Source organism: Musa acuminata, chromosome BXJ1-5, assembly GCF_036884655.1.
Source record: "Musa acuminata AAA Group cultivar baxijiao chromosome BXJ1-5, Cavendish_Baxijiao_AAA, whole genome shotgun sequence".
In the NCBI taxonomy this organism is placed as follows: domain Eukaryota; kingdom Viridiplantae; phylum Streptophyta; class Magnoliopsida; order Zingiberales; family Musaceae; genus Musa; species Musa acuminata.
This window is the reverse complement of record NC_088331.1, coordinates 40074688-40137500: the sequence shown is the minus strand read 5'-3', so window position 1 is coordinate 40137500 and position 62813 is coordinate 40074688. Positions and strand designations below refer to the sequence as shown.

The following is a 62813-nucleotide window of genomic DNA, read 5'->3' as shown; positions in this document are numbered from 1 at the left end:
TATAATATTTCTCTTATGACGCCAAGAGCGGATGATCCTCTATCGATACTTAATTACTCTCGTAAGGTTGGCTATCACTTCCAATGATCAGATGTGCTAGATTTGAAACCTCCAAACCTATAAATCCAATATAAAAGAGTGAAGTACGAATACAGGATATCCTTGGTGTCTCAAGTCTAAGGACCACACACACAACTGGGATCACAGAATCATTATCTGATAGAGGTATCATTAACCATCCAGTATTCTGTAAGCGAATCAATTAGTAAACTAATTCTCCAATTAGTAATTGCACTGTATCTCTAGTGTCCTCATAAGAGCAGCTATAAGACCAATCGCCTCTATCATACGAACGGATATATAGCACACTAGTCTGTTTAGTTATCTTGATGTCATTTTCGAGTAACCTACTATCGAAATTATTTATGGTATATGTTTAAAGATGAATCGGTCTCATTATTATGATCTAATTATAATATGATTCCCCTTGCACAAATCCGTGAACATCATGATATATGCAACATACAATATAAAGTGAGAAAATACTAATAATAATAATAAGTAAAAAAGATTATGTAGTATGTCACACATGTTATCACTCACGTGATTGGCTTGTAGGGAACATATGACTAACAACTTACCCCTTAGCGAATAAAAGGATTTAAAGGGGAGGAGCCGATCTCTCTCCTCCCACGATCAAGACAGGTGTCCTCTTTGGAATGGACTTTGAAACATCCTAATGGCGGGAAAACTCGTAGCCCACCATGGTGGGAAATGCCTCAAAAGAAGACCTTGATGGTGGGAAAACCCAAAGCTCGCTATAACTGCGGAGCACTTCAAAGACCGCAACAACGGTGTGAACCTCAAAGCCCACTAACAAAGTGGGGAAGGAAGCCTACCATGGCGAAGCGACTCAATCTGCCATGGTAAAATGACTCGACTTGCCATGATGAAATAAGAGCCTATCGTGGCAGAGCAACTCAAACCCGCCATAAAGGACGAAGGCCTACTACGGGGAAAGCCTGAGATCCACTATGGCGAAGAAGGCACGAAGGCCCACTGATGACAGAAGCTCAAGATCTACTATGGTGGAGAAGAGATGAAGGCCCACAATGGCGAAAGCTAGAGATCTGCTATGGCGAAGAAGGGACGAAGGCCCCCTATGATGTAAGCTTGAGATCCGCTACAATGAAGAAGGGACGAAGGCCCACAATGGCAGAAGCCTGAGATCCTCTATGGTAGAGAAATGATGAAGGCCCACCACGATGGAAGTCCAAGATCTGCTATGGCATAGAAGAGAGAGAAGTCCCACCACGACAGAAGCCTAAGATCCACTACGACAGAGAAGGGACTAAGGCTCACTACAATGGATTATTTGGGCCGAATGAGCCCGAGATGTGTAAGTTGGGAAAACCAACCCATGACAAGATATTCTCTACAATGAAGGCTTCAAGTCGAATGAGCCTGAGTTATGCGAGTCAAGAAATCTAACCTATATAAAATACCTACTATAGTAGAGACATTGGGTCGAATGTGCATGAGGTGTGTAAGTTAAGAAAACTGGCATATGCTAATATATTCGCTATGATGGAGGCTTCGGGCTAAACAAGCTCGAGGCATATGAGTCGGGAAATCCAACCCATGCTAAGAAACCCGCTACGATAGAGGAATCGGGCCATAGGCCCGAGGTGTGTGTGCCGGGTAATCCGATCTACACCAACACATTTGCCATGACGAAGCCATTGGGTCAAATAAGCCTAAGGTGTGTGGGTCCGGTAGTTTGACCCATGCTAAGATGTTCCCTATGATGGAAGCGCAAACCTGCTATACTCAAGATATCCAAATCGGGAAAAACTCAACCAGTGAAAGGAGACCCCAACTGACATGCAAGTTGAATGACATGCCTCGAACCCTTTTGCAAGAGCCCCGAAGCAGGTTTTTTTTAAGGGGGGGGGAGGGGGAGCGGCGGACAAATGATAAAAAAATATTTTGGCGCTAATCATAATTTGTTAGTTGGTCACCATCGAGGAACTAACGTAGAGAACGAAGTCTAGGTCATCCCCGCCTCTCAGTAGCAATATGGGAGGAGCAATGGTCTATCAGCTCTTGCGAACAACAATCCATGAGAGGTCGTTTGGGCCGATCTAGTTGGTCACCACAAGCAGTGGTCCTCGGGTTACCGCTCAGATATTCTCCCCTTCGGTCAACCTTCATGGACAGCAACTCGTAGGGAGCCATTCGGGCCTGTCGGCCATATGGGCAAAATGCCAAAGAAGGGCATTGCAATGATTATGGCCGATCCCCTTGACTGCCCAAGTATAAAAGCTGACCTTGGTGCTTACATAGGGGTCGGACCTCTCTCATCGAAAAGACTACGCCCATAACTCCTAAATACTAATTTAAACATTGGAGGGGTTAAGTTGAGAAATTTTCTTTGACATCGACCTTTGTGCAAAACCCTTGAGGAGACTAGAAACCACCTCGGCCTAGTCTCGAGACCACTTCGGCGCTATGTCAATCGCACTGTCATGAGGGTTGTTTGGATGACTTCGTGCCTTTGGGTCAAGCCTGACTCTCGGTCAATGGCTTTAAGACCACAATAGGTGAGGTGTGCAAGGATGAGTTTGCTAAGGATCGGTAGAATCTATAGGGATGGCTGTGGCGACTCCTACGCTCCCTCTTTCTCATGTGAGGTTCATAAATGATGATGTTGGCTGCTAGTGAATGTGAATGGACGAGGACAACGAGGGTGAGGTGATGGGTCCAATGAGGGCCAGGCGTAGAGGCGGAGGCAACAATAAGTCCGACGAGATAAAAGGGAGGGGAGACGCAGATGTGGTTCAGGGCGGAGGCGGAGGCGGGCCGACGAGTACTAAGGGCAAAATTATTATTAAAAAAAAAACTTGTTCCATGAAAATTTCTTAAACATTAATATTATTTTTAAAATTCATATATATGTATATTATTAATTTTGAATAAATACATGTATAAGTATATGTAAGTATATAATTTTAACAAAAAGGACGAACGATGATAAGTAAATATTTCAGGTTTTTAGATGCAAAAAATCAATTATTTATCGACTTCACATGTTCAAGGTTATTATAAAATGGTTTCTATGTATTCGGGCCTACACACACAAAAAAAAAATCCACTTTTTGTGTTTTTCTTGTTCTTTTATCATTTCTTTCGATGAATCGCTGGTGGCGGGCGCAGCGGAGGAAACGAGAGAAAGGGGCGATTCGCGAGCATTGATTTCTAGGGTTTTTATCAGCCTCTCTCCCCCGCTTCAAATGGTACCAGACATTGTGCCATAGACGCTTGACCGATGGTTTGGTGTCTGTATCCCGTCGATCCCGTTCGAGGTACCTCTTCTTCACTCAACAATTGCCCGCTGTTTCGATTTTCTCATATCTACGACCTATTGATTTCGTGTTTCTTTTTCCTTCTTGTGCTTCGCTCAGTTTTTTTTTTCCCATTTTTGTTCGAAACTCAGCATTTTTTGTGTTTATTAGCTCACGTCTTTGTCTTCGGTTCTTGGTCTGGCAGGTGCCCAGAAGTACTACATCTTCTCAATAGGAACATACAAAATTGGTCGAAAAGGTCAGAACTTCTTATTTCCCTTTTCTTGTGACGATCATTTAGGGTTTAGGGTTTAAGGTTTGAGGGGCATCACCTCCTGTTATGTATTTACTCGTTCAGTGAGGTCCAGAAGTTATGTAGGATTCAACAGTTCTACTGCTAATTTTGCTTTCAAGAAGGCTCAAAACAGATCACTCTTGTATATACAACCGTTTCCCAACCCTAACTGTGGTAGCACCAGTGTCGTACGAACATAGATGCTGATATCAGCAGTAGTACAATCTTTCTTGTTTGTGTAATTTACAATTTATTTGCTTGCTTGATGCTGATCTTCTCAAGAAGTGAATTTTTGCAGTGCCATTGATGCACCATTGCATTTGTGTAAGTCACGCATTGGCTGCAAAATCATCTTGTACTGCATATTTTATTGCATTTTTATATTGGCAATTCTTCTTTGTAGATTGTGATGTGGTTGTTCAAACGGACACGTCGATTTCTCGAGTTCATGCCGAGATTGTTCTTGATAAAATGATTTCTCAAGATCCCTCCGGAAGCATGATCTCCAGTGGTTTCTCGGGTGTTCGTATAATAGATCGATCGAAATTTGGCACAGTTGTTAACAAAGAACTGGGGGCTGATGCAACTCGTTTGAAGAAAAACCAGGAAGCGATGCTGATGGATGGGAACTTTGTTACTTTTGGAACTGGCAGTGCAACTTTCAGGTGAATGATCCTTCTAATTGTGATTAACACCATCCTACTGGATTGATTCTGTCTTGATCTGTTTGACACCAATAACGTCTGTGTTGTGTGTCCATTTAAATATAGTGTGTCTACTAATAGTCTAATACTAACGTTTTCTGATGTGGCTGGTGTTTTGGCAGGTTATCTTATGTTCCTTTTGTCATTTTTTCCCGTTCTGTGAATACGAGCCCACTGAATCCAATGATTCAGGCTACAATTTTAGCTATTGGTTTGTATACAATTCTTAAAGCATGTTTTCTTACTGAATTTAGCTGCAAGAGTACACTATTATCTTGTCTTAGTGTTAAGGCTTGTTAGGTTCTTTTAAACAAGAAGTGTACAACACTGTACTCTTAGCACTATTCTTTAAGTTCAATTAAAATTTTTGGAAACAGTTTGCAGTAAGCATGCTTGCTACCTTGTGAAGGGTGATTTATTCTTGATGAGATTTGTCTTCTCGTTCATTACTACAAAATTCGTTGCATACTCTCTATTAGTAAACAAATTTTAGAATTGTCAATAATATAATTTGCATTCCCCATAGTTACCTTCATTTCATATTTTGTTGTTGTTTACATTGCTCAAAAAATTCAAATGTACCTGGCCAAGCTAGTAAATGTACCACTTCCATTAGTTTGTTTTGTTAATTACTTGTTCGCTATCAGTTATACCTCTATGCAGTTCATCATGAGCTATTTGTATTTAGTTGGTAATGTGAATGTCTTAGTATTAATATTATTCAGCACATATGAAGGACAAATCTCATCAGTTGTTTCTTGTCTACAGTGTTTGTATAGAAAATTTTCCTAATTTCTCCCAACCTTTCATAGTTGATTACTTAGTTGCAAAAACATAACTCAAAATAGATTACTCTGTTATGACATTGGAGTACATATTCTTTCTACCTTTTCCTTTCTTTATCACCCTCTTGTGTGCACACATAGTTGGGTGCAGGCACATATTTATGCTTTTGTTTGGATTGCAGATTGATGTACTTGGGCGTGTTGGATTCTCCAAATAACAAAATATCTATGAAAATGTGAAGTGACTGCCTTAGTTACAATGTCTTTTGAAGTTGGAACTTTTGTTGTAAAGACTGCTTTAATGATTCATATAGAGTTTTGCTGGTCATGAATCTTATGCCATGCTGAGCTGTCAAGACACAACCTTGTTGAGTTGATTATCTTTTACTACTTAGCATGAGGCTTGTGCCACTCCAAGCCTACCAAAAGTTCCTGTCTATCAGAGTCTAGAATGATACATTATGCAATATGGGATTCTTGTTCTGATGTGGAAATCCTTTGTTTTTTTTTAAAGCAGAATTTCTATCCACTTTTATGAATTGCTATCTGTAGGTTAATGTAACCTCTTTTGTTAAGATTCTTCTCTAGATTGTTTTTGTGCATGTGGGGCACTTGAGGGTTCTTATTGAACTACTTTGTTTGTTGATCACATTAATTGTTCAATTCCTCCTTTAAAAGGTGCATATCTGACCAGTAGCTGGAGCCCAGAGTGTACACATGTTCTTGTTGAAAAATCTTCTCCAGTAACAATTGAGCTCATTCAAGCAGTCTTGGCTAGGAAACCCATTATCCTTGGTGATTGGTTTAAGGTATTTCATGCTATTATTGTGATTACGGTGCTATAAGAATATGTCTGGCATAGCACTGGTTTTCATAGTATCTGATTTTTGTTATTTTTTTGGAGTTGGCAAATTCTTTAAAGTGGGGTAACTAGATTTGAGCAGTGGTTCTCAGACCCACTTTATTAAATGCCCAGTCGAACACCTGCATGTTTAATAAAAAATTAGATAAATATATCATATGTTCTTTATATGGGCCACATCAAAGGGGTCGGGTGGTATTGGAAGGAACATTTAACCATATCGGGGAAGTGTCTTTTTGATCGGGTGTTTGACAAAGTTGTTGTAAAAAGCATATCTTGATGGAAAGTAGGGATTGATTTGATGTCTAACATATCAGTTTAGTGGCAAATTTCATATCCTTACATATGCTTTGTCGTCGATGGAGCCCACTAGTCTATAAACTTGGGATTGTAGTAGTAACAAATATGTTGCATAATAGTGCAGTTATGGTTGTTATTCTTGAGTGGGTTTTCTTGCTTAATATACATGTTGAACAATGCTTATACTTTTGTTAGTTAGAGATGTCTAATTCATTACATGTGATGCAATTAAAATAACTTATTTTTTGCATGTAAATGAGTAAATTGGGTTGCCATGCCCTCGCTATGACATGTGACACAGTCCTGTATTGTCCCATGTCCATTACACATTCTTAGTTAAATGCATAGGAATGTGCCCATTATTGCGTGTTAGGAGGATGCAGCATAGCTGGCACAAAAATCACTGGTAAATCATACTTAGTTTGGCATGCTTCTAAATTTTCCTTCTCTGGAAGCATATTTTGGTTTAGCGTTCTACCTTGTACAATTCTTTGCATCTTCTTGCTACAGTTGTGTGATGGGGAATCTGTAACAGCTTGTGTACGTGAGTGTTGTAGTCTTGTAGATTAAACTACAAAATGTGCAGCCAAGTGCACAAGGTTCCTACACTTGGTGTTTGAGGACACCCATCTGGGCACTGCCTTAACTCTGTGTTGAGAGGGATTGTTTTACGAACTGGGTTAATTTCGATGTATGGAATCCATGTGACAATAGAAGAATCCTTGTAGTTTTGCCAAGACCCACTTTCAGTGTTATATTATCCAACTGTTTAAGGATACTAGGTGGTTAACAATGTGCAAGCACTTCTGCTTCTCTTATTATTATTATTATGAATCATCAGTTTTGAACTTTAGGATATTCACCCAAATCAAACAGTATTAATCAAGTTAAACATGTTGAACATGTGATTTTCAGCCTACCATGTTAACTTTGTTGTGTTCAAATCATATTGATGGGTTTATTAATATGTTTTTGAAGTATTACAGGTTGTGTAGGTAGTCAAATAGCTTAGAAGTTGTGTTCACTATGTCATCCTTTACCCAAATCAGACTGACTTATCTATTAAGTGGGTTGTGTATTCTTCAGGTTCAACATGTTTGTTCTAGCACATGCAACTCCACCTTAACTAGCCTATTGCTGCTTACTGGAATATATGTTGACGGTGGGTTGAGTTTAGGAGGGGTTTTAACTAGCGAAATCAATTTTTTATTTGGGAAATTGGGCGAGGCCAGGTTGTTAATTCAAGATATACTTTTCATATTCGTTCAAGCAGATCTTCTTTTGGCTAACTCGGACCAAGTTCCATCCAGAAAGCTGACCTAATTGAAAGCAATGGTACTTATGATACATGTCTCACACATGTTTAAATGTACATGTAGATTTTTTTTTAAAAATTATATGTTTATCTATTTAAAAATGAAATGATAAAACTTTTAGTTACTGTTTCTGCTTTAAATTATGTATGGGGATCATACTAATTGGAACTGCAGGAATGGTCTGGCTCAGACAGAAATCTGGTCCTTGTGTTCCCTTTATGTTTAGTCTTTATGGATAGTCTTCATCTGAAATTTGAGGAATAAACACAATTAGTTTCTGATAGCATATTGTCTTGGATGACCTATGGTGCAAATCCTGTTCATGAGATGCCAGCCTATTATGACCTTAATTCTATGCCATGTTGGGGGCATGAAGGCATTTGCTGGCTTGACAAAGCTAGTGCTGGCCTGACTCAGTTTGTGCTGGCCAGTTGTCTCATCTGAATGTCTGTTGATCACATCGCATTACGCCAGCACATCAGCTATTAGCTAAGTTAACTGATGCCATGATCTTTTTTCTATTTAATTAATCTACCATGCTTCTGTTTTTTTTTTCTTTCCTTTTTTAACATTGATGGTGACTAGCTTTGTTTGTTTCACCCATTTGTAATTTCATTTCACTGTTATATTGGTATCTTGAATTTTAGATGCTTGCTGAGAAGAGCATATGCACAGAAATTCCAAGCTGTACATTGTAAGTTCGCACACTCCTGTTGTTAATATCTTACTGGTGGTTTTTGGGTTCTTGCAACTGCTTATTAAATGTTCAATGTAGAAAGGAAATGCCGAATCTTGAATCACTTACTGATCATGCATGTACTTGTATTTTGTTTTCCAGTTATGTCCCAGATTTGGTTCTAGATGGGACATTGGTAAAGGTTGTTGAACCCATGTTTCGGGAGAAAATTTTTGAAGGCTATACTTTTGTTCTGGGATCATTAAATCTGGTGGATTTCTTGTTTCATTTTCCTTCTGTAATTTCTTCTCAAGAGATCTGGTGCTAACCCATACCTTTTTGGTTGCAGTACAAATTTAAGGGTATGTTCCAATCACTACTAGAACTAGTTGGAGCAAAATGTCTCAGTGCTGGTGAATTTTCTTCAAACAGCCAGGTACTTTATCTTGCGTATGCTTTTAATTCTATCTTATAATTTATTTGATGATAGTCTATTTAGCTGATAAGTGGAATCTATGCCGCTCATTAATTTGTATATATGGATACCTCAAGCTACTTCAAACTTCCTCGTGTTTGGTATTTGTCTTATTTATTGCCATATCTTCCCCTATCATGCATGTATCACAATGGAGTTATTAAATGTGAATTGATATTGCTGGCTCATCAATTTGGGTTATTCTGGTAGGAGAGCAAAATTCATGTAGTATTTCTTTTCTAAAAAATGAATTCTTTTGTCTGTTTAGTTGGTGTAAAGGTTCAGATGCCTGATACCTGCTTTATCTTTTTTCCTTCTTTCTTTGGAAAACCTGTCCCAGTTAGATCTCAGGAGTGTAAAGAACCTTTGGTTAGTTGAAATTCATTATGGTTTCGTAGTTTGGAATATCCTTTTTTTTGTCTCTTGTTTGCAATTAAAACAGTTTTAGAACTGGTAAAGCATACTACTGAGAAATAAGGAGTATATAATGTAATGGTATTTTTCTTTTTGTAATGCATGAATCATTATATTGATTTCTCTCTGAACTCCATTAGCATAGTTGGTGGACAGAATTATTTCCTGGTTCTCAATCCTGGCATTGAATTTGTCTTGGATGTTATAATGCTCATTAAGGGATTTTCTTAAAGTACATTGATTTAACGGTTGATATCCGACTTATTGGGAAGTTCTTAGACTTCCACAGATGGGGAGAATAATCAGCTTTTCTTGGTTGTACCTGCTGAGTCAACAGGCGAATTCAATCACTTGCGCGAGCTGTCTTCCTTGGTCAGGGTTATTGATGTAAAATTAGTTGTTGCCGTTCTATCTGGAAACCTGGATCTGACCATCTTTGAGCAACCTCCTTGTAAGTATTCATGTGCAATGACATTTAATCATTAAAAGGTTGGTATGTTTTTAAAAAGTTATATGAATGTTGATACACAGGCCATGCCATGCCATCCTCATCACATGTTCCATGCTGACCATCTTGCAGCATCGGGCTTGACCCAAATTGGAAATCCTTTTGTTGGGATGGTTGGGGCAGGATAAAAACAAAAATCTGACTGCTTGCTGCTTCTTTTCAACTAATGAAATTCAAGTAATATGAACACCATGCAGAAGTTTTCTTGGTTTTGCTTTGTAGCATATTGATTACGGTAACATGATGTGGAGTTGCGGTACAATGGAAATTGAAAGCTTCCACAAACTAGGAGTTTTTCTGGTGAAATATCTCCTGATTGGTCATAACATCTAGTTGTGGACTGTAGGAAGCATCAAGGGTGAATAGGAGGGTGGGTAGTCATGTGAATAGGAATGCCTAGTGACTAAGAGATCAGATTATAGTAACCGAGTCAATAGGGAGCCATGGAGGCAAGAAGGGAGGCAGAAGGGAGGAAATTAAGAGGTCTGCCTAGATACTTTGGAATTTGCTATCTGGACTCAAAAGTTGGAAAACCTGCTTCTGCTGAGTTGCAATCTTGCAGATTTTGTTTTCAACGACATGATTGTAGTGAAATGAAGCCCCCTTCACTGGCTGACTGTATGAAATGATTGGATTATTGAAACCAAGTGAATGGGGGTGAGTGGTCGAAGTCTAACTAAATCAGGCAAGGAGCATTTCTACTAGTGAATTTTCTCCTAATGGTTGATTTGTTTGGTATTGGAATTTCACCTGTACGATTATAATCAAATGCTCTTATTTAAGCTCTCCTGAATCTGAGTTGGTTTTTAAGCTCACTTTGAAGCATTTAATGCAGATGTTGTTTCATCATCACATTCCACTGATGAAACTATAGTAGCAGCTTCTGATGTTGAGATGGATACTGCAACATCGGATCATGCTGATGCCACATCGAAACCTCAACTTGCCATCAACAGTGAATATGAAGATGTGGTCAAACGAAGGTTGGAAGATGGAAAAGGTGCCGGAAGGTGTGAAAACAGGGAGAACAATATTGGTTCTTCTGCTATTGCTTCCTATGGTAAAGTTTCAGACGCCAGGAATGAGGATGTTGGACTTATTACAAGGACAGAGAAAGGTGATGAATCTGTTGTCGACAGACATGAAAATTCAGACATCATATATAGTCAAGATCTGATTGTACGGAATATCAGCACAACATATTCTCAAAGATCCACCACCGATGAAGTGTTCAACTTCAAATGTTTTAGAAAGGCAGGTTTCTTTATACGTTTGATAATACATGAACCAACAAGATATTTTCTTCTCGTTGGTAATTTGAGCAGAAGCATTTTTGTTATTTTACTCATTGATTTTAGCTAATGTTGCATCCATTGAATGACCATGTAGAAAGAGACCGTTTCGGGCAACAGTTTCAAGGACCTTATTCCATTTTCAAAAGATCCATACAAGTACGTACAAGCTATCTTCTCAGCATTCAGGTGATTCTAGTTCTTCTTGAGTCAACATGATGTGTTTTTCAGTGAGTCCGACTTTGGGAGCAAAGGAACATCGGAGTACATCAAGGAAGAGAAGAAGCGAAAGCAAATTGAAGCAATTGCGGAGGACTTGTTTAACAATGACAAGGTAAATTAGTGCAATTACTTGCAGCTATGGTGTTGACAAGCTTGTAAGGTTGCTTATTGTTTGTCTGTAGTATTTTATTATCTTGATAGTTATTTTCCAACAGGTGAGGAAACGTGCGGCTGCTGGTGCTTCTCTTTATTCTCTCTTTAATCACAAATGATGTGGTAATATTTCTGATACATCACCTAGCGATAGAAGCTCTTTGGGCTGAATGCTATTAGCTTAAAGTCTAATACCTGGGGTTCAAACTAATGAAATCCTTTTTTTCCCTTTTCCACAAGGATGTTGTTTATAATGTCCTGGATCCGGTTTATAATTGACCGTTTATAATGTCTTTCTCATTTTGTTTTTGTGATAAAAAATGTAGTCTTTTTTGGATAACAGCCACCATTTCTGAGTTTTCTAGGAAAAATAATTCTTGCTGCATATGAAGCAAAGAGCAATTTTTCTTCCACAATCGATGTGATATTAATTCTGAAGTGTCTATGGCTATTTAATTACCCAAACTCAACCTCACATTGTTGGTGGGTGCAGAATTGAGGTGGTAGATGAGTCTATTACTATTAATTTTGACACATATTTTTGACCATGTTGTTGTTCTAAGCTTATCAAGTTAAATGAGTCATGTTCCCATTGACACCCACCCCCATTCGGTGATTATAAGAGCATCGAAATTAATTCAAGGATCTCGCCCCAGAAAAAGAGGCATTCGTGGTCGTACACTGCTTTATACCGTTCCGGTCGGCTCACTACTGGTAATTGTAAGAACGTCGAAAATTCATGATTTTAACGGCAAAAACTTATTTTTGGTTCCTTCGTCGTCGAAGTGGTAATACCGCAGTAATCTGATCACCGCATGTAAAAATACTAACTCGACTGATTTGACGCCAAGATAATATGAATTTTTAACACTTTATCCTTCAATAGGAATAGGGTGACCACGCAGCACATGCTCTAAATGATGTTATACTAGTAGTAAATCATGTCTTACAAGGGTCCTGCATAATCTAACCGTCCACTCAAATTCCCTACAAGTCATCTCATTAATCACCAATCATGAAATATTTTCATGCTCCATTCATACTGCTCCTCCTAACATCAAATATCTCGTTGGCTATTTTTTTTCTCCATTTAATTAACAATGCTATATCCACAGAGACACATTCTTTAACTAATTTTGCCGAATAAAGACTCGTTTGACAAACCCTAAGGATCTGATCTTCCAGATGATTTTTGTGTCAACTCTAATTCTCTCGTTCTTGCTACAACAGTAGAATAAAATAATTTCATTTTTTTCTATAAAAAACGATGATAACCAGTGACTTCCTGATAAAAAAGTCTTAAGGAAAAAAAAAAGCCTAAATTAAATTGACATCACAAAAGATCGATTTCTCAAGCAGGGAAGCAAGCGACAATCATGGAATATTAATGCACAAATCACACTAATAAGTTATTCGAAAACTACATGTGAGAAGAAGTTGAACAGTGACAGACAACAGTTGAGGATAAAAGAAAAGGAATTGTTTCAAAGCAAGGACAGTATCTAACCAAGTGAAATGAGCTTGAAGCTATCTTTAAACCCTTGAGGATTCAAAAGCAACTAATGTATCAATGCTGATATCACAAGATCTGTTCCCCTGGATAGAAATAAATGAGGCCTTTTTTGCAAGTAGCTACATCTAAGAAAGTTATAATTGGTATCTAAATACAGGAATGCCCAGGACAAGAACCTCAACGTGCATTAGGCCGAAAGCAACAGCATGACTCACTAACTGAACTGCTACTCCACCTCCGCCAAATAATCATCGATTTCAGCAGGTGTTAGTACTCTGCAAAGAACAAGTGCATGATAAATGTGATCATGTAACTACATACGAACAAGGCTACAACATCTTTTAACAGAGGTGAAGATGCAATGGTTGATGATAATGTCATACACCGAAACCATATAACCATGAACTGCTGAAGCAAATACTACTGTTTCATGATAATGTTGAGTAGCTCTTTGTCAAATGAACTATGCAAACCAAAATCATTTGAGTTCTTCAATGTGGCAGTTGCAAGCATGAAAATGATACTTAAAAACTATTTATTTTAAAAAAAAAATAAAAAGCAATCATTTGATTTTGTAGCTGGGCAGTCAATTTAACCATGATGGATCAAAAGTAACTATGCTAGAGCTTAACAAGCACCTGAATTTTCGGTCAGCACCTATTATTCCAATCTCGATGTTCTTGCCAGAAATCTGCCCTTGAAACCTAAAGGTTTATGAAACAATTTACATTACATCATGATATATACACGACTCAAAGTGGCAATGCAACAGTAAAATACCCTTCTTTTAGAGTCAATATGGCAGTGTGAACAGCATCATCAAGCTCCATATCCTCAGTGTACCTGAAAGGATCAAAACAAGATCATCCAGTAAGCAAATAAAGAAAAACATGCTAAAAGAGTAGATCCTACTCTCTAGAAAAAGACAAAGTTGAAGAATGAATTGTACACAATCATCATGCATCTTACAACAGAAAACCTATAATACTCATTCTAACAATCTCAACGATTTCCCTGTCAGTCGGAAAATGCCAACACAAACAGAACTCTATTCATGCCAAAAAAGGTATCAACATGAACCATGTAAACCTTGTTAGAGGTGCAACACATAACTAGGTGAAGTTTTGGCACAAGCTTCCAACTGGTACACCATGCTCGAGGGATTCAATTATTGTCCATCTGATATTTTTGTGTTCTGAAGTTGAGCATTGCCTCCCATATGAAAATTTGCCATACATATATCATACATAACCTTCCCAAGTCATGGAAAATATTACACGTTTTCCATTGTCACATTAGCTTAAACCCCAAAATGTGGGTAAAATCAAGGTATTCAATTTTGAATAATACCGCTCGTACCGGTCCATCAACAGACCGGTACACAGATTGCTCGTTACCGGGCGGTATATATATATATATATATATATACACACACACACACACACACACACACACAACGTCGCCTCTCTTCTCCCCACGCGGGGCGACGTCGCCTCGTGTGGGGGAGAAGAGAGGCAACGTCGCTGAAAACCTTTTTTTTTACTATATATATATATATATATATATATATACACCGAACGATATACCGCTCGGTATACAATACCATACCGAGTGAATCTCGAAACTCCGGTACGACACGATATTTCAATACTTGGGTAAAATTTTCATTTCTAACAAGTTCACATTTTTGGTCTTATAGGAAATACATTTCTACCTGAATTTGCGTTGATTAGGAAGCTTGACCAATTATTAAATATCAAGTAGACAGGCTAGCATAAAGTACTTCTAAAAGTTTTTCAAGATTATTCAACCTAAGATTGGACTATAAATGGGTAGAAAAGATCTTGACAGTGCTAAATTGCGAAAAATGCAATGTACATTTTTTGATGGGTAAAAACTGAGGAAAAAAGATAACATAGCAAGAACATGAAAATAAATTATTCAGAAGTCGAGTTCAGTATATTGATCAGTGGATTTCAGTACAATAAGAGAACATATAAGCAGTAAAAGAATATTCAACAGAGAAATGCAGTACTTATCACATGTTGTATCCCGATGCATGCAAGAAACCTTCGAAAATTTGGAGCCAAGGACAAAACAGACTAGGTGGACAGTCATGACACTAGGGCCATAACTGTCACCTGGATGATGATTTATGCTGACATGTACCACATGATGCACAAAGCTGGTGGACGAGGGATATGGCCATGGTGCAATACATGCTCAGTTAAAGGCAACCAGTTTGTGATAACTCCATCAGTATCATCGAAGCAAGAAACTTGTAAAACACATGATCGTGCATAACCTTTCCAAGTCCTGGGAAATAATAATTATTCCTAACCAGGTCACATGAACTTAAAACTCAACATTGAGGTAGATTTTTCTTTCTTGGAAAATTTACTTTTTGTATTTAACGAAAATCCACCTTTATCAAATGAAAACCTAATACATCTAAGCATTCTTGGTGCACAAGAATACACTTGAAAAGCTTCGAGCTGCCTAAGGACAACATAGGAGTACTAAACCTCTTAAAAAATGAGAACCATGACAGGTGGTCATGACACAAGGGTCGATGACTATGCATCCTAGATAATGACTTATGGTGGCAAGTAACATGGTGTAACAAGCTCGTGCATGAGGGCTTTTTGACATGGTGCAATACATGCCCGGTTAGAGCCAATAATTTGTGATGATCCGATTGTCTTCTCGTAGCAAGATATGACCACATGCGGAGTGTCTACATGTGATGGCTGAGTACAACACATGTCAAGCAAGACAGGTAATCCCTTAAAAACTCAGAAAGGACTACTACTTAGCTGATTGTGCTACCTACTTGACCAGAATCGTTAAAATTCAAGAAGATGCAATTAAGAAAACTGAGCACCTCTTCTCAAGAAATGTCTTAGCATTAGAAACATTTTTCCCCATTGCTGAAGCCTTCCAAGAAAAATATGAACCTGATGGGTCAACCTGTCAGAACAAAGTTAGAAAAATCAAAGTCCTCTTATACCTCAAAAACCTCGCATGTTATATCAATTTAAACACAAGCAGGGGCCAAGTCACAAAACACACAATCTTAAACCAAAATATACAAGACATAGAACAAAATTGTTCAAATTTACCAATCTTTATAATTCAATGTGTTTTGTTCATAACTAAAAAAAAAAGTGTATGATCGTAAAGGAGTGATAGTAAGTTTAGAGCATCTATTCAACCTCTATCAAAATGACTTGTCCAAGAATATAGCCACAACTAAAGGCATCAAATATGAATGCGTACCTGATATAACTGTGGACCATTGTCATCATATCCAGCAATCAGAAGGGAAACTCCAAATGGCCTTACACCACTAAATTCAACAAGAAACCAAAAAAGCAAGACAAAAGGGAATTAATACCTTACATAAATAAAAAACAACTCACTACTTTAATCATATAAATTTTCAACTGATTGATTATTTCATGCACAAAGTTTGGCATATATTATGCTTAATGCCATTTATGATAGGTAGCTAAGAAGTAAAAAAGGTTAGACGAACAAGATGACCCACAGTTTCATCATCTCTTATAAGATCTGTGAGGATAGTAAAACACCTCATATTAGCCAGTGAACTAAAAAAGGTACCTAGTAGGTACTTAGTAAGAGGCAGTCTTAGGCTGTACAAAAGTAGTTGTTTATTTGCATATTCCTACAATTGTCTAATCTGTTTCTCACATGTACATGGACTTAGCATCATAAGTCAACTTGCATTGTACATATCATGACAAAGAGCAAAAACAGCTAAAAGAAAGTGGGTCTGGAAGGATACCCAGATTGTGTAAATTCCTGCATAACTGCTGCAGTTTCTCTGACAAGTTGTGTTACAGGAATAGCCTCCTGCAATCATTTAAATGTGTAATCAGAATCTGTGGAGAAGGAACCTCCAAAACAAATATAAACTTTAAAGTACACATGAAGATACAAGGCCATAGTTTTGAATTAAAAACTAATCCTGTAAGAACACATTACTAGTCACTTCATGTGTCAGGTATAATTATGATAATAATACCAAAGAAAATCTTATATGTTGCATGATAATGGAAAGCCATCTTCGGGGCTATAATAATTCTTGGATATTATGATGACATAATTTTCCAAAATGTATGACATTACAGAAACAGACTCTGTTTGCAACAGTACAGCTGCATAGATTGACACTCCTCAGACACCGAATTAGCAGGAGTCTCATACATTGGCCATCTTTTCTATAATATAAAATGCAGTATGATTTCATTGATAAAATAACTACAGTTGACAATCACAAAATACAGATTCTTATTAAAGGAAATGTATCATGCATACTCAATTTTACTTGGCACATTAATGTTAGTTGCAATTTAGATCTTTAATCTGATTTTGTAAATACTAAATTTTACTTAATAGGAGTTTGTTTCGATTTGGCATTTTAGTATTATAGGTTCACTTGCACAACCCTAGATAGGGAATTTGGGTTTGGGTTGATATCTAAGTATCATCTGGGTACCAAATACATTCAGAAACAAGAAATAAATCAAAATAAAAGCTACCATGATTTGTAAAATCTAAATATTAAAAACTCAAATGTAGCTTAAATTCATACCGCGTTAAACTATCTTACTTAGATTTAGTGAAAAAAAATACTCGTGTCTAAGTTGGATATGTGCACAAACAAATGGCCTTAACAAAATTTAAGAGTGCAAGTGCGTTACTAAACACCAAACAACAAATATCTCAAATTGTTTTTATTAAGGTTCGCTGTATTGTACCGTACCAGCATTTCGACCCGGGCTCGGTACGGTACGGTACCGATGTACCGGGCGGTACATCAGGGCATACCGAGTGGTACACCCTGGTGTATCGAATAATTTTATACTTTTATACTGTAGCAGTGCTACAGTATAATATTGTAGCACTGTAGCGGTACCAGACGGTCCACGTACCGGTAACCTGTCGGACCGGTATATACTGCCAAGTACGAGCGGTACGCTTCGGTATGACAGACCTTGGTTTTTACTGCATTTCAGGAAACAACCTTAAGAACAAAAATGTTCTCATTCTATCTGTGAAGGATGAAATAATATAACCAGCGGAATTTTGTAACAATTGAAAACAGTAAAAGAATAACTCTGGACCAAAAAGGATTAAGGCTTAAACGATACCTTATATAGCCGAAAATATTGTTGTGCTTGTTTTCTACTTTTTCTTACTAGAACACGAGAATCTGGGCCCATCCCACTGCAACAGAAAAGGAAAGACATTAAAGGCATTGTTGTAAAACAACTGAATGAAGACAATGTAATGTATGGACAAATGTTGGACCAATTCTTTTTATCAAAACCCGATGAAACGAGATAAATATAAGCACTAAAGTGTAGAATAAAGTAAAACCAACTCCTTTACATGCTAAATCCTAATGTCACATAACAGAGTAATAACATTCTTTTTACTGCTTTGAGCATTTGATGCAACTCAATTTTTTAAATGGTACAGCTGGCACCAACATTTTTCAAGTGCTAACTTGTCTTATATTAGTGTATTACATGTTCAGCTGAATATAGCAAGGTCAAATCTGTACTATCAGTTAACAGCATCTCTAGTTTTATAACTTGATAATGATACTGATGATGACTTGTGTTTGTTTTTTTAGCCCAAAATATACTAAAAATGGTGGATTGAGCTAGGGATACATACATATGATATGATCATATCGAATGACTTCAGATGCACATAATACTTGCATGCTTAGCTTGTTATCGTCCTTTGACATGAGCAAAACTATTTGTTAATATATTAGCAAACATTAACTTGTGGACATCATTATAGCACATCAATAGCATCATTCACAAGTTCACAATTCACAAATAAATTGAAGTATTGAGAGAGGCATATCTATCAGATGCTCATAGAGAATTAACAGAACTTCACACACAGAAATAAACATGTATCTAGATGCATCAAGCTTGTTACGTTGTGCTTACTTGTTTATGTGAGCAATAGTCACGAACTTGGATGAAAAATATAAAATACAGTCATAGAATAGCAAGGTCCAAAAGAAATTTTTCAAGAAACAAATCTCCTTTCAGAGAGTTAGTTGGAAACCAGTGGGCCAAGAAGCATGTGAATAATTTGTGAATTTTCAATAAATTTGAAATTTCAATTACTTTGCAAAAGGTACTTCATGCATGTATACAAAACCATAATCAAACTAGCAGAAAAATACATGAATCTATTCTAGAAATACATTACAGAATAACCTTGACTAAATAGGAATGCCAATTGAAATTTGAAACTGCCAGTTAAAATCTAGATGTAGCATCAAAATACACACATAAACATGTATTTATATGCTAAGAACTTTTTATGCAGAGGAAATATAAACATCGAACTTTATCTACAAGAAACTACAAATGTTCACCTATAAACAACTCCAATATTTGTTGTCATAAGCTGGATCTTTTGCACCTACAAAAAAAAAAAAGTTAAATAAGCAACCTTCAAATTTGAGTTGTTCAGTAGAATGAGAAGAAAATTATTCTGTATGCACTATTCCAGCAGAAGTAAGATACTAAAAATCGGATGAGAAAGTGATAAGAGGGAAAAGAGAGAACGGGGGAAGAGAGAGGATTAGGATGATATGGACCATGCTAAAAAAACTCAGTAGCTATTGGTTTCTCAATTCAGTCTTCCATCAATTATCAAATGACAGACATTTCTTTCTATAACATACAACTGAACCTCAATTTTACTTAACTAAGACTGCCTAATTTCCGAATGAAGTGACACATCACTAGAAAAAATATGTGCCCAGTGTCATCTGAATGAATCAGTTGACCACCCCTAATAAAAGAAGTATGATATAACATATCATTAAACACTAACCTATTAGACTCCTTCCTGAAAACTCAAAATTGATCTACTTGGTTAAGAAGTTATTAGAATAAAACACGCTTTACAACCATAGTGGTACTCTTTGAAATGTTTCTATGTAATTAAACATATTTAATTTTCACAAAGAGAAAAATACCATCCACAAGATCGTACCAAAATATTGAGAAAACAGACCAACAGAAAACACAGCATATATAGTCTTCAAAGTGAATTGATACCACCCAAAACACAAAATCTAAGGAAAAAACTAATGATCTAAAGATAGATGCTTACTGATGTCTCATCCACCAAAATGGAAGGAAGCTTCTTTTCGGTTGCAATAACAACACCATTGGATGCTGTAGTCATAAAAAAATGAATATCAAGAATTTTTCTATACAAGTGTAAACCAAGAAGCATACAGGATGGTTTCCAATCAAATTTCAGTAAGTAGTCATATTAAACTCAATCATCCTCCTCAACCATATTTAACCCTTTAAAAATTGCATGCTGCTGGCATTAGAACTATGGTTACCACTTTCTTATAAGGACTACTAATCTGAACATGTAGAATTGCTTCCACGTAAACTCTAGTGTGTACTCATATCAAACTGGGTCATTCTACCTAACAATAATTAAGAACATCAAGCATCTATAATTGTTGCAGAGGCTCCTTATCAGCCAAAAGCTTCTTCTCAGTTGCAATAACAACACCATTGGATGCTGTAGTTATAAAAAAACGAATATCAAGAATTTTTCTATACAAGTGTATACCAAGAAGCATACAGGATGGTTTCCAATCAAATTTCAGTTAGTAGTCATATTAATCTCAATCATCCTCCTCAACCATATTTAACCCTTTAAATTGCACGCTGCTGGCATTAGAACTATGGTTAACAAGTTCTTGTAAGGGCTGCTAATCTGAACATGTAGAATTGCTTCCACGTAAACTCTAGTGTGTACTCATATCAAACTGGGTCATTCTACCTAACCATAATTAAGAACATCAAGCATCTATAACTGCTGCAGAGGCTCGTTATCAGCCAAAATCTCTAGATAACACATTGGTCACTTTTCAAATCCTTTGTGCAACTAAAATGTTGATATGTTCTAATCAAGTGTAAACAATCTCAAAAGGATATACTCAATCAGAAACTTTCTGTGTTCACAGTTAATCTTGTCATTAAGCACAAATCTTTTTGTGTTCCCTGGATTTCTTATTTCGACCATCACATTCTTAAGTACGCTCAAAACACGCACGACGAATTATTCTATGAAACAGCTTCACATCAGCCTGATCTGATAGGTGGAACTTTTGAGGGAACCCTGAATTAACGACCTTTTCGTTTGAAACAAGAAACGTGCATAAAGTAGAAATAAAAACAAAGAGGACATATTAGATCGCACATAACCTTTGATCCCGAGAGAGGTTTGTCCCGATCCGACGGCCGTTAGGGCGTGCTCGATCTGAACGAGCTTCCCCGAAGGGCTGCAAGGCGACGGATCAAACAAGAGAGTAAAAGGAAGGTCCATGGAGGCGCAAGGGTTTGCAACGTATTGAGGATATGAGATGGAAGGACTGGCAAGAGTACCTGAAGGTGGTGAGGGAGAAGGAGTACTGGCTGTCACCCATATTCGCGAGCGAGGAATGAAGAAGGCGAACGGAGCGATCGGGCGAGGAGAAGAGGGAGCGGCTTCAAGAAGAGGGGAGACTGAACCCTTCTCCAAGCAAGAAAAAACAGGAGGGTGTTTTGGGTATCGTGGTACATTTATAGTTAGAACAAAAGGGTAGTATGGGAATCTCGATCAAATATTAATAACATATTACCAATTAAATTCTAAAAATTCCTCTAAGTAATTGAATAAAAATAAAAAAACCTTAAGAAGGCAGTTTTGCATTTGTAAAATATTTAAATATTTTCTTATTATAAAAATATATTTATATATCAAATTTTGTTTTTTTTAAGTCTTTGACATTTTGTCCTTTATTTTTTTGTTTTTATTTATACAGATTAATTGGTGGAAAATGGACACCCAGATTCCTCCACCCTGTTGGTGGTATCACCACCTACATTGCAGCAGGTGGAGGTTTAAAATGAGAGAGAAATAGAAGAAAGAGGTATTCTAAAATATCTCATTTTATTTTATCTAACAATCAATATTGAAATTTTATTTGTCTAGTTATTCTCTACTTAATCTGTATTCATCTCTTTACTTTGAGATTTTGATTGTTTAGGTTTTATAAAATACCTTATTTTATTTATCTATCTATCTACACTGAAATTTTATTTGTGTAGTTACTCTCTATTTAATTTTTATTTATATATGTACTTGATATTTTGATTCTTTAGGTATTCTAAGTACCTCATGTTTTATTTATCTAAATATCTACATAATTTTTTTTTAGGTATTTGATACGAGACAAATGACATGATCAATACTTCACGCCACATGGCTTCACTTGATCGACACATTGATCACTTAAGCCCACATCAATCACATGCAAATAATATATGATGGATGATCCAACTCACACACCAACATCATATGATTGCACGTGGCTGACATGTCGACCCCATAGGGTTGACATCACATGTCTCCAGCTTGGACCAAGCCAATCAAAGGATGCCTTAGATTTGGTGCATATGAAGCCACTATCCCAATTCGACTCAAGAACAAAGCACAACCACCCTCACATTCATTGATGATCCAGTAACGGTCCTCAAAATCATCTATAAAATGACTCTCAAGTTGTGTTCTAAAGACATTGAAAATTCTTCTCATGATAATTGTCTTGACTTAAAACGATTGAATAGTTCAAACTAAAAACTGACTTGACTTTCGAAGAAGCATTTATCGAGAACATCATTGAATTATTCTCTCTCAAACGATGACTTGGACTAAGACTAACTTGGGAAAGACCTTGGTTGAATCAAAAATCACCTCCATCTCGAATAACAGAAATCTACGCTAATAGATGATGCTAGAATGAGAGCCGATGTTTGAGAAAAATTTTGTAGGACCTTTCAAAACTTAAATTATCGATTTCAAAATTGTGATTCCAGTTTCATTTCAAACCATCGATTTCATAATTTTAAATTATTATTTATTATTTAAAAATAAATTTATGAAATTTTTATATTTAAAAAATTTTAAAATAAAAATAAAAATAAAAATTAATAATTCAAATTGAAACCAACAGTTCTAGTTCTCGATTTTGGAAAACCAAAACAATGGTCAAACCTAGACCGAACCATGAGAACCCAAATAGATCGAACAAACTAAGTTTAATTATACCAAATTCATATGTTCCATTCCACTTAGGGCAGCTCAACCTAGGTCCACTGTCAAACCTGCTCCCCTTACTAAGTACTTGATCCCTCGCTCTTCCACTAATTGTTTCTAAATTTGGCAACTAACCTTTCGTTGCCTATCCAACACCTAATTCCAACAACTCATACTATAATCATCTATAATCATCGCTGTTGAAACCTTTTACTATCTAACCAATCAAGTCTAGTTCTTAATCTAGATATTTCAAATTGTAACCTCATATCTTCTAGAACTTATCTAATTGGCACAATAAGGAGTTGCTTAATTCTAGTTATTCCACCTTTCCTTTATCTAATTCCACATCCAGCTCTAGCTCATAATGGTTGAATCATGACCTCTTATAGTCGATCTACCTTAAGAAAATAATTTTTCTCAAGATCTTCCCCATGGGCAACACTACAATCCTCTAAGATCTTAAGGCACAGGGAGTTAGTTGCTTAGTCGATCGAGCTCCCCCCTCCCCCCTCCCCCCTCCCCCCGACATTCATGACCATCTTGACAAGATATATCAATGTCAAGGAGATATTAAGAAAGAGATCAAATAAGAGAAGCAACTAAAGATTGACCCCTACTTAAGTTACCCATTCATGAGAAGTATTTAAGAGGACCTGATTTTATAAGGGTTTCAAATGTCAATATTGAAATTATATGAAGGGAATTCTGACCCTACTAAGCATTTGACTGCATTCACTTCATAGATGATGCTATGAGGAATGGCATACTCTCTCATGTGTTGCACCTTTTTGACAACTCTACGAGGAGCAATAAAAGAATGGCTCTCCAAACTATTCTCAGAATCAATCTCCTCATTCGATCAACTTGCTAAGGAATTCGAACCCAATTTCATCAATTATAAGCTACCAAAGAAGCCCACAACCTCTCTTCTAGCCATACGCTAGCAAGATAAGAAATCATTGGCAAGTTATATAAAACAGTTTAATGATGATGTGCGATTGATGGTTGACCCAAGCTCGTTTATCCTTATCAATACATATAACAATGGTATTCAGCTCTTGAAGTTCTTCTGCTCGGTCATCACTCGTCCTTTAGTCACATTTCCAGAGTTGTTTCAAGAAGTAAACAAATATTTTTATGGCTAAGTTGATCATTACCGGAAAGATGAGTATGGAACTTAGGAAGGCAATAAATGAGGAAAGAATCCTATGGCCACACTTGATAGAAGAATAGTGAAATAAAGGATTGAGGGGAGATCGAGCCCCTCCTCGATGAGAATTCACTCCATTAAACACCTTGCACACTAAGGTGTTCATGCAAATTAGGGAGAAGGGACTTCTTTGTATACCTTATCCTTTATGGGCTCCATCTACTGAAAGGAATCCAAGGCCTCAATGGACCCATCGAGCGATAGGTTGACATAATAATTGGGGGGTCTACATTAGGAGGGACTAGAACATCATCCCATTAGACTTATACAAGGAAATCCTAGCCAAAAAGGTTTTGTCCCTTTGGTGACCCACTCATTATGTTCAGAGAGGAGGAAGAAGAACCCTTAGATCTTGACTATGATGACATACTTGTTGTTTAACTTGGAAACATCAATATGTTGGTAAAGATTATCCTAATAGATATAAAAAATTATGCTAACATTCTATATTATGATGTATTTTAGAAGATTGACATAACCACAAAAGATCTATAGCCGATCTCATCTATGCTCATCGACTTCACTAGAGATTTGATCACCCCCTTGGAGACTATTGATTTGTATATTATATTTACGTCAGGCAACTTCTTATAGATGATGAAAACTAAGTTTCTACTGTTTAGCATCTTGTCTGCCTATAACACCATTATTTTATATCTGATCTTCATTTAGTCTCAAGCTATCATCTCATCACCCTACATAACTATGAAATTCTTATCTAGTTCAATCAAAGAGCTTAGGAATGATTCACAAGAGTTCCACTAGTGTTATCTAACCTCGATCTCGCTCTAAAAAAAAAACCACTCGTTGTTTAGCAACTACATACCAAGGAACTAACTCTCCAAATTGCCCATCCAGAAGCTAGAGAGCCCTTAGTCAAGATCTCTAATCAAGATTGGCTTAGCCTTGACTGAAGATAAGATTGAACTCATCAATTTCCTATGTCATAACTCAGAAGTCATTGCATGTATGCGCAATGATATGCTTGGGATCAACCAGAACATGGCACAACATAAGTATAACATTAGCTCTGACTACTAACCTATTCGATAGAAACCCAGAAGATTAAGGAAGAAGTCATATTGTACATTGATTTTATTAGCGAGATCCATTATCCAAAATAGCTCACCAATGTAGTTTTTGTGATAAAGAGTAATAAAAAATAGTGTATGTGCATTGATCACATTAATTTTAACAAGGCATGATCGAAAGATAACTTTTTTTTGTCTCGGATTCACCAATTATTGACTCAACCTTTGGCTATGAGCAACTCACCATCATAAATACCTTCTTGGGTTATAATCAAATAATGATGACATCAAAGGATGAAGAATATACTTCATTCATTGATGACTAATGGTTGTACTGATCAAGGAAAATTTTAACACAATTCAATCTTATTTGGCCAAGTGAAGCCTAAATTATAGCAGTCCGCTCATCTCAATGTAAGCCACTAAGCAAGAGGGGTATGTTAACCCTTTAAAGAAAGTACTAGCTATACACGCCCTATAAAGAAAGTCCTTAAACCCTAAGGACTTTGGGTACACCTCTCTCTATAATATAAGGGGTGTGCCCCAATCAAAATGAAACTAAAGAAGTCCTTAGCAAGAGCCCATATAACCCTAGTTATTCCAACTTTAGAATAGAGAAGAGAAGAGAGGAGAAGAGAGAATAGAAGAATTCCACATGGTGCAGCCCATCCTTCCCACCGCAACATTCTTCCCATCCTTCCCACCGCAACATTCTTCCTCGAGTTCCAACAATCAAAACTTTGTATTAAAGCTTTGTTCAACTACTATAAGTCTCCAAAGTTTTACATCAAATTTTAAGAGAAGGTTCCAATAGCAAGAGAGAAGGAAGAGACTGAAACCGATAATTATACATAAATGCTATCCAAAGATAACTTGTGTTCTTACACGTCTATAAAATTTTTATCATACTTTTATTCCATTATTTTAAGTCATGTCATTAGTACTTTGACTTTACAAATAATAAAGGTTATTTTCTTTCAGTTTTATATTTAGTCTTTCTTGAATAGTTCTCTCCTCCACCAAAACTTCCATCTTAAAGGTGGTCTTGAGTTTATAGATCGTTGAACCCGAACCCCATATGGATCAAGTGGTATTAGAGCAATGATTTTATGGATTGTGACTATGAGATAGAAATATAAAAAATCAATTAAAGAACTATAAGAGTTGAAGTTCGCACTATGATCACCCAAAGGAAGAAACATCAACGAGATGCCAACCAACAACCCAACAATGTTAGTTAACCTTACTACCCATATGATAATAATAGCCCGACAGATAAAGTTCATGATGGGCTGGATGCAAGTCCAAACTTATCCTACAGTGAAAAATGATTAAGCAAAGAATATCATAGCAAAAGAGAAGGAGTCCTCTTTGTCCAAAATGCATAGCCTCAAAGATGATGGTGCTGAATAAAATATCATAACAAGGACTTGACCTTTTCACATTGAGGCTCACATCAACGTACCCTCCTATGACAACTCAATCAATATTGAGGCATTAGACTTATGGATAGATCAACTTGATACTTATTTTGATCTATATGACTACAACAATAAGGATAGGGTGATGTTTGTGTGACTCAAGTTGATCAAACATATGTTTGTATGGTAGAAAGCCTATCTTCGAACCAACAATGATGAGAACATGTCATGGGCACGATTTAAAATGATTATATGAGAAGAATTCTATTTATGGGATATTCGAAAGACAAATGAAGTTATATTACCTACACCAAGGTAGGGCCCAATCCATACAAGAATATAGTATTAAGTTTTGAGAAGTGGTGGAACTCAAAATTTTCCTCGATAGTCCCTCGAGAATGATAAGATATATCACCGACCTTCATGCTTAGATAAACATAAAAGTGAGCCTCTTCAAAACTTATAATATCAAAATAATGAGCATGATGACAATAACAATATAGAAAAAGAATCAAACTTACATTGAGAAGAATGTAGAAAAGGCAAAAGGGAAGCTCTCAAAAGCCAAGAAGATCACTCAAGAGTGGTAAAACCTCATCTTCTTTAAAAGAAATGATTTATTTTGCTATCATTATAAAATTATAAGATATACATGAGAGAAGTGCTTGAAGATTAAGCCCAAACTCTTTATAAAGAAGTGGAAGAAGAGTAATTAGAATCGATATGTGATGATCATCACCGTAAGAGATGATCAAACCAAACTAGCATCAATTTTATACCTAGATTTGAGTTTATCATTAATGGCTAGATCGAAGGTTATAGACTCAAATCTACCCCCCGGACTAGAAGTTCATGAAGAATTATTCACTCTTAAAATCCAAGTGAAATAAGAGGTCATCGATGTAATCATCAATACCCAAAAGAAGTTCATTGTTACTAAAGATCAAAGTGGAGGGCGAATTGAGCTAGTGATGGATGCCCAAGTAAAGAGGATGGTGAAAGCATGCTGAAAATTTGAACTCTTACTAATACAATCTATTACAATAGCCTTAGCATCGGCCCACAAAACCACAAGATGAAGGCCCACAACAACTCATAAGTATCCAAAGCTTTTTTAAGAACATAGCGCACTTCCCCCATGATGTGTAGTGGAGCATGATATCCAGCTTATCTTTGATACTTTTTTGCCAAATCTTAGCATGTACCATAGTTCAATCATAAAAAGCAAAGAAATTCAGAGATAAGTTACAGAGCTTATTAAGAGTGACATCATTCGATCGATTAGTTCTCTTTACAACTCACTAGTGGTGAAAGTACTAAAGAAAGATGAAGGTTGGCATATGTGTATTAACTATCGCATCTTAAACAAGATTACTGTGAATAACTGATACCGACAGTCATGGATTGATGATTTGCTAGATTAAGTACAACTTACTATGGTCTTCTCAAAGTTGGATCTCAAATTAGAACATTATCAAGTTCGAATATGAGAAAAAGATACTTAAAAAGTAACAATCAGGGTAAGGACTATTTGAGTGGTTTATGATTCCTTTTAGATTATTCAATACATCAACCACTTTCATGCGACTCATGGATGATGTGTTATGCCCTTATATTGGAGAATGTATCATCATCTATCTTGACGACATCTTCATCTATAACAAGTTGTAAGAAGAACATGTTGAGTATGTGCAAATAGTGTTTTAGCCCTTGATGAAGTACCAACTTTGGCTCAACCCAAAAAAGTATGAATTCAGTAAAAGAAATCTCATATACTTTGGCTTCATTATTGATAGAGGAAGAATCCTGATTGACCTAGACAAGATTAAGGTGATCTAAGAGTGGTTGAAATCAAGGACGAACACAACAATTTGAAGCTTTCTAGGTACATGTCAATACTGATGTAAGTTCATCAAAAACTTCTCTATTCTTGTAGTTCCTTTACATTTCCACTCCAGAGTAAGATAAAGATTCAAGTAGATGAAAAAGCATGATGATGTATTTCACTTAATAAAAAGAATGATTAACGAGGCACCCATCCTAGTCTTGCCGCAATGGTTGTTTGAGTTGGAGATGGATGTCTCGAGCTACACAATGGGAGCTATTTTGATGAAAGATGATTGACCCGTAGTATACCACTCAAAATTGAGGACGGACACAACAATTTGAAGCTTTCTTGGTGTATGTCAATACCTATGTAAGTTCATCAAAAACTTCTCTATTCTTGCAGCTCCTTTGCATTTCCACTCCAAAGCAAGATAAAGATTCAAGTGGATGGAAAAGCATAATGATGTATTTTACTTGATTAAAAAAAAGATCAATGAGGCACCCATCCTAGCCTTGTTGCAATAGTTGTTTGAGTTGGAGGTGAATGTCTCGAGATACACAATGGGAGCTATTTTGATGCAAGATAATTGACCCGTAGCATACCACTCGAAGATATTCCAAGGACCTCAAAAGAATTATCTCACTTGTGATAAAGAATTGTTCATGATATACCAAGCAATGAAATATTGGCACATATATCTCCTAGGGAAGGAGACAATCATCTACATCGACCATTAGCTACTTAAATACCTTCAAATGCAATCCAAATTGTAACATGCATGACATATGAAGTGGATGTCATATCTGTAGCAATTCAACCTATGATCAAGTATAAAAAGGAAGTATAAAATAAGCTTGATAATATGTTATCATGATCCCCAATTGTGAATCTTTGCTTGTCTATGCATATGCAGGTCATATATGTTATCATGATCCTTAACGGAGATCGCATATCCGAACTTCTACACGTCGTAATACCTATCATATATGTGTGACCCTCTAGGCCTAAATTTAAGGGCTTACTAGATATTCAAATGATTAGATTCCCTTGTATCGTTTGGGGGCTCTAACATAGTGGCCTAGTATATTTGTAGTCAATGAGTCAAGTGAATTATTATGAAGATAATAATTTACTAAGCTAGAAGAAATTCTACCAAGTATGACTTATGACCAGCTCGATATTGGACCTAAAGGGTCATATACATATGATAGGCATTGTGACGAGTAGATGTTCAAATATGAAATATCCGCTAGAGCCCATATCTTATTGGATATCCAATAAACCCATAAATTATTTGATCATGTGGATGAGATCTAATAAGAGCCAATGTGAGATTATTAGATAGAGATCCACTAATCTAAGAGGCTTGGATAGTTAGCTGAAGATCTAATACTCAATAGGGATTGATCCATTATAGTTAAATTGATAAAGGGTCTATATAAATTGAAGGGAACCTAAAACCCATAGGCTAAATTTTTTTGGTTGCTACCTTCTATTCTCCTCTCCCCTTCTTCTCCTCAGATAGTAAGTATGGATATTTGGGCAATGATTTGAGGAGCATTATCGCAACCCTACTATATGGATCACCACTTGAGAGAAGGGCGCTTGACCTCATTCATCCACTCCTACAGATCTGCAGGAATTCAAGGATATATGATCTCCCTAAGTAAAACACAACTATCTTTCTAATATGCAGTTTTCGATTTTACGAATTTCGTGTACCAATCTTCATATGACGACGAACACATTTTTGAAAAATTTGATAATTTTATTTTTTGTTCTTCTATTGCACATGCAATGTCACCCCAGAATTCTCTATAATTCCAATATCTCACTTGCTTCAATCCAAGTCTTAATATGACTCATATAAAGGTAATCCTTATGTAAATAGGGGCAACTATCAAACAAGAGTGGTGTAGCAACTCTATAAGAAAAGTACTAGTTGCATAAGCCCTATAAAAAAAGTCCTAAGGAATTAGGGCCCCTCTCTCCCTATAAAACAAAGGGTGTGCCCCTATCTAAAGAGAACTAAAGAAGTCCCAAGCAAGAGCTCAATTGGCCTTAGCTATTATAACCTTAGAATAGAGAGAAAAGAGAAAAGGGAAGAATTCTGCATAGTGTAGCCCATCCTTCCCACTGTAATCTTCTTTATCAAGTTCCAATAACCAAAACTTTACATCAAAGCTTCATCCAACTACCATGAGAACTCCCTAAAGCCTGCTACCTACTATCCAAAACTCAAGAGAAAGTTCTAGTAGTGAGAGAGGAGGAAATTGAAATTAACAGTTGTATGCAAACTACCGAGAGCACCTAAATGCTATCCAAAGATAACCTAAGTTCTTGTATATCTATAAGTTTTCTATCATGATCTTATTCTATTATTTTAAGTCTTCTAGTTAAGTACTTTGATGTTACAAATAGTATAGATTTATAATAGTTCTTTTCTTCACGAAAACTTTCATCCAAAATGTGATTTCAAATCGACAAATCATCGAACCCGAACCCCATATGGATCATGTACTACTATAAATTATGCCCTTCAAACTTAAGAATGCTAGGGTGACATATCAAAGTATAGCTAATAAAATATTTAAGTTTCGATGATATGCTAATAGAAAATAAAATATACTCACTTAGCTAACTTGGGAGAGCCCTTTACCACTCTAAAAAAATTCCAAACGTAGTTAAATCCCTAAAAATGTGCCTTTGGCAATGGCTCAAGCAAGTTCCTTGGATTTATGGTCTATCGGAATAGGATGGATGTCAACCTAAAGAACGTGCAAGCTATCCTCAATACGAAGCCACCAACCTATATAAAAGAGGTACAATAGTTGACAAGATGAATTGCTGCAAGTCATTCCTTGTGAGAGTAGGGGAATGGTGTGCTCCATTTTTCAAGATCTTTAAACAACCAAAAGACTTTTAGTAGATTGAACAATATCAAGCAATATTTGAGCAACTCATGAAGTACTTATGGCACTATCATAAATTTTGAGTCCTAGCCCAGTAGAAGAATTGTACTTGCATAGAGAAATCTAAAGGCGATATCACATATATATATATAGCGAAAGTACATAAAACAAAAATCCTAAATTTCCTAAAAGGTATTTGTCGTCATGCAAATTGGTATGCAAGTAAATGCAAAACTGAAAACTACATATGAGATAGTTGTGTTATCTAGAAAGATCGTATATCCTTGAATTCCTACATATCTGTAGGAGAGGATGAATGAGATCAAGCATCCTCCTCTCTAATGGTGATCCACACGGTAGAGTCTACGAAGATGCTCCTCAAATCGTTGCTAAATCTCCACACCTGTTGGCTGAGGAGGAGAAGGGGAGAGAAGAATATGAGGCAGCAACCAAGAAGCCTAGCCTATGACCCTTTAGTTCTCTTCTACTTATAGAGGGCCATTGTCAACTTAACCATAATGGATCCTCCTATATTGAATACTGGATATTTATCCAACTACCCAAGCCTCTTAGATTAGTGGATCTTTATCTAATAATCTCTCATTGGTTCTTATTAGATCTTATCTATAGGATCCAATAATTCAAGAGCATATTGGATATCTAATAAGATAGGGGCTCTAGCAGATATCTCATATATAAATCTTGTTGTAATACCTATCATATGTATGAGACCCTCTATGCCCAATATCGAACTAGTCGTGAGTCATACATATCAGAACTCCTTCTGGATTAGTAAATTATTATCTTCATAATAATTCACTCGACTCATCGACTTCGGATGTATTAGGCCACTACGTCGTAATCCCTAGATGATACAGGGAAATCTAATCCTTTGGACCTATTTATCCTCAATTATTATGTACCTATAGTCCCTTATCCATATAATATCTCAAAGACTATATATCATATATAGTGTTGTTAGACTTATACGGTTTCTCCTCGAGTCTCGCTCTAATCGGATTCTCCCGAAGACCATGCCCAATAGATGGTCTTTATGATATTAGATGGATGAGAAACTATAGATACATGGTAACTAAGAATAAATATGTCCAATGGATTGGATTCTCTTGTATCATCTAGGGACTATGGTACAGTGGCATAGTACATCTATAGTCGATGAGTCGAGTGAATTATTATTGAGATAATAATTTATTGAGCCAAAAGGAGTTCTGATAGGTATGACTCATGGCTAGCTCGATATTAGGCCTAGAGGATTATATACATATGGTAGATGTTACAACAAGTAGAGGATTTGATATGAAATATCCGCTGAAGCCCCCATCTTATTGGATATTCAATAAGTAGCTGAATTATTAGATCATCTGGATAAAATTCAATAAGAGCCAATAAGAGATTATTGGATAGAAATCCACTAATCCAAGAGGCTTGGGTAGTTGGATGGAGATCCAATACCCAATAGAGCAGGATCCATTATGGTTAAGTTAATAGGGACATTAATAAATAGGAGAGAACCAAATGGGGTATAAGCTAGACCCTTTTTGAATTCTACCTCCTATACTCCTCTCACTCTCTCTACTTCTCAGCTAATAGCCCCGGTTTAGGGCGTGTGGGTAGCAAGAAGAGTTAGCCCCTTCTTAATCACGTGGTGCACATGGAGAAGAGGATTATGCAGTAATTTTATGAGCATCTTCACCGCATCTACCATATGAATCACTACTAAGAAAGAGGATAGTTGACCTCCTTCATCCTCTCTAGTAGATCTGTAGGTTTTCAGGGATATACGATCTCCATAGATAACACATTTTTCACATATGCACAGTTTTCGATTTTATGGGTTTTTGCACACCAATCTTCGCATGATGATAAGAAACTATTTTCTATAGGAAATATGAGATTTTTATTTTTTTGTTCTTTTATTGCACAGGTGATGCTACCTTAAGTTTTCCAACAATGGTATTATAGCTATGTTGATTCGTGCGATAATTGGTTTTTAAATTACGTGTATTGTTGAATTGCTTAGAATTATTTTTTTACGATTGTTGTGATTTTATGTCATAGTTTTTAAATCTGGACTGCACCTATTTTCTTTTAGAGAGGCCTTTCGATGTCAAAATTATTGACGCAAAAGAGGGAGAAAGGGTAACAATTGTTGATGCCCTATAGGTTGGCCAAAGGTTGCTTGCAGCCTTAGTTGAGAGCTCTAGAAGATGCTCCCAGCTTGGCCACTTGCAGTACACCGAAAGCAGCCATGTCGCTCTCAGCCTAGTAGGGCAAAACCCTTGCAGCTAGGGATTCTTAGCTACAATGGGAACCCCTAGCGACTAGGGTTTCCAAGCTACCAATGAGACCCTATAATCAGGGATTCCTAGCCACATGGGGCAAGCTGACGGCCAGGATATTTTAGCCACCCATGGTTGCCCTATAGTTAGGGATTCCTAGTTATAAAGGGGTCCTTAGTGACTAGGGTTTCCTAGCCACACAAGGCATCCGTATGGCTAAGGATTCATGACCACAAGGGAGTCCCTAGCGGCTAGGGTTTCTTAGCTGCATAGGCGACTTCCTGCCATGTGGGGGCACCCTATGGTAGGGTTTCCAAAATTACTATATATAATTAATTAAGTAATTCAATTAATTATTATCATTTAGTAGTCTTACATGATGATGTATACATGTGATGTATGATGTGAAAGATGATCATGGATTATGTGATGCGTATAAGTGATATGATAATGATTATTATTATTATTAGGGTTTGCAAGCCTCTATTTTTCTTATTTATTATTAGGCCCGCGTACTTGTAATTATATTGTACTCATACGAGGAAGCACAACAAGAGTATAAAGGTGACAACGAGACCCACGAGGTCAAGATGGACGATCACGATATATGGAGATACAACGAGATACCAATGGAATTAATGAAAACGAGATAGATGATCATAGGGCATGGAGATACGTCGATGTACACATAGATTGTGATGTGAGTGATTGGGTTTACTAGCTCGAGCTAGATCATATCAGGCTGTAGTCCATAATCATCTAGTGTGATTACTCATGTGATATGTAATTGATTATACATACATACATACATACATACATATATATATATATATATATATATATATATATATATATATATATATATATATATATATGTATATATATATATATATATGTATGTATATATACATATATATGTATATATACATATATATGTATATATATACATATATATATGTATATATATATATATATATATGTATATATATATATATATGTATATATATATATGTATATATATACATATATATATATATATATATACATATATATATATATATACACATATATATGTATATACACATATATATATATATACATATATATATATATATATACATATATACATATATATATATATATACATATATACATATATATATATACATATATATATATATATACATATATATATATATATACATATATATATATATATACATATATATATATATATATATATATATATATATAAATGCGATGTAAATATATATTAAATATGTATATGTGTGACACGTCATATTAGGAGATGAAATCAAAACCCTCTCTCACAATAATACTAAGTCGGTAAGCGTGAGATAATTAGATTGACCCACGTGGCCTTCAATCGTTATAGGAAGTAATCGATTCCTAATATAGGTTAAGTTAGTTAAGTCCATAGAGGCTCACCTATATTATAATTCAAGATTTTACCTATGATATATAGATGTCATCGATGACCTAATGACATGGTATGCTTAATCAAGTCCCTCGAGGGTATATCATCGAATTAGACTCATCTTGTATTGATGGTGATAACTTAATCGAATATCATGGTTAGTCGAGTCCCTCAATGTCATGATGGTTCGGAGCCAAATAGGATGAAAATAATAAGGAGTTGTGATCGACAAAAGTTACTTATCTTTTTGGGCTTAGTATAATTGGTCGAGTCTTTCGAGGTTATATTGAGATGTCGATTGAATCTCGATCCCTACTAGAGATCTATCGAGGGTCTTCAATTCACATATTAAGGGTGTTGTGTGTTTCGTGAGAAAATAGCAGGAATAAATTAAGATAAAAGTCTGTATCTTTATTGTTTACATTTATGCAAAAACTACATATTATTTATCCTATTATATCTTTATTTTTAAATCTCTTACATGACATACTTAATGTGAATTGTCTTACTAGTATAAACTACACAGATTGACTTTACAACTTGAGAATCATTCTCACAGTGGAGAAAATCATGTATATCCTTGAGATAGTAATGTTTATGCCCAAGGAAGGATTCAAGCGGATCTATGTTTGAATTACTAGAATGCAGTAAAGTGTATCCTTAAGTACTTGAGAATGAGTAAGGATTTTTTTATTGGTATATGGATAAAGTAGCCTCAAGGTTGAGGGCTACACAAACTTGAGTTTTTAGTCCGATGTCGATTATAGTAAGTCTAACTCAGGGTATGTGTTTACCTTGAATAGAGGAATAGTATACTTGAAGAGTTTAAAGCAAGATACTACTGCTCACTCAACTATAAAGGTAAAGTATATTGTTGTGGTAGAAGCAACAAAAGAGAGAGTTTGGATAAAGAAGTTTATTATAGATTTAAGAGTTGTGCCAAGCAATGAGGAACCAATTTCCATATATTATGATAATAATAAAGTGATTGCTCAAGCAAAGGAACCAAGGTTTTATCAGAAGTCCAAACATGTTATAAGGAGGTTCCACCTAATTAGAGAGATCGTGACTCGTGGAGATGTAATAGTGGAAATAGTTTTATCCGAAGATAACATCGTAAGTCCATTGATGAAGCCATTATCTCATATTATCTTTGAGCATCACAAGGGTCTAATGGGGATCAGAAGCAGGTGATTGATTTTAGATTAAGTGGGAGATTGCTAGTCATAGGTGCCTTGCAAGCCAATCACGTGAGTGATGACACATGTAACATGATATGCACTCTTTTTGCTTATTGATATTTTTCTCACTTTATGTTGCCTGTTGTATATATTATAATATCCATGAATCTGTGTAATGAGAATTAGATCATGATAAGTTCATGATAATGAGACTAATTCACCTTTAAATAAAAATCATAAATAATCTCGATTGAAGGTTACTCGAGAAGGACATCAAGATAACTAAATAAATTAGTATACTATATACTCATCCATATGATGGAAGTGGCTGGTCTCATAGCTATTCATGTGAGAACATTAGGGATATAGAGCATGTGGTAATTGGAGAGTGAGTTCATTGATTGATCCACTCATAGAATGTTGGATGGTTAATGATACCTCATTGTCAAATAGTGATTTTGTGGTCTTAGTTATATGTTTGGTCCTTAGACTTAAGACACCAAGGTTGTTCAGTATGAGTACTCTACTCTTTGATACCAGACTTATAGGTCTAGAGATTTCAGATCTAGCACAACCGATCATCAAGAGTGGTAGCCAACCTTATAAAGGAAATTGAGTATCAATAGAGGATCATCCACTCAGTGTCATGAGAAGAATATTAGATATGTTCTTGTTCAGGCAAATCCCTAGCTAGGGTCATTCTATTGAGAGAGAAAGAGTTCTCTAAAAGAATCTGATTAAAGTGAGACTTGAGTAGGAACTATGTGGGCTTGATAGCACCATGCCCGATATACAATCTCTGGGATATTAGATGGATGAAGGACTATAGATACATAGTAACTGAGGACATACAAATCCAATGGATTGGATTCTCTTATATCATTTGGGGACTACGACGTAATGTCCGTAGTTGATGAGTCGAGTGAATTATTATGAAGATAATAATTTATTGAGTCAAAATGAGTTTTGACATATATCACTCATAGCTATCCCGATATTGGGCTTAGAGAGTGACACACATATGGTATGTATTACGGTGAGTAGAGATTTAGATATGAGATATTCATTGAAGCTCCTATCTTATTAAATATATAATAAGCCCATGAATTATTGGATCTTATGGATAAGATCCAATAAGAGATTATTTGATAGAAATCTACTAATCTAAAAAGCTTGGGTGGTTAGATGAAAATCCAATACCCAATAGGGCAGGATCTATTATGGTTAAGTTGATAGTAACCTCTATAAATAGGAGGGAACCAAATAGGGCATAAGCTAGACCCTTTTGGGCTATGACCTCTTATACTCATCTCTCCCTCTCTTCCTTAGCTATCAGCCTTAGTTTGAGACATGTAGATTGCAAGAAGGGCCTGCCTCTTCTTGATCACGTGGTGCGCATGGAGAGGAGGATTGTGCAATGATTTGAGGAGTGTCTTCGTTGTATCTATCATATAGATCACAATTAGAGAGGAAGACAATTGACCTCCTTCATTTTCTCTTATAATCTATAGGTTTTCGGGGATATACGTTCTCCCTAGATAATATATCTTTCATGTAGTTTTTTATTTTGTGAGTTTTTGCGCATTAATCTTCGCATGATGATGAGAAACTATTTTATGTGAAAAATCTGAGATTTTTATTTTTTGTTCTTCCATTGCGTATATGATGTTGCCCTAGGTTTCTTAATAACTTAGTAGTGCATGGGTTGGCTTTTACAACTTCGATGGTGATTGCTCCCTTCATTGCTCATGAATGGTTGTGTCGATTGAGCATGTTGATGTTAGGCAATGCATATTCTATTTATAGCCTCCACATAAGTGTGGTGCCTTCCACTATATCGATAGCTTGGAAAATGTTTGACCGAAGAACCATGTCCGAGAATAAGAATAATAAAGAAAAATGACAAGAAGGGTATCAAATTATCACTTTTGTGTACTGACCAGATGTAGAGTCAATAACTTCCACCAAACACCTCTCACTTATTATTTGTAAGATGGTAATGGATTTAGATTAAGTGATAGTCAATTGATGTTGTTGCTCTCATTCTTATTGCTCAGCCTCAAGGCGATGCTCTAAAACTTCTGAGTAAACTAGGTCAGGTTGATCAGCCACCTGTTCCACCAACAAAAACAAAAAAATTTCTTCCATCCTTTGCTAGAAGGACCCCTGGTGACTTTACAAATAAAATAAACAAAAAAGAGAAAGACAAATCCCTAGAACTCACGTTAAAGCATGAGTATGGGGAGAAACCTCAGGTATCAGAACCTCAACAAAAAAGGGACAGAGGGGGGAATCTGAGTCCTACCTCTAAGGAGCCGAATGTGGCACATAATTAATCACTTGGCTGAGGAGCGATCAACTCAAATACTTCTGAAATATTGAATACCTCCTTGATATGTTCCAAGTCGATGGAGATGATCTAAGAGCTAAAGTTGAAAGATTTTGGCTCAGACTACAAGATCCCACTATGCAAGAGACTCAAACCCGAAGGGGCAACCTCCCTCGTCACATCCTCTTTAGCCCCTTCACAGGAGCAGAAAGTTTCTTCTAGTGACACTGATGGAGCAGACAAAATCAGAAACCCACTAGAGTCCCTTGTAGTAGAAGAAGAACCAGTTCAAATGCTTAGTTGAAAGGATTGGTAAATCTAAAGATTTAAATGCTCTAAAAGTTCGAATGCTTCGAGCAACTTTGAAAGAATAAGAAGAGCCATGAGGGAAAGAATGGCTATTTATAAGGTGTGAATGACCCTTGCACTAACCGCCTCACCATTAGATGGTTTGGTTGATAGGCTTTGCGGCTGCATAGCCATTGCTTGAGAATGAAACGGTGCAATAATGACGATCTTCTAAATCCCTCATGATTTAGAAAATCTTCATGTAGATACAAAGGAATTCATTGCATCAACACTATGCCAAGCCGAACGAATCTCATCAGATTTAATGGACAACTAAAGTGACACATTGAGAATAGGTGAAAATGGTGTACACGTACAAAAACTATTATTGGTTGAAATGTCAAATGTGCATGTTAACGATGCATAGTCGAAAGGCCAAATGTACATATCGATACTGCATAATCGAAAGGTCAAATGATCGAACACACATATCAATGACACAGTTGAAAAGATAACTTTTTATAACGATAATACATAGCTAAAAGATCAAATATTTATATCAATGATAAACAAATGAAAAGTCAAATGTTCATACTGACAATGCACAATTGAAAGGCTAAATGTGCATATTGATGACGCATAGTTGAAAGGCCGAATGCCCATATCGCATATATGCAACCAAAAGATTGAATTTACATATCAATAATGCATAACTGAAGTGCCAAATTTGCATATCAATAATGCACAATCGAAAGGCTGAATATGCATATCAATAATGTGTAGTTGAAACACTAAACGTGTATATTGATGATATACAAATAAAAGGCCAAACGCACATATCGATGATACACAAAAAGGCCAAGGTGATATCAATAATATGTGACCAAAAGGCGCACATCGGCAACACCTTAGGCCATTGGATTCACTTCTGACTCAAAGACATTGCACTCAAATGAGCCGAGAAACGAGGTGGCTAGTGATAGATAGCAAATGACATGGTCGATACTTTATTACTCTGTGGCTTCACATTGCTAACATGTGGATTGCTCGAGCCCACATCAATCACAGATCTTTGGACTAACGTTAGATTCTGCTTCCATGATTCAAGTCCACGATCGAAGTTTTTTCTACGTCACTTATCTTAAATGCATATTAGTACATAACTTCATCAATTGATTTCGTCATCAAAATTCGAGATTCAACATATAGCATATCTATTAAAAAGGAATATATATCTAAATGTAAATTTAATATCTAAAGAATCAGAAATTCAATTGGCATCATTGTAACTTTTAAGAACCGAATGATATCCTACAAAGTTTAGTCCATAATCAAAAGTACACTTAAGGTATCTAAAAGCTCATGTAAGAGTATTCCAATAAGCAAAGGTTACCATTATATCTACTAAGTCTAAATATAATATAAGAAATATCATGTCCAGGTTGTAGCTAATCCAAGCAACATACTAACATCACATGACTATCATGTCGATCGCATGACATGTCGACTCATTGGTTGATGCCACATTCAACCCATGTGGCCGATACCACATGGAACCCACTTGGTCGTTGCCATGTGTCTCCAACCTGGATCAAACCAGTCAAAAGGATGCCTTGAATACGATGCGCATTCACCCTCACAACTACTAATGATCCCTAGAGTTATGGTCATCGAAGCCATCTATAAAAGGGACCCCCAAGTCCAAGAGACATTGAAAATTTTCTTCACTAAACTTATCTAACTAGTTTGAGTAGTCCAAACTTAAAACTAACTTGGTCATGGGAGTGGCATTTGTTTGGAGCACCCTTGACTTAGTTTTATATATTTAGTTCCCTACTCGATAGTGACTTGGATGAATCTTGGTTGGATTCGAAATTGCCTCTAGCTCAAACAATTAGAATCTACACTATGTAATTTTTATTTTTCATATTATCTACTTTAGAAATTTAGTTCAGGTATCTCTATTTTGTACTGACTAGTGATTTTATCCCATTACCATAAATCAAATTACCTTAATTAATGTGTTACATTATTTGACATTAATTTTTATATTTATGTAATATAATTAAGAAAATGATTAAAATTAATTTTCTTAATAGTGTGAACACGTTAAGAGTTTATCAATCAATTAAATAAATAAATAATCTAAAATAATTAATTAATTTACTTCCTAATGAGTGATATGACTTTTAGGAAGTAATTATTTCAAGTTTTATTTTTGTGTGTGAAAATAAAAAAAAATAAATTAAAAATAAAAGTAAATTATTCTCTTTGGGGTTGGCTCATCTTTTCCTCCTCATCGAGGTTAATAGTAGGAGGATTGAAGAGAGCATCCTACTGAGAAGTGGGTCTAAGAAAGATTGCATCTTTTATCTTTTCATTCAAAGTTTTGATTTATGTTTTGAAATATTTAATATTAGAATTTTATGACACGTGAGTTATAATGTTACTTTAAGCTTAAATCCTAAGTTGGTGAATTTTAAAAATATCTATTAAAATATTAATTCCAATTCATTTAATTAAGCATATCCTTATTTCAAGGAATTTATGAATTTCTACTATTTGATTAATTTTAAATTTAGGATGATGAATTTATTGGATTATTAATTCATCAAAAATTAGATTTTAAATTTAATTATTTAACAGTCTATTTAATGAATTAATATTATATTTCTAAAAAAATAATAAAATTATGGTTCTAATAATTCATTCAAGTTTAATTGTTATTCTATAAATATTTTTAAAGTACTTCTAAAAGGATAAATCTAATTTCATATGAAGGGTTAAACTTGAGTTTGACCTAAGTCAAGTTGATTTACTATACCAAATCAATCTAGCCCATATGACAAGATACGACTTAGCTCATGTGGTCAAACATGACTCAGCTCATGTAACTAGGCTTGATTTAGCCAATGAGGCCAAACACAATTCAACCTATGAGCTAAATACGATCTAGCTCAATAGTCGGACTTAACCAAGCTTGTGAGAAAGGCATAACCTAGCTCATGAGTCAAGCACAACTTAGCCTATATCGCTACTCCTCTGCCCAACCCTCCGAATCTTAGCCCAGTCTACTACTTAGAAAACACATGTGTAACATGCACAATCAGTCAACAACTTAGGTGGCCCAATCAAGTTAGACTAGTATTATATTGCTTAGCCTAATTCTCTCTCTTTTTATTGGTTTAAATTTAAACTTGTCTAATTTAATTAGTTCAAGCCTATTTAATCTAATTAAATTTAAAATAGATCAATCTAGAGTGATTTCAGACTAGTTTAATAAGAATTAGATATTGATTCGATTAGTTGAATTAAGTTTAGTATAAGTCAATTGGACTATTTTAATTAGTGTTAGATTGATTGAGAATTGTGGGGAGATTGATACCTAGTGCTGATTGAATGGACTTAAAAAACTTTACTTTAAGTTATGATTTGAAAATAATTAGTGGTTCTCTATTTTTTTATTTTAAATTGATGATATTGTTGAATCTCATATTTTGATGATGAAATCAATTGATAATTATATTTATATTTTAATTTACGTTTTGAGTGACGTAGGATGCTTTGATCAGGATGAGACAATTAAAGCAAGAAAAATCATGTTGGGTCGGAGGAACATGTCAAAAGATTGGACGTCGGGCCGGTGGATCGGTCGACATATCGACAGAAGGCTTTGGGCCGTGGATTCGGGCATCGGGCCAAGAAGAGCGGGTATTATACCAAGGATATCGGAGTTGCGGAGTCAACTGGCCGATTGGGCAATAGGCCACAAGAGAGGACGATGCGCCGAAGAATCGGACGAAGCGTCGAGAGACCAATGACATGCCGGATAACTTGATTAATACTTAGTATTAATTGTCTAGATTGAAGTTTGTTTTACATATGCAGTATTAACTATGATAGCAGTAAGATATGCAGTAGGTGTTGAGCCGGAGTCAAGACAAAGATGACGTTGGGGGTTCGAGAGTTCGTCGGAGGTTCTACGGAAACTTGCCAAAGAAGCTCATCAAAACTCGCCAAGAGGATCGTCGCAAGTCCAGGAGTTTGCCGGGAGTCCGCCGGAGCATCGCTGAGGGTTCGTCGAATGTTCACCGGAAGTTCGCCGGAAGAAGCGATTGACGCACTGGAACACAAATTGTAGTTATAATGTCTTAATTATCGTAGTTAGCATGTAGATTAAGTTAGGATTGGGAGGTGATCTCATTAACTTAATCTAGGGTCAACTAGGCCCTTGGCAAACCCAAATTGGGTCGAATGGATCAGTCCATTCGGACCCAGAATTCCTGCCAAGCGGTGGCACCGCCTAGGAGACTTGGTCTCCTAGGAATTCTGAGTGGTAGTACCGTCCCTGTCAGGTAGTGGTACCGCCACAGTCAGGCGGTAGTACCGCTAGAGCTTAGTCTCCGAGCTTTGCCAAGCGGTGGTACCGCCCAGACTGAGCGGTAGTACCGCCCAGCTTTGGCGGTGGTACCGCTAGGACCCCGAAAATCCGGGAGATGACACTTTTGAGCTCCAAATTCAAACTGATTGAGGCCTATATAAACCCCACCATTTCTACATGAAAGGGCAACCAAAAGCTTGCTTTTATTCTAAGTATTTGAGAGCTTAAAAGTGTTGTAAAAGACTATAGTCCTCTCCCTCTTTTCTTTCTAAGTCTTGATCATTCAAGAGAGGAGTGAAAACTTGTAAGGGTTGTCTCCTAAGCCCGTCAAAAGGAGAAAAGCTATAAAAGGATGGTTGGCCTTCGCCTATTGAAGGAAGGCCTCTAGTGGACGTCGGTGACCTCGTCGGAGGAGGAAGCCAAAAGTAGATGTAGGTCAAGATTGACCGAACCACTCTAAATCTCAGTTTGCATTTACATTCTGCTCTTTATCTTAACTAAAAACTGCATCCATTGCTTTACATCAACTATACTTCCGTTTGCTTTCAAGTTAAAGATCTTTCCGAAATGGTTTTCGTATGAAGTCTTTTTGAACCGACGAAAGTTTTCCACTGCACTAATTCACCCCCCCCTCTTAGTGCTCTTGATCCTAACAATTGGTATTAGAGCCTCGTTTTCTAATTTGGTTTAACAACCAAATATAAATGGCTTATATCGGCTTTCAAGAGGGTCAATCTCTCATTTGTCCTCCCTTTTTCAATAGGACGGACTACACTTATTGGAAAACTCGAATGAGAGTTTTTTTGCTTTCGATTGATTTAAATTTATGGCACATAGTCGAAAATGGATTTGAAATATCTTCTCTTCTAATGAACCATTGGAAAGATTTGAAGAAGAAGACGTTTTCTTTAAATGCAAAGGCTATGAATGCCTTATTTTACGCTTTAGATAAAATGGTGTTTAATTAGATTTCTTTGTGCGAAATGGCTTTCGATATATTGCTCACTCTTGAAATCACACATGAAGGCACAAGTAAATTTTTTGATGTACGATTTTAAGATGTTTTGTATGGAACCAAGAGAGATTATTGGAGACATGTACACCCATTTTACGGATGTCGTCAATAGTCTAAAAGGACTTGGTAAAAACTTTTCAAATTTTGAACTCGTTAACAAAATCTTAAGATCACTTTCTAAAACTTGGGAATCGAAAGTAACAACAATACAAGAAACAAAAGATTTAAATATTTTTTCACTTAGAAGAATTTATCGGTTCATTGATGACATATAAAATGGTGCACAATGCACATGATGAACATGATGAACAAAACCACCTTCCAAAGAACAGGAAGGATTTGGGACATAGAATATTTGAAGACCACTCGAGCATAAGCTTAAGTGATGATGAACTTGAACTCACTAAGAAATTTAAAAAGTTAATGAAACAAAAATTTAAGAACAAAAAGAATGGAACTACTTGCTATGCACGCAAGAAGAAGAACAAAAATTGGGATGAATCGAGCTCCTTCGAAGACGAGGAGAAAATCAAGACAAGGTGGCAAACTACGCCTTAACCGCTTTCAACGATGAGGTAATCAAAATCCTCCTAGTTTACTTAAAAATTACATTATGCTTTTCATGATACATTTTTTTTTATAATTTAGTTTTGAATTAATTTTTTTAAAAACTAAATGTTTAAAAATAAAAATACAAAAATATGATCATGCTCATAATTTTGAAAATGATAATGAAAATTACATGTTTTATGTTAATGTAATAAAATGTTAGATATAAATCTAATGATTGTACACCTAGTAAGATTAATCTTATGTATGTGCTTGAGAAGCAAGAATGTATATTTTGATAATTTCCATATTGTTTTTCAATGACAATGCGTGGTTTTTGTATGGAAGGCTTGATTTTTTTTTTTATGAACCTTGTCTTTGTTTTTCAAACATGATGTATGGTTTTGACATAAGAACAAAAATTTAAGCATGCTAATATAAAGTCAATCATATAAATTAAAACTAAAGAAGTTTTAGATATCTATAAGAATCATTCAAAATTATGTTCAATCAAAGATGTTGTAATGAAAATATTGAAGTTTTGATACCATTATTTGACGATTTTATACATGATATTTTAAAGTTATACATGATGATTTTTGTGAGTTATTGGACTTGATGGTTTTTATGACGAAATTCATTTTTCGATCTAAACGTTAATGCACATTTTTATTTGGCATAAATAAAATAAATCACATGAATTTAAACAACTAAAAAGAGAAAAGCATTGTTCTTGAAAATTCTTTTTCTCTATCTTATTGATTTGTATGAATCTCTTGAAAATGATTTTGATTTGACGATTTGAATTTGAATGAGTTTTATTCTAATCATGATCTTGATCTCTTGAAATTATTTGAGATTTTTTTTAATCATGATATCTTCTTTGTACTCCTATGTTTCCTTTTACCATTTACTAAATAGGAGATATATAAAACTAACCATGATCTTGATAATTATATTTTGAAACTTTATGTAAATCAAGATCGTTCACCATGACTTCTTGCATTTTATTAAAAAAATTATTTATGAATCATGTCTTTTGGTATTCACATAGTCTTATCTTTCATGACATAATTTCCTTGTATTTATGACTTGTATGGCTTGAAATATTTTGGAATGATGCATGCATTTATGCTTTTATTGTGATGATATGTGTGATGCATACGATGTGTATCATGATCAAATTATCGATAAATGCTTAATGTTTTAGTATCATGTATGATATGCTTATTATGACGAATGATTTATTTTTCGGTATAAAAATGAAATGTAAGGTTTTGAAATTGTATATGTTCTAATTTGAAAATATAATGATGCACAAATAAGAACAAGTACTTACATTTGTCATAATTTGAAAATTGATGTAATGGATCTTCCCTTCTTTTTGATAATGACAAAGGGGGAGCAAGAATTTCTAGCGCGGACATCATGAAAAAAGGCAAACTAGCTAGCTTGCACAATTCAAGAAGAAAGCAAAAATTGCACTTCTCAAAAGAGAAGAAAGAAATTGCTATCTTGAATATCACCAAGAATTACTAGCTTGAAATTTCAAAAAGAGGCAAAAATAACTATCTTTAACATCACAAAAAATTTGCTACCTTGCATGATGTAAAATTTGCTAGAATTGCTAACTTGTGATCTAAAGAGAAGCAAAGAATTGCTAACTTGTGATCTAAAGAGAAGCAAAGAATTGCTATCTCAAAAGAAGCAAAAGCGCTATCTTGCCTATCTCAATAAGCAAAATATGTTAAATTTGCACATCTCTAATTTGCTAGCTTGTATGAAGTAGAATATGCTATCATACTACCTTACATATCTATGATGATAAAAATAGAGATTATGTTTATTATGCAAATGATTAGAACTTATATTACAAACACTTGATTGTGGTACTTCTTCTTTTTTTTTATTACAAAGGGGGAGAAGTATGTTGATGTCATGCATGATTTGATCATGACATGTTGCTTGGATGTTTGAATCTAAGAGTTTCTATCAATAAGGCATATTGATAGGGGGAGTTTGTTTAAACTTCGGGAGTTAAGTTTAACTCCGTCATCAATTAGTTGTCATCATAAAAAAGGGAGAGATTATTGAATCTCATATTTTGATGATGAAACCAAATGATAATTATGTTTATATTTTAATCTATGTTTTGAGTGACACGGGATGCTTCGATCAGGATGAGACAATTAAAGTAAGAAAAATCATATTGGGCCGGAGGAACATGTCAGAAGATTAGACGTCGGGTCGGTGGATCGGTCGATATATCGACAGAAGGCTTCGGGCCGTGAATTCGGGCATTGGGCCAAGAAGAGCGAGTATTACGCCAAGGATATCGGAGTTGCGGAGTCAACTGGCCGGTTGGGCAATAGGCCACAAAAGAGAACGATGCACCGAAGAATCGGACAAAGCGTCGACGGACTAATGACATACCGGATAACTTGATTAATGCTTAGTATTAATTGTCTAGAACAAAGTTTGTTTTACATGTGTAGGATTAACTACGATGGCAGTAAGATATGCAGCAAGTGTTGAGCCGGAGTCCATACAAAGATCACGTTGGGGGTTCGAGAGTTTGTCGGAAGTCCGAACGGTCGTCGGAGGTTCTGCGGAAACAATCCGAGAAGTCTAGGAGCTTGCTAAAGAAGCTCATCGGAACTCGCCAAGAGGATCGTCGCAAGTCCAGGAGTTTGCCGGGAGTCTGTCAGAGCATCGCCGAGGGTTCGTCGGATGTTCGCTGGAAGTTCGTCGGAAGAAGCGATTGACGCACCGAAACACAAATTACAGTTATAATGTCTTAATTATCGTAGTTAGCATGTAGATTAAGTTAGGATTGGGAGGTGATCCCATTAACTTAATCTAGGGCCAATTGGGCCCTTAGCATACCCAAATTGGGTCGAATGGATCAGTCCATTCGGACCTAGAATTCCTGCCAAGCGGTGGCAGCGCCAGGGCCGGCGATGGCACCGACCAAACTGAGCGATAGTACCACCCAGTGTCAGATGCCAGGCGGTAGTAATGCTTAGCTCTGGCGATGGTACTACCAGGACCCCGAAAATCCGGGAGATGATACTTTTGAGCTCCAAATTCAAACTGATTGGGGCCTATATAAACCCCACCCTTTCTGCATGAAAGGGCAACCAAAAGCTTGCTTTTATTATGAGCATTTAAGAGCTTAAAAGTGTTGTAAAAGGCTAGAGTTCTTCTCCCTCTTTTCTTTCTAAGTCTTGATCAATCAAGAGAGGAGTGAAAACTTATAAGGGTTGTCTCCTAAGCCCGTCAAAAGGAAAAAAACTGTAAAAGGGTGGTTGGCCTTCGCCTATTGAAAGAAGGCCTCTAGTGGAAGTCAGTGGCCTCGTCGGAGGGGGAAGCCAAAAGTAGATGTAGGTTAAGATTGACCGAACCACTCTAAATCTCGATTTGTATTTACATTATGCTCTTTATCTTAACTGCAAACTACCTCCATTGCTTTACATCAACTACACTTCCGTTTGTTCTCAAGTTAAAGATATTTTTGAAACGATTTTCGTACGAAGTCTTTTTGAATCGACGAAAGTTTTCCGCTGCACTAATTCACCCCCCCCTCTTTTAGTGCTCTTGATCCTAATAGATATTAGTATGCTTATTACCGTATAGTATATATAGTTTTGGTGAGTAATCTATATTGGAAGTGTACCTTATGATAGAAGCTACAAACACATCATAATGCAAAGCTACTAATGATATGGTTTAGTAAGTCATACAACAAATATGATCTTTCTTAATATTTTATCATATTTATTATTGGAAAAAGTGTATCCCTACTTTAGGGAGTGAGAGACATTATTTCATCTATTATAAAAAGTACGATATTAGTTATCTTTATTTGCTATTGAGAAAATAAAAAACTCATCCGATAGAGTATGTTCCTCCCTCTTTTTGCAAGAGTGCACTATCAAATATTTGATGATGGATGTCTTTGTTATGACTATTGTGTTTATAATTGAGATATGATACATTTGACTAATGTATGATTTTTTTTTTATAGCATAAGAAGTATTATTATTTATTTGATATATGAGTTTTATAATAAATTGATATGTTATTATTTTATATTAGATTATTAATATTTGAATATGTTTCATGAGTATTTAATATGATTTTTATGATTTTTTTAAGGTTTCTACTAACATGTATGATCGCTAATATACCTTTATTTTATATTTATTTTTAGAGTAATCTATTGATTTGTAATAAATCTAAGGCTTAGATGGAAAAGAGTTTTTACTACTTATAACCCTACCAAGAAGATAATTTTTTAATTAAAAATATTTAATATTATAAAGGCAAAAATATTAAATTAAAGAAAAGATATTCAGTAAATTATGGATTTCAAAGTGATGGTTTATTTTTAATAAATCTAGGATGTGACATACTTTATTTTCTTTTCTCTAACTATATCCTTTGAAAACTTAATTATTTAGGTTTACTGTACTTAATTTTTATTTATCTAACAATCTACTTCGAAATTTTAATTCTTTAGGTTTTCTCCACTCAATTTTTATTTATCTAACTATATACTTTGAGTTTTTGATTCTTTAGGTTCTCTATTCAATTTGTATTTATCTAAGCATCTACTTTAAAATTTTGGTTCTTCAGGTATTATATACTTAATTTATGTTAATATAATCATCTAATTTGAAATTTTAATTCTTTAGGAATTCACTTAATTTTTATCTCTAACTATCTATCTTGAAAACCTAATTCTTTAGGAGTTCTCTACTTAATTTTTATTTATGTAACTATCTACCTTGAAAATTAAAATCTTTGGGTATTCACTACTTAACTTTTATGTATCTATCTAGGTTGAAAATTAACTCATTAGGCATTATTTATTGACATTTTTATTTATATAATTATCTACTCTGAAAACTTAATTCTTTAGGTTTGGCCTGCTAAATTTTTATTTATCTATCTACTTTGAAATTCTGATTCTGTCTGTATTCACTATTCAATTTTTATTTATCAACTATCTATTTTGAAATTTTAATTCTTTAGGCATTCTCTACTTGGTTTTTTTTATCCCTAACTATCTACTATTCTCAATTACCTCATTTTCATTTATCTAACTATCTACATTAAAATTTAATTTCTCTAGTTACTCTCTACTTAATTTTGATTTATCTAACCATATACTTTGAAATTTTGATTCTTTCGGTATTATTTGTTCATTTTTTATTTGTCTGACTACTAATTTGAAATTTTGATTCTTTAGGTATTTCTACATAATTTATATTTATTTAACTATCTACTTTGAAATTTTAATTCTTTAGGCATTCTCTACTTAATTTTTTTCTCTAAATACCTACTTAGAAATTTTAACTGTTTAGGTATTCCCAACATATTTTTATGTATATAAACTTTACTTTGAAAATTAAAAATTTTATTTATTCTGTATTTATGTAACTATCTACCTTGAAATATTTGAGTATTCACTGCTTAACTTTTATGGATCTATCTAGGTTGAAAATTAACTCATTAGGCATTCTTTAACAAAATTTTTATTTATCTAATTATTGACTCTGAAAACTTAATTCTTTAGGTTTGGTCTGCTAATTTTTTATTTATCTATCTACTTTGAAATTCTGATTCTGTCTGTATTCTCTATTCAATTTTTATTTATCCAACTATCTACTTTGAAATTTTGATTCTTTAGGTATTTTCTACTTAATTATTATTTATCTAATTATCAATTTTGAAATTTTAATTCTTTAGGAATTCTCTACTTAGTTTATTTTTTTATCCCTAACTATCTGCTATTCTCAATTACCTCATTTTTATTTATGTAACTATCTACATTAAAATTTAATTTCTCTAGTTACTCTCTACTTAATTTTGATTTATCTAACCATCTCTGAAATTTTGATTCTTTTGATATTATCCATTCAATTTTTATTTATCAGACTATTACTTTGAAATTTTGATTCTTTAGATATTTTGATTCTTTAACTATCTATTTTGAAATTTTAGTTCTTTAGGAATTCTCTACTTAATTTTTATCTCTAACTACCTATTTTGAAATTTTAACTGTTTAGGTATTCCCAAATTATTTTTATGTATATAATATTTGCTTTGAAAATTAAATTTTTTTATTTCTATATTTAATTCTTGTAAAATAATTCTTTACGTATTCTATATTTAATTTTTATTTATCTAATTATCTACTTTAAAATTTTAATTGTTTAGGTTTCCTCGACTCAATTTGTATTTATCTAACTATCTATTTTGAATTTTTTATTCTTTAAGTATTCTTTGCTAAATATTTATCTAATGATCTATCTACTTTAAAATTTTAATTATTCAGGTATTATCTACTTATTTTTTACTCTGATATTAATTTATTAATGACTTAGATGTTATAGGATACCTCATTTGTGAAAATTTCCACTTATTTATTATGAGATACAATATCTTTGGAATAACTAAAATAGAAGAGAGAAGAGAAAGCTGTTCTAAAGTACTTCATATTTTATTTGTCTAATTACCTACTCTGAAATTTTAATTCTCTTGGTATTTTCTACTTATTTACTCTAAATTACTTCATGTTTTACTCTAATTTTAATTCTTTTGGTATTTTCTAAAGGACTGTTCATCGAATCACATTAGGTGATCAAATCATTAGGATCCTTCCGGTTTTGATCGGTGAGTCCGGATTAAACTATAGTGTCATATATCTTCATTAGATCGATTACATTAATTTAGTAAGTTAAGGTGAAATCTGTTCAAAACTATTTTAACCATAGTAATATATTCACTCTCATCAGATACTATTTATCGAGCTTGAAAGGTTGTCGATATACGAATCAAGTGAATCGAACATTATACGACGATATATTTTGGTACAGGATGATATAAGCTCAGTAAGTTTATTTTTTTGTTTTCCTTTTTTTTTATATTTTTTGATACTCTATATATATAGACACTTGAAATATTGATATAATATCTGATGTGAGCCCTAACCGATATAGTATTAATATACTAAAGTGCATGATGTAAATGCGAGATCAAACAAAGTTATCATCGAATGGGTTGAAGCACAAGACATTGCTGTGAATGGCGAGGTCCATCTTGACTGCACCAACCAGCACAAGAATCTCAGCTTCCAGGATGCAGCAGTCCGTCTCAACATGACGTTTCATGCAAGAACAATTCAATTCCCAGCTGTACTACCGCGTCTAATACTTCAAAGGTCTTGTCATGGGCATGTACTCTATCTTGACTTGGATCATCTCTTCTTCCCCTTTCTCCTCTCCGCTTGTAGTTGAAAACGTTAGGACAAATTCGATTATTTATTTTACCTTCAGAATTATTGAATCTCAATATAATTTTTTAAAGTATATGAATCACGATATTAATAGGATCCAAGTATATAGTATAATATGTAATTAGTCCTCATTTAATTCACATCTCTAAACTGAATGATAGAGAGAGAGATACAATTGCTGCTTCTTTGCTGCTTAGAGAGTTTGACAAATGGAAGTTGCCACTCATTTGACATCCTTTTCACAGTTGAACTCGTGATTGTCATTGCTTGACGTGAATTATATTGGGATATTATATTTATATGCGTCGGGACCATGGTGATGCTGATTGCCCGCTGCATGGAGCTCTTCCTCACCGGAGAATTCAGCACCTGAGACTTTTGAAGTATACTGAGAAAAATTCAGGATGAGTGTGGACTCAGCCATAAGACCTAATCTAACCTTTTATTAGAACAAAAAAAACTGGAGGATTTTACCCCCAAAAGAGGAACTATTCAAAGAAAATATCAGAAAAGGATAGAGGACATGCATGCACTGCTACTGATAGATTGCAACACCACAGTCACCCTTCTCTTCCAACTATATCTGTTTTGGTCAAGTCAACCCTTTAGAAATTTTGTGCTGGGTAAATGGGTCAAACCAGCAAACTTGATTTATGGCTTTGACTAAATTAGGCTTGTTAATCAAACAAAATGGTTGACTTGCTCCTTTTCTCTGAGGCCTCTTGGTTTTTCTCTGAGGCCAAAACTCTCCAAGCTGCAGTGTTATACAAGTGCACATCAAATACTACATTTGAGTTCTTCATCGTGTTCAGATCCCCCAAGTGAGTTCAAATCATTCGGATGGATTTTAGAATTCTCAGTTGCCAACATGATGATCTTATCCTAGTTTCTTCAGAGCAAGTGATGTCTAAGCACTCTGAAATCAGAGCTCCGATTCGTCTTCTTCACTCTCATTTCTTTTGTCGTTGTCATGAGCTTGATCATTTCAGGCATCTCAGCCTTCAATTTCAATGGGATCTGCTGCAAAGATCAGCAGTTGTAAGACTCGTATATTTCTTAGAGATATGTTATCCAAAAAAAACAAAACATGAGACTCGCATGATTTAATATTACTTCCAACCACTTTGCTTTCCACTTTCTAGTGTGAACTGTAGCTTCTGATCCATGACTGATGACTCCTTAATGTCCAAGTTAATTAATATATAACAGTATCACATTTGGTAGCCAGACTTTGGATGTCATCATATATCGCTTTCAATTCTTGTTGTTTCGTGTGAAAATTGCACATCAAAAGTACAATAATGTATGATTATATATAGAGTTAAATGAGTCCACTATCATTAATTTATGCTCTTAAGTATTTCAGATTAATGATGTATATATATTAAAGTCGTAAAGGACTTACCATAACTATCAATCAGAAAGACTATGAAATCAATTTTAGGTGATTTCCGGCCTCCATTTTTGACTTCTTCAAAATATTTAGATACTGTCCCTTTCATATTCTCTGCATCTCAACACCCAAAAAATGAAAGAAATTAACTAAGATTCAAACCAGATCACAAACAAGTTAAATTAATTCTATGCATTCATGTCTCCTACTCTAGAAGAGGAAAATTTTTCCCCCTTTTGAGTAATAGAATTGATATGGCTAATCCTTCTCCAGATAACATTAAGCCGATCCCCAAGAACAATCCAGCCACCCGACACCTTTCTGATGCACACTGCCGCTGTCTTCCTGACGTCAGCAGACCCGATGTCGACCCAGGATAGTCGCAGATTCCTGGTTGGTGGCTCGGCCGAGGTAGTGACTCCGAGCTGGCAAAAGTTTCGACTAATCCTGCTGACTTCTGTGCGCCCTTTCTTACTGCCAGCCCTCCCAAGTCCAAGTCCAAGGAGTTGTTGCCATTAAACTAGCTTTGATTCTTCGCTTGGGTTTCCCCGTTCAATCTATAAATGGGTCTCACGTGCCTCCACAAAACACAAAACAAGACTCTTCTCCTTCCTCTCCAGAGGGGTACCGGCGGAGGGAGGAGCTGACGATGGAGAAGGAGGAGGGGCAGCAGCCGCCGCCGCCATGGCGGGAGCAGCTGACGGTGCGGGCGATGGTGGTGAGCTTCGCGCTATCGGTGATGTTCAGCGTGATCGTGATGAAGCTGAACCTGACCACCGGCATCATCCCTTCCCTCAACGCCGCCGCCGGCCTCCTCGGCTTCTTCCTGGTCAAGCTCTGGACCAAGGCGCTGGAGCACGTTGGCCTCCTCCGCACCCCCTTCACCCGCCAGGAGAACGCCGTCATCCAGACCTGCGTCATCGCCGCCTACGGCCTCGTCTTCAGCGGTGAGCTCGCCGGATTCTCCTTTTTCTTTCGTTCTTTGAGCAAGAGATGCTGTTTGGAGAATATATTATTGGTGTTTGTTTTATTGCGTGGGGTTGACGTCTTGGATTGCATCACTTTTTGAGGTCGCCTTCTTCTACCTAAAGGAATTTGCGAGGTTAATAAACTAAGTTGAATATGAAAATTTATTTATTATTATTATTTATTACGAGGAAAGAAGACAATAATTTTGATATATATTAAGGAAAAAAAAACCAAAACATTTGTTATTTGTGTATAAGCAACAAGGAATAAGACTCTTCCTTGAGTTAACCTTAATTTTTATATACTTATGATATGGAAGAAGGAAATAAAATTCTCTTGATATTTCTAAACTTTGTTGAAGAGAAATAATAGGAGCACATCCTCTCCAATCAAAATCTTAAAGCATATAGGGTATTTACAAAAAAAACTCAATCCTAATTTTTTTTATATTTTTTTTCTTTGCCTATAAATCTTTTGATATTTGAATTCATTGTCTTATAAATACTTGATTAACTCTGGGCATTTGTTTTTGTTTACTTGATTCATATACACTACCAAGAGCATATATAAGATCATGTTTTGAGCTGCTAATGTAGTCCAATCATATGTTCTTCATATCCATCTGGAATTGCAGCAAAAGGACTATCTTTTGTTTTCTCCTTGTAGGTTTAAAGGATTGTGTTTCTTTGCATAGGATTTCTCTTGCATGAAGCAGATTATGTTCTTGCTTGGCTACCACAGTTGACAATCTACAGGTGGATGGGTTTGACCTACAGTCCATGATAAGACCACATACTTCTTGTGAGCAGGTGGCTTTGGAAACTACCTTTTTGGCATGAGTTCAAAGATCGCCAGCCAAGCCGCAGAAGCAAATGATTCAGATAACATAAAGGACCCAAGCTTAGGATGGATGATAGGATATATGTTCATCATTGGTTTTCTTGGACTGTTCTCTCTTGTTCCCCTCAGAAAGGTGAGTCAGCATCTATCAAATCAAACCCTAAATTCTCTACAAGTTCTTCAAGTTTGAATGCTTGGTTGTAGATACTGATCATCGACTACAAGCTGATCTATCCAAGTGGCACTGCAGCTGCATACCTTATCAATGGCTTCCATACTCCTCAGGGTGAAAAGCAGGCCAAGTAAAGATCTCAACACCTAATCAGACAACTCTCTTCTGCATCTCCACTGAGCCTTTAATGCCTTTCAGGAAACAAGTATGGACACTGGGCAAGTCCCTCATCTGCAGCTTCCTCTGGGGTTTCTTCCAGTGGTTTTACACGGCTGGTGATGCTTGCGGGTTCAAAGCTTTCCCTACGTTCGGTCTCAAAGCTTATGAGAACACGTAACATGCACAGCATTCTTGGAGTGTTTTGAGGTGATTGGACGTAGCTTTCGAGAAACATGCATGACTGTTTTGTTCTCTCAGGTTCTTCTTCGACTTTTCTGCTACGTATGTTGGAGTTGGAATGATTTGCCCGCACATCGTGAATGCATCGTTTCTCCTGGGAGCCATTCTTTCATGGGGAATCATGTGGCCTCTCGTAAGGAATCAAAGAGGAGACTGGTATCCTGCAGATATCCCTTCAACCAGCCTTCAGAGCTTGCAAGGTTACAAGGTAAGAGAAGGAATGCTTTGGGGTGTCGATTGGATGTCATCGTCCCTCTTCTACCCTCTCCTCTTCCTGCAGGTCTTCATAGCCGTCGCCATGATCCTTGGAGATGGCCTCTACAACTTGCTCAAGGTCCTGCGTCGAACGACATCCTCCTTCTTTGCCGCCGTGTGGAGGAGCCCCGAGAGCGTGCTTCCCATCGTCGACGACGACGACCGCCCTGCAGAGAGCCCTCCCGTTTCACCCGACGACCAAAGGCGAGCTGAGGTCTTCCTCAAGGAAGAAATCCCTGGGTGGATTGTGTATGGGGGCTACGCCGCCCTGGCCGTGCTCTCCATTGTCACGCTTCCCCACGTCTTCCCCCCTCTCAAGTGGCACTACATCTTGGTGGCCTACGTGGTCGCCCCTGTCTTGGCCTTCTGCAACGCCTACGGTTGCGGCCTTACAGACTGGAACATGGCCTCCACCTATGGGAAGCTCGCCATCTTCATTTTCGGAGCTTGGGCAGGCGCCTCTCATAGCGGTGTGCTCGCAGGCCTCGCGTCCTGCGGCGTCGTGATGTGCACCGTTTGCACTGCATCGGATCTCATGCAGGACTTCCGGACCGGCTACTTAACAATGTCTTCTCCGAGGTCGATATTCGTGAGCCAAGTCATTGGCATCGCCATGGGCTGCGTGATTGCTCCCTGCGTCTTCTGGCTCTTCTACAATGCCTTCACCGACATCGGCGTCCCTGGCAGTCAATACCCTGCACCTTTTGCTCTCATGTACCGGAACATGGCGATACTAGGAGTCGATGGCTTCTCCTCGCTGCCGAAACACTGCCTCGCTCTCTGCTACTCCTTCTTCGCGCTCGCCATCGCCATCAACCTGGCGAAAGACTTGTCTCCCAAGAAGGTGGCAAGGCTTATACCGATTCCAATGGCAATGGCCATACCGTTCTACATCGGATCGTCCGTCGCGGTAGACATGTCCGTAGGAAGCGTGATACTGTATGTGTGGGCAAAGATCGATCAGGAGGCGGCCGACGCATCTGGTCTGGCAGTGGCGTCTGGCTTGATATGCGGGGATGGGATGTGGAGTCTTCCTCAAGCTGTGCTTGCGCTGGCTCAAGTGCGGCCACCAATGTGCATGCAGTTTGTTCATGGAGAATGAATGAGACAGTCAATTGGAGATGTAGTTAAAATACACAGGAGCTTCATCTGAACTCTGCTAACATTCTTTGAATGCAATACATCTTGTCTTCATATCAACAAGCAACTTGGTGACAGTATGACCAACAACTAGGAAGTTTGTGTAATTGAGACATCATGCCTCTCTCTCCACTAGTCACAACATATTTTCCTAAAACTTGTTTTGAGTTCTTCAAAAACTATCGAACAATATACCATAATACTTGCCACTTAAATATCAGCAGCAAGGAAGTTTGCTGATAGAGACACCTGAAAATTAAAAAGGTAAACAATGAGCATGAAGTTCACCGAAAAGGCAGAAAAAGGAATTTATATCACCATCTCTGAATGCGTGGTCCGGCGAGGGCGGAAGAATTTGGTATTAAACAAGTTCAAGAAACTTTGGTGTCTACCTTTTCGCCGAGTTTGAATGGCGGGAGACCTCTATATGAGCATGTGCTACAGCGGAATGCATCACCGAGACCACACTGCGAAAAAGGATTAACTATCAAAACGAAAACCAAAAGAGTTTTTATGCACATTCAAGATGTTTTAAGAATGTGAACTTTGTTACTTACGTTGCCACATGCTGATTGAGGGTTATTTATCTGCTCTGCAGTGAGACCAAGTTTCAGCACTTCAGCTTCTTCCTCAGCCTGACCACATGTGCAGTTCTTGCAAGCTTTTCTCGTCTTTCCAACTTCACAATCTCCATCTGCATTATATTAATGAATCATAATCAGTCTTTTTCTACTGTTATGTAGCAAAAGGCGGTGCCATTATTGTCAGGTATATGCGACCTTGTGGCAACTGTGGTTTCTTCAAGTCTTCCTCGGTGAAAAGCGTATCTTCGTCGATTAGATCAGTTTCATCATCAATTTGAATCTCTGGAACTGTTTTAGTTGCCTTTTTTTTACGAGGAATGATGAGCCCATTGTCCAAGAAGCCTTTTTGGCCTTGAGCTGTAACAAATTGTCAAAAGTTAACAGCAACAAAGACGGCATAAATATAATCTGAAGGCCATTAGATATTTTCTGAAACCCAGAAAATATATGCAAGCTCAACAAGATTGATCTACTCATGTTGCAACTATGCTGAAATTTCCCAATACCATATTTTGATCAATTTCAAATATGTTAAGGTAATCTATTTTATAGTGGCTTCACATAAATTATATGGCATCCATCAAAAACAAGAGAGGAATGCCTTGTTGAATTTGAAATTGTCAACTTGAAGAAATTGGGACAAGTTACAATATGGCAGAAAATGTAGACTAAAAAACCTACCTATAAACTGTGGATATGATAAGTTGAACATGCAGCAGACAATATTAAGAACACAGCTAAAAGAAAATTCATAATTAAATATCACTATTTTCTTCGAGAACTCATGATAGTTACTATCATGAAGAAGCTGTTGGTCCAGCCCAGGTGGACTTGGACCAGACGATTTGGGCTTGGATCGAATAATTTGAGCCCAAATCTAATCTATTCAAAAAAAGAAGAAAAAAAAAAGAGACCTAAAGAAGAAAAAACACACTAAGGTTTTGAAATTTTTGTTAGATGATTAAATGACTAAATTTTATTGGTTTTGATTCAATTTTTATGTGGAGAATTAATAAATAAGCTCTACAATCCTAATGGTGTCGATTTACGATTTATCCTCTCTGAGATACTTTTATGATATATTCACTTGATGATATCTATATTTTTCTTTTGATGAAATTCATCTATGGTGATGATAATATATTATTATTGAGCCAAGATTTGTATTCTTGATATTATTGTGATTCTTTTGTTATTATGAAGAAGATTTATTGTAAACTTATTATCATTATTGGTGATAGTGAAGGTTTGAAGTTGAGTATGATCTCGTAGTTTTTTTCATAGTGGGTTTTTTTATATAAAAAATTCAGTATCTCACTTTTTGATTGATTCATTATTTTACTATTTATGTTGCTTTTGTTAATATTTACTTTTGATAAAAAAATAATATTTTGGTGAGGAACCTATTTTAATAAAAAAAGAGAAAAAAATTAATTTCAATAGTTTTTCTCAACAAAGTGGTATCAAAGCATTATGTTATTTGATACTAGTTTTTCTTATGTGATTGAAATGAAAGAGTCCAAATTATTCCACTTGAGCCATATAATGAAAGATTTGTTATTTGTATAAGCCCATCAAAGTTAAAGAAAAATCTTCTATAATGAAAGATAAGGAATGGGAGATTCAATATAGAAAAGTTATTACTTATTTTAGAAGATGGATGTATGTAAATTTATATAAGAATATTTCTAATGAAACCAAAGCTAATATTTTTTTTGTAAAAGTTAGAAAATCTCTTTGTAAAAAAGATAGCAGGAAATAGAATTTCTCTCTTAAGAAGGCTTGTTAATTTAAAATATAAAGATGATAGTAATATTATTAAGCACATAAGCTTATTTTAAAATCTTGCTAACAAGTTGGTTGCTATAAAAATGAATATAGATGATGATATACAAGGATTGTTACTTCTTAACTATTTACTAGAAAGTTGAAAAATATATGTGGTGATAATTTTTAACTCTATGCTAGAGGGGACTCTAATAATAGATATGATCAAAGACAGTTTGCTAAATGAAGATGCTAGAAGGAAAGAACAAGAAGAATTTTTTTTCTAGTGCACTTATTATTGAAAAATAAGAAAGACATGGAAGAAGTCATTATAGAAGTCGATATGGTTATAAAGGAAAATCTAAGTTTAGAAGAGATATTAAGTGCTTCCACTATAATAGGTTAGGTCATATGAAGAAAAAGTGTAGGTTTTGGAAGCGAGAACAGAATGAAAGAAAGAAAAATGAGAAAGAGACGAATACAATTATTGCTAAAGGTAATATCGTTATTGTTTGTGATGATGGATGTATTAATCTAGCAGCTCTGGATAGTAACTAGGTAATTGGCTCTAGCGCTTTATTCCATATTACTTCTCATTGTGATTTTTTTAGATCTTACACTACTAGTGATTTTAGCAATATCAAAATAGAAAATAGTGGTATATCTAAGATTATTAGTATTGAAGATGTTTACTTAGAGACCAGTACTAGGAACCAATTGATACTCAAATATGTTAGACAAGTTCTAGATATTCGTCTTAATTTGATATCTGTAGATAAACTTGATGATAAAGGGTTTATATACTTTTTTGGTGAAAACAAATAGAAGTTCACTAAAGATTCTCTAGTTATAACGAGAGAAAAGAAAGTAATCTCTTTCTATGTCATGGAAGCTAAGCTATGCAAAGGGGATATTGATATAATTTAAAAATGTGAAAGTTTAGATCTTTGGCATAAGAGGCTTGATCATGTCAACAAGAAGATACTTCAAACTCTTATTAGAAAGTAGATCTTATCGGAGTTGCAAGGTACATCTCTTAAATCTTATGATCAATGCTCAGTTGGAAAAACACATAGAGTTACATTTCATACTCATCCATCATCTAGAAGATCAAATATTGTTGATTTGGTTTATATTTATGTTCGTACGATGTAAACTAGAACTCTTAAAGATTTTATTTATTTTGTTACTTTTATTGATGACCATTCTAGAAAAGTTTAATAATTTATTTTGAAATCTAAAGATAAGGTACTCAATATTTTCAAAGAGTTTCATATTAGTGTTAATAAAAAAAAAAAGAAAGCTAAAGTGTTTTTGAGCAAATAATGGTAACGAGTATAGGGGTCTTTTTGATAATTATTATAGGTTCTATAATATTAAGCTTAAGAAAACAGTTCCTAAAACTTCTTAGCAAAATGGTATGGCAAAAAGGATGAACAAAATTATTGAAAAAAGAATTAGATGTATATTTTTCCATGCCAAATTACCTAAGTCATTTTAGGGGGAGGCTATGAGAACTATAGTTGACTTGATAAATCTTTTTCCATTAATTCATCTGAAAGGTGATGTTCCAGAGTATAAAAAAGGAAAGATGAATCTTATGATTATTTAAGAGTCTTTAGGTGTAAATTATTTGTTTATATTCCCAAAGATAAGAAGTCCAAAACTTGATAATAAGGCAAAAGCATATATTTTCTTGGAGTATAGGCATGAAGAGTTTGGATACATATTATGAGATCCAGTGAATAAGAAGATTATTAGAAGTAAATATGTTATATTTTTTGAAGATTAAATGTTTAATGATGGTGATAATGTTGAGAAGCCAAAAACCTTTATTTATATCCCTTGGTGTTTGGGTTTAGTTCCTCCATCTATAGTTCATAATGATTATAAGGGAGATAAATAAGAAGATTATGGTGAGAATATAAGTGATGATGTTTCTACAGTTGATGTTGAATCAACTGAATAATTTGAGCTAGTACCTCCGCCACTAGTTAGATTCCATTGAGAAAATCCACAAGAGAGTGATAATCATCTATAAGATATCCTTCAAATGAGTATGCTATACTTACTGATAGGGAAGAGCTAGAAACTTACCAAAAATTATTTTATATTAGCATAAGAATGAGTAGGTTAAAGTCATGCAAGAAGAGATGAGATTCTTGCTTGAGAACCACATCTATGACTTAGTAAAGTTGCATAAAGGGAAGAAAATTCTCAAGAATGAATATTTTTATAAATTAAAAATTAAAAATAATAGCTCAGAACAAAGATACAATGTACGACTAGTTGTGAAAGGATTTAGTTAGAAGAAATATATTAACTTTGAAGAAACATTTTCTCATGTAGGAAAAATATCCTTTATCCAAGTTATTCTTGGTTTGGCTACCCGCTTGAACTTAGAAGTTGAGTAGCTTAATGTGAAAACTATATTTCTTCATGGTGACATAGAAGTAAAAATTTACATGGAGTAATCAAGAGGTTTCAAAGTCAACTAAAAGGAAAATCTAATGTGTAAGCTTTAAAAAAATTTATACGGACTCAAACTAGCACATAGACAATGGTACAAGAAGTTTGATTCCTTATGATGAGCTAAGGGTATAATAGAACCACATCTGATCATTGTATGTTTACAAAGAAATTTTCATATAATGATTTCATTATTCTCCAACTATATATTGATGATATGCTGATTGTTGACCATGATGCTAATAAAATTGAAGCTTAAAATAGAGCTAAGTAAGTCTTTTGCCACGAAAGACTTAGATCAACGAAACAAATAATTGATATGAAGATTCTTCTTGATAGAAAGAATGAGAATATTTGGATATTTCAGAAGACTTACATTAAAAAGATTCTTGAAAAATTCAACATGCATAAAACCAAGGTAATTTGTTCTCCGCTTGTAAGTTATTTCAAGCTTAGTTTCAAATAATGACTTATAAGTGAGAAAGAAAAAAAAGAAATGTCTAGAGTACCTAACTCATCCAACTGGCTCATGTAGTTAGAGTTGTTAGTCGATTGTTCTCTAATCCTAGTAAGGAACATTGGACAGTAGTAAAATAGATATTAAGAT

The 62813-nt window shown here is 35.5% G+C and overlaps 3 protein-coding genes and 1 pseudogene across 7 annotated transcripts; 2 read left to right on the top strand and 2 right to left on the bottom strand.

The window, feature by feature from the left end:
* Window positions 1-3141: 3141 nt before the first annotated feature.
* On the top strand, window positions 3142-11646 carry LOC103985762 (nibrin homolog). Of its 3 annotated transcripts, none has more exons than XM_009403578.3 (13): window positions 3142-3365; window positions 3550-3603; window positions 4043-4304; window positions 4466-4554; window positions 5807-5937; window positions 8254-8300; window positions 8445-8553; window positions 8632-8718; window positions 9451-9622; window positions 10515-10933; window positions 11069-11130; window positions 11203-11305; window positions 11409-11646. In XM_009403578.3, exons 1-13 carry the CDS (start codon window positions 3329-3331, stop codon window positions 11463-11465), a joined length of 1629 nt encoding a protein of 542 aa, XP_009401853.2. In that variant the 5' UTR covers window positions 3142-3328; the 3' UTR covers window positions 11466-11646. The 3 variants fall into 3 exon arrangements, with proteins under 3 accessions (XP_009401853.2, XP_065040039.1, XP_065040040.1); XM_065183967.1 differs by having other exon boundaries at window positions 10515-10937; window positions 11073-11130; XM_065183968.1 differs by lacking the exons at window positions 3142-3365; window positions 3550-3603 and adding an exon at window positions 3626-3963.
* Window positions 11647-12723: 1077 nt separating this feature from the next.
* LOC135674270 (proteasome subunit alpha type-2-A) lies at window positions 12724-21491 on the bottom strand. The gene is made up of 11 exons (XM_065183966.1): window positions 21337-21491; window positions 21157-21233; window positions 20039-20103; window positions 19293-19339; window positions 18037-18112; window positions 16668-16735; window positions 16139-16208; window positions 15744-15829; window positions 13640-13702; window positions 13498-13563; window positions 12724-13134 (listed from the first exon to the last, which is right to left on the bottom strand). The coding sequence occupies exons 1-11, from the start codon at window positions 21375-21377 to the stop codon at window positions 13086-13088; spliced, it is 708 nt and encodes a 235-aa protein (XP_065040038.1). The 5' UTR covers window positions 21378-21491; the 3' UTR covers window positions 12724-13085.
* A 32702-nt stretch (window positions 21492-54193) lies between these two features.
* Window positions 54194-57400, top strand: LOC135674269 (probable metal-nicotianamine transporter YSL12). Of its 3 annotated transcripts, XM_065183963.1 has the most exons (6): window positions 54194-54558; window positions 55390-55553; window positions 55625-55722; window positions 55791-55925; window positions 56010-56199; window positions 56272-57400. In XM_065183963.1, exons 1-6 carry the CDS (start codon window positions 54261-54263, stop codon window positions 57346-57348), a joined length of 1962 nt encoding a protein of 653 aa, XP_065040035.1. In that variant the 5' UTR covers window positions 54194-54260; the 3' UTR covers window positions 57349-57400. The 3 variants fall into 3 exon arrangements, with proteins under 3 accessions (XP_065040035.1, XP_065040034.1, XP_065040036.1); XM_065183962.1 differs by having other exon boundaries at window positions 56010-57400; XM_065183964.1 differs by having other exon boundaries at window positions 54421-54558; window positions 55671-55722; window positions 56010-57400.
* Window positions 57401-57596: 196 nt separating this feature from the next.
* LOC103985956 (anamorsin homolog) overlaps window positions 57597-62813 on the bottom strand; it is a 5822-nt pseudogene continuing 605 nt past the window's right edge.

What these genes read in the sequence shown, in the direction of transcription:
- LOC103985762 (XM_009403578.3), top strand. Translation starts at nt 3,329, where the DNA reads ATGGTTTGGTGTCTGTATCCCGTCGATCCCGTTCGAG. An exon ending in TTCTGGGATCATTAAATCTG is followed by an intron (nt 8,554 to 8,631) that starts GTGGATTTCTTG and finishes TTTTGGTTGCAG; the next exon opens with TACAAATTTAAGGGTATGTT. An exon ending in AATTTTCTTCAAACAGCCAG is followed by an intron (nt 8,719 to 9,450) that starts GTACTTTATCTT and finishes GGAAGTTCTTAG; the next exon opens with ACTTCCACAGATGGGGAGAA.
- LOC135674270 (XM_065183966.1), bottom strand. Translation starts at nt 21,377, where the DNA reads ATGGGTGACAGCCAGTACTCCTTCTCCCTCACCACCTTCAG. An exon ending in CAGGAATTTACACAATCTGG is followed by an intron (nt 16,209 to 16,667) that starts GTATCCTTCCAG and finishes TGTTGAATTTAG; the next exon opens with TGGTGTAAGGCCATTTGGAG. An exon ending in ATATTGACTCTAAAAGAAGG is followed by an intron (nt 13,564 to 13,639) that starts GTATTTTACTGT and finishes ATAAACCTTTAG; the next exon opens with GTTTCAAGGGCAGATTTCTG.
- LOC135674269 (XM_065183962.1), top strand. Translation starts at nt 54,261, where the DNA reads ATGGAGAAGGAGGAGGGGCAGCAGCCGCCGCCGCCATGGCGGGAGCAG. An exon ending in CTACGGCCTCGTCTTCAGCG is followed by an intron (nt 54,559 to 55,389) that starts GTGAGCTCGCCG and finishes TCTTGTGAGCAG; the next exon opens with GTGGCTTTGGAAACTACCTT. An exon ending in CAGGGTGAAAAGCAGGCCAA is followed by an intron (nt 55,723 to 55,790) that starts GTAAAGATCTCA and finishes AATGCCTTTCAG; the next exon opens with GAAACAAGTATGGACACTGG.